Genomic DNA, 59,805 nt, shown 5'->3' on the forward strand with positions numbered 1-59,805 from the left:
AGGCCAGCACCCTCCTCTCTACAACCTCCTTCAGGTAGATGTAGAGAGAAGTGTGCTTCCTTGTGTGCATCCTTTTGTGTGCAAGGATGAATGACCCTGCTGCGGTTCTAGCTACTATGAAGCAATTCTGTGCACTTATAGAATGGTTTGGGTTGGAAGGGACATTTAGAGGTCATTCACTCCACCCCTGCCCCTGTAGAAGCAGAGGCACCTTCTGCAGGATCAGGTTGCTCAGAGGCCCATCTAACCTGACCTCGCACATACCCAGGGATGGGGCCTCCAGTACCTCCCTGGGCAACCTGCTCCAGTGTTTCACCACCCCCATTGTAAACAATTTCTACCTTACATCCTGCCTGAACCTGCCCTCCCTCAGTTCAGTACCACGACCCTTTGTCCTATGGCTAAAAAATCTCCCTCCAGTTTTCCTCTAGACCCTCTTTCAGTACCAGAAGGCTGCTATAAGGTCTCCCCACAGCCTCCTCTTCTCCAGACTGAACGACCCCTTCCACCCTGTTCCTGGTGTCCCTAAAGCTGCCCCACGCCTCTCCCTACCCCAATGCGGCATCGCTGCAGTCGTAACCAGGAACCGGTTCCTCGGGCACCTCCCTTGGGCGAGGAGGAGGAGGAGGAGAACCCGAGGGCAGCGATGAAGGCTCTGAGCCGCCTGCTGCAGGACGGGGAGCGGGGAGCCGCGGGGAGCAGCCGCGATGGCCGTGAGTGGTGGCGGTGGTCGCGGCCCAGGTCTCCTGCTGCCTCCACCGAAGGACGCCAGGAGTGGGGGGAAAGGAGTAGATGGAACAGGGGTTGCTTTATACATACTGAAAGGCATACTTGAGGACGTGTGGGTGTGGGAGTAGGAGCTGGGGTCTGGCACATCTGTCTTCCAAGGGATGGGTCCTGCATCCTACTTTAACTTCGCTGCGGAAGACGTCCGAGTGGGTTTGTGGGAATTAGGGTTATTGAGCACTGGAACAGGCTGCCCAGGGAGGTGGTTGAGTCACCATCCTGGAGGTGTTTAAAAGGCGGGTAGATGAGGTGCTTGGGGATGTGATTTAGTAGCGGACGGGTATGATTGGAGTCAATGATCTCAAAGCTCTTTTCCAACCTAATGATTGGAAGAGTTGGGGTTGTTCAGCCTGGAGAAGAGAAGAGTCCAAGGTCACCTTAGAGGGATCTTCCAGTACCTGAAGGGGCTACAAGAAAGCTGGGGAGGGACTTCTTCAAAGGCTTGTAGTGATAGGACTGGGGTGATGTGTATAAACTGGAGAGAGGCAAATTTAGACTGGACACAAGGAGGAATTTCTTCACCATGAGAGTGGTAAGGCTCTGGCACAAGTTGCCCAGGGAAGCTGTGGATGCCCCATCCCTGGAGGTGTTCAAGGCTGGGCTGGATGGGGCCTTGGGCAGTCTGATCTGGTGGGAGGTTTCCCTGCCCATCACAGGGGAATTAGAACTAGATGATCTTTAAGGTTCCTTCCAACCCAAACTGTTCTATGATTCTATGATCCCTGGTGCTGAGCACCTGCTAACAGCTTCATATTCGATCCGGGCAACTGTTTTGGGGTCCTGTGGAAATCAGTCACCTCCTGGCCTCCTTCCCCCCAGGGCCACAACTCCCTGTGATGAGATCTCCAGCTCTTATCCTGCAAACCAGTTTGTGAGAGAGCAGCCTGCTCTGGCACAGGCCATGATTAGTGAAAATGTGTTATCGTGAAAACCGAGTGGTAATTGTTAAACTCTGCCACAGCCCTGACCTGTGGTTGCAGCATGACAGCCAGGAGCTGTGGATTCTGCTTCCAGGCTGGCAAAGAGGGCAGGTAAAGAAAAGAAATGAACAAAATATCACTCAATATGTTGGACTCAGTGTCGGCCTCAATAGGTGTTTTTTCCCCTGTCTTATTTGAATTGGCAAACGGTTATTTTAGAAAGATTCTTGTGACAAATCAAAATACCTACTTTGCTCTGCTTACTTTATTTCTGCTAACAAGCAAGAAAAAAATAGATAAAATACTGAAAATGTCACCAAATAATTAAATATACTATTTAATTTTTAGAAACAATACAGTGCAAATAACTTTGTTGTCGTTTAAGTCATAGAATCCCTAGGTTGGAAAAACCTTTGAGATCATTGAGTCCAACTGTACCTGTCCACTACTAAACTATATCCCTAAGCACTTCCTCTACCTGTTATTAAACACCTCCTAGAACGGTGACTCAATTACCTCCCTGGGCAGCCTGGTCCAGTGCCTGGGAACCCTTTCAGTGAAGAAATTTTTCCTAATGTCCAATCTGAACCTCCCCTGGTGCAGCATGAGGCCATTCCCTCTCATCCCGTCACTTGGGAGAAAAGACCAACTCCCACCTTGCTGCAATCTCCTTTCAGGTAGTTGCAGAAGGAGATTAGGTCTCCCCTCAGCCTCCTCTTCTCCAGGCTAAACAACCCCAGCTCCCTCAGCTGCCCCTCGTAAGACTTGTTCTCCAGCCCCCTCACCAGCTTCGTTGCTCTTCTCTGGACACGCTCCAGGACCTCAGTGTCTTTCTTGTAGTGGGGGGCCCAGAACTGAACACAAGATTGGAGGTGAGGCCTCACCAATGCCGAGTACAGGGGCACAATCACTTCCCTGGTCCTGCTGGCCACACGATTTCTGATACAAACCAAGATGCCTTGGCCTTCTTGTCCACCTGGGCACAGTGCTGGCTCACATCCAGACAGGTGCTGACCAACACCCCCAGGTCCTTCTCTGCCAGGCAGCTTTCCAGACACTCCTCCCTAAGCCTGTAGCACTATACGGGGTAGGACTCCGCACTTGGCCTTGTTGAAGTCCTTGATTGAGCCTGTCCAGATCTCTCTGCAGAGCCTCCCTACCCTCAAGTCATTTGACCCTTTCTTCCAGCTTAGTGTCATGTACGAACTTGCTAAATATTGTTATTGTTTTTGTATCTTACCTCCTTGGAACTCTTCAACCAATTAGAATTCCTGTTTTTTTTCCAAGGGCTTTTTGAGACAATTACTGTTTTCATCTTGTGGATACTACAGTGGGAAATTAAAAATGGGGAGGGAGTAATGGGAAGATTTCTGTTCCCTGTGAGTACTGAAACCTCTGGTGCACTTTTTTGCTTAATTGGAATTCATTCTTATTTGTGGTATTACCGAAAGATGAATAGAGGCCAGTGAAATAAGGTGTAAATTTGAGGCAAGAAAAATTGAAGGTACTTCAAAGCCTGCGTTTGTGTTGGGGAAGACTTTTCTGTTTCTATGTCAACACAGCCATCTACTTTTCTGCATCTTTTTACTTCTTTGCCCTTCCAAGAGAGGAGAAATGTTGGGATGTTCAGCATACCACAGAAAGGGCTCTCTGCAAAGGAAATCAACTGATAAAAGTATTACTTCTAGTTATCTCAATGGAAAAATAGAGGATAACTCTTCTGTAGTTATAAATATATTTACATAGTTATTATATAAACTCTGGGGCAATAAGCCAGGCATTTTGTATGAAGCCAAAGAAAACAACCCCCCCAAAAAACCATCAGACCACAAGTAGATAACAGATTCTTGCTGTTACCTGAAAATAGAGTGGCGGCTAATAATGCAAGGAGTGCCAAATCCAGCTTGGACAAAAAGCTTCCATAAATCTGTAGTCTGACAGCTCTATACTCCTGTAATTTCATGCATGAAAAATTCATTTTGCAAAGGCAGCAAAAGGTTGTGCAGCTGGTCAGTGCCGTGGTGTGTCTGAATTGCCACCGTTCTTAACTCCTGAATTGAAAAGTAAGAAGAGAAAGAGGTGATTAAGAATCATCTTGCTGAGAGCAAAAGTTCTTCTTTTTAACAGCATACAGCAAATTCATTACTCCAGGACAGAAGAGAAAAGATCAGTTATTATTTTTTTTGTCAGAATTACAACAAAATGTCCTTGCTGATGCAGATACAGTGAAGAAATATAATTTTCACTTGTCAAGGTAGTGGAAGTCAAGGTAGTGGAAAGCTCTGCTGGGTGCTTCTGTAGAGAGAAGACTAGAAAAACGATGAATGAGGCATTTCTTCTGCAGAAATCCCTGCACAGTGCTGGTTTTGCTGTCAGCTACCCTCGTAGTCAAAGACACCAGAGATGATTTTTTATTTGCAACCGCATTTTATTTGTTTTACTCTGGCCTCATGTTGCAAAACAAGCAAGTAATACACTGTGATTTTCAGAGAATTTAGGGAGGATGCATGTGTTGTTTGATGTACTCAGATAATATAATAGGAAAACTGGAAACAGCTTTGCAGATGTCCAGTTTGATATCTAGCTCATTTTGTACGGTACAACTGCAACTATTACCACTGGGATTATAATCATGGGTAACATGTAAACTGCAATTAAGTGAATACTATACTGATTTTCCTTAGTCTGCTCTCCAGTCATACTGCCTCAAGCTATATTCTCTTTAGGCGTTAATGGGCTTAGGCATAATGCAGTAAAATGAACTTGCATGAGAGGCCTCTAAGGAACAGATAATTGCTGCAGTTTCTTCAGTTCACCAGAGAGTGCTGTCCTCTTTGGTGATATCATTGGACAAATGGCTATCAGGCCAAAGTACTCTAGACAGAAGGTGTCTAAGTGATTAACTTTTACAGTGTGATATGTTAGGAAATTAAAAATATCTACTAACATTTTTGCAACTGATTTAACTGCTACACTAATTTCTTCTATGTGATTAATTAAATGTTAAGGTAGAAACATGAGAAATACTCTGACCTCTAAGTTAGCTAAACCTGCTGTCAGACACTGGAATTTTGTTTTCCAGTATTATAGAATACTAAGTGTTTAAAATGTATTCTGCAGCTACTTTAGTTGACCAAAAAGATGTTCAGTTTTGTTTGAGACACTAAAGGTCCCAATTTAATAGCAAATTCCAGATTGTGGTCAAAGTTTGAGTTCAAGTACACCCTCTCCGCCCTCTTAAAAACCTCCCGGTTTGTTTGTTGGTTTGTTTGATTTTCAGTTGAGTCATACCATATACATTTGGTATCATATACTGATATACATTTTTATTTCTTTTGGTAGTGTTTTCTTTTTCAAAGCAGAACAACTTTTCCAAGAACAGGAAATAAGTGCTGTGGTTTGTACTGTTCACTGCTATGCCTATAGAATAATTTTGGACCCATTTAGATGGCAAGAGCTTCATAAGTGAACTCTTGTTCCTGTGAGCCATGCAAATAATGATAATCCATGCTGTGAAAAATCTACCTCTATTTGCACTTAAAAGCAGAGACTAGGAACATCAGCCAGGTGTCTGTAGACGAGAAAAAAGTAATCCTGGAACACTCCTATGACAAGAAGCAAATGATTCTCATACCATATGAACTCAGGACAAGTATCAGAAAGAAAGAACAGTATCATCATCCCTTAAGTTGATTATGGCTCGTATTTTTAGTAATACAATTTTTTGTATCATGTTTTTCCACAGTATTGCCAGATGAGAGAGAATTTCAATATGCTGCTAAAATGAACAACTTGGACACCATGGAAAAGCTGTTTAAAAAGAATGTTGATATAAATGCTGTAGATAATGTGAGTATGAAGCATCTGACAAATCACTGACCTGAAATGTGACTCCTCAGGGTTTCATAGTTGAATTCCAGCATGTCAGCTGAATGTTGGTGAAGCTGCGGGAGTCCCTTCTAGAACGTGGTCAAGAAATGTTTCACTTGTCCAATACAGACAGTAGGATTTGGGCAGCACAGCTCACAGGTCTTTGCATTTAGCCATTCTACCACAATCTCTGAGGCTGAAATCAGAGTCCATATTTACTCTAGATAAGTGAAGATGGATTTCTTATGCTGACATCAATTCTAGACCTAAAATCTGAGGATATATACTTTGCAGTAACAAAGTATATTGTTATGTTCCTCATGAAAGGTAGTTCAACAGCAGTGAGGTGGTCATGGTGTTAATCCGGGAGCTGTGGAGAACAGTTTGCCTCAGAGGCTGCATGTAGATCATCTGCCGATGAACACCTGATGTTTACTTAATAAAGGTTTCTAAAAAAACTTGCTTCCCATGCCCACTTGTATTTTTCCCTGCCACGGAATTGAGGAGATAGTGCAGGGGCATTCCTTGGTTTGTTTGTGAAAAGACAGGGAGACTAAAATTTCTTTGGACTAAACATCTTTTGAACAAATGACAGCATTGCCATCAATAATATTCTAAAATGTCACTTTAAAACATTCTTCCTTCCTTACTGATTAACCAGAATTCACAAAATTAGATTATATATTTTTCCAGTCCAGTAGTTTGAATCTTTATTCTGTCCTGCTTAAATCAGATCTATAGTGTAAGAGATTTACTAGCGTATCCATGTGGGTGTTGTGCATTGATTAGTTCTACTAGTGGGAATGTAGCTTCTACTGGCAAAAACATTCTTTTGTTCATGTTGATCATTCCTGCCCCTGTACTCCCAAGCTAAATAAGTGAGGCTGCCAAAAGGTAAGTTTTACTGATAGACCTATTTCTGTGTAAGAGGCTTTTTCTGGCATAAATGCACATCACAAATCCTGCCTTTATATGATTATAACACCTGTAGTTGTAAATCTAAACTTATATATGGATAAGTCAGCTGATCTGCATAGAAACATAAGAGAACAAATCCAAACTGACTTTAAATGTTAATCGGTTAAATCACTTATATATCCTTGTGCAGAAACTCTTAGTGAATTATGTTAAAGTTACGTTCACTTTAACTGAAGCAAAGCTCTCTCCACCAAAATTTAATTCAATCTAACCAATCCCTTGTAATTTCACAACATTAATTACTTTTATGAAAAATTAATCCAATCTTCCTGATAAGCATCGAGCCTATTCACTTGTGTAAAATTACTCACTGCAAGGTGGAAGCTTCCATTTACATAGGTAATTACTCTGTCTGGGAAGGTGACTAATAGTGAAGGAGGGAAAAGCGTTGTAGAGATGTAGTCAAAAGCAAGGAGAACACCAAAAGCAAAGAAGATGTATTCTCATCATGCGTTGTAGAGATGTAGTCAAAAGCAAGGAGAACACCAAAAGCAAATCTAATTGTGCAAATCTAGTCCTCAGCTTTTCAAATCAAACCACATAATAAAATAGTAAACATGGACACTTCTTGTTCAGCATACATCTCCTCTAGGCAGTATATGATTACCTAATCCCAGTTTGATGTTTCAGTGAATTTCTGTGAAAGGATGATGTTACGTAGAACTCACGCTGGTTCTACAAGAAATCTTTGATATCAATACCAAAATTCTATCCAAGGGGGCAAAAATGCAGATGAAGACCAAGTGTGGCTTTTGAAGGAAAAATACACAAATGTATGTATATTAAGAAATTCTAATAATCAGAGAATTCGGAAAACCTGATCACCTGCAGAAAGCAAGGAACTATGTTGCAGATTTGACAACCAAAGTTTTGCTTATTTCAGCTGAAGCGCACTGCGTTACATTTTGCTGTTGCAAGAAGTCATATGTCAGTGGTGGATTTTCTTCTGCATCACAAAGCCAGACTTGATATGGCAGATCAGGTAAACTGGTTTATATGTTTTGATTCACACAATGTAGGACCACCTAAAGGGAGAATTAAAAGTCAGTGTTTGCGTTATGCTCCTTATTTGGCAGAGTTAAGGATTTGCTGTAAATGGTTCAGTTTGTCTTAAGAATGCACACATTTATATGAAAAAACTTGTTAGAGGACAAACATATTGCCCAGAGACTTGACTGTGTTGAATATTTACTTTGAGTGAGTGCAGAGGAGGTTGAAGCCACTTAAGCAACTACATTGTGGTATAGTCTGCGGTATTAGTGTGTTAATCATTGGGGTCTTTCTATGAAAACAATGATTGAAAGTAAAAATTAGCTGTGGGGATCAGTAGGAGCTTAGAAAGTAACTCCTTGTGTTCTTCCCCTCCGTTGTTATATGAGTAGTTTAGTGCAAAACTGTCAGCTACTCTGCAGCCTCCAAGACATGAATAGTTTAGCAGTGTATGGCTGATTTCGTTGGCCCAGATGGTGATCTACAGTGCAGATTTGATTCAGACATTAAAATCAAAGATATGGTATGTTGTTAATAAATGGGCCATTTAAGCTAGCAGCTTTCCAGTTAAATGAGTAATGAAAATACATGAATCATTTAACTTTCTTCCTCTTTGTTTCTTTCTCCTTATCCACCACATGTGACAGCATTTAAGTTATATGTAAGACAAATTCCAGATTGTGGAGAGTGGAGGGGAAAAGCTGCTTTGTTTTCAAAGGGCTTTTCAGGGCAGACTTTTGAACCACAGTCACAAATTTTGCCCCAGCCCACCTTTATTCTTTATTAGCCTGCACACCGGGTGCATGTTCCATATTGCCCTTCACTTCTTTCCATTGCAGTTTCTGCTTGCTGTGCCCAGTTTGCGGCACTCCAATACAGGAAAGACATGGGTAAACTGGAGCAAGTCCAGTGCAGAGCCCCTAGGATAATTAGGACTGGAGCACATGGTGTATAAGTAGGTGCTGAGAGAGCTGGGTCGGTGCAGCCTTGGGAGAAGAACTGTAAGGGGTAGGGAAGAGACATTATGGCTGTCTACAGCTACGTAAGGGGAGAATACAGGGAATACAGAGGCAGACTCCTCTCAGAGGTGCACTGTGATGGGAAGTCACTGAAGATATCCTGAAGTCCCTGTCACAGCAAGCATCCTGCTGTCGGAAGTGTTATACCAACATGCATAAAACCAGTTCTTGTTCTCCATTAGAAGTGAGAATCAAGCTTTTTATTCCTCATTTACAGAAGAGGAACTGGGGAGAGGTTATAACGACTAAGGCAGTGCGTTGATCCCTCTTGCTTCCTTTAGGTTCCTCTGACTCCATCTCTTAGACCAGGAACACTTATCGTGGAGTAAAAATGTCTTTTGTTTACACAGCCCTCAGCACCATGAGCATTTATGATGCTGCAGCTGGACACAGTGCACACAAATCGTGATATGTGGCCAAGATAGGAGAGAGATGCTAGCTGGAAGTTCCTGACCTGTATTCCTTTGGGCTCTAAAAGTAAACAATAGAGTTGTGGATTTATTTTTTGCCTGGAAGAGAAGAGCTTTTTAGATAATTTGAGAGGAGAAAAGAGAACCTTAGAAAGAAGGCTAGCTGGAAAATTATGGTGGCTCATGAAAAGCTAGTCATTACACATCATCACCTGAAATGTCATCCACCACACCCAGTGCTAACTATCTGCACTGTTTCTGCAGAGAGGGAATAATTTCCAGGTAGTATTTAATCCCCTCATCTTAAAATGGCATCAGTCCTCTAGAGATGCCAGACCTTCTGTCAAGAAAAGGCACAGCATGAACATTTATTTAGGTCTTGGTGCATGACATTTAGCTTAATTTGAGTGAGATTAGTTCCACTCCACTGCCAGGTCTTAATACTCATTTTCTAAGAGCCTGCAGAGCTCATACACTGAATACATACACTGAAATCACTCATACACTGAATTCATAAAAAAAGATTTGAAGAAAATTGACATGACATATTTTGGTGGTAATTTCTACCTTTTTCATTTTATTTGAAGCATGGCCTGACAGTGATTCATCTGGCAGCTTGGTCTGGAAATCTGGATATAATGCGAAAATTAGTTAAAGCAGGTGCTGACCAAAAGGCTAAGAATGAGGTTTGTTGATGACAAATTTTTACTAACTCTAAATATATTTATGTTGCAAAAAATTTGAACTTGTTCTTACAGAGTTGTTTCTGGTTGGTTTTTTTTCAGGAAGGAATGAATGTCCTGCACTTTGCAGCTCAGAACAACAGTGTTAAAATAGTTGATTATTTCATCCAAGACCTTCATCTGAATGACTTGAACAAGCCTGATGAGGTACTGTATGTTTCTTTCTGTTTATTTCTTTGGTGTCATGTGGCATCTGTTGTGGGAAAAGCAATCTGACTTGGGGAAGTTCAATGAATTTTAATTTATTTTCAGTTATATAAAGCCTTACTTACTGATTTGGGTATTGAGAAATAAGTAGGACAAACAGCCAGGCAAGCACTTAGGGAAAACACCTTTCCTCCTTCTTTGCCTGTCTCAGCTGTACTCCAGAAATCTCTCCTCCTCTGTTCCCCTTGTGTTCTGTTTTAAGCTAAAATAGATTCATTCTTTTAACTTTTCAGCTAAGCCTTATCTAAGTAACTTCATTTTCTGAAAGTTAACTGCATATTTTTCAGGCAGTATTTCTCTCTAGAAGTGTTAACATTAACACTGGTATGCAGAGAGGCCACTGCTTATACTTAGCCCTGTAGAAACCGAAGCTGTCCTTGAGCCGGTGGAATGCCTTAAGTGAAAGGGAAGAAAAAGGGTCACACCTGCAGGGAGGAGTGGGCAGGAAAGATGACCCTAAGCTAACCAACAGAGTATTCCATCCCACACACGTTATACTCAATATAAAACTGATGTATCATGAGGGTCACTGGCTCTTCTTCAACAGCGTACGTACAGTGAGGACCTCGTATATCTTTTTGCCCCTGATCCAGGATCCATGTGTTCCTGAATCCAGTTCCTGAGCCTGGCTCCATCCTGAGCCCAGCCCAGGACCTTTTTCCTGGGTCTGCTCTGCAGCCTCTGTGGTTATGTATTCATTGGGGTAGGACAGCAATTTTGTATATTTGAGTATATTTTATTATTTTCTTATTAATAATATTTTCTTCATTATTATTATTATTTCATCAAAACTGTTTTAGTTTCATGCCTGCAACTGGGTTTTTTCCTCATTTTGCTTTCCCTGGGGAGAGCAGGAGGGAATTGAGAACAACTGCTCAGGTTTTAGCTGTCATTCAGTCTGGGCTGAACTGTGACACTTTGCTTTTTCCGCATGTGGTGCTCAGTCCCATCAGCGAGGTGATGGGAAGCAGAGGAGTTTGGAGTCAGTCCACAGCGGTTTCCTTCTCCACCAGTGCTCCTTCTTTCTTACTCTTTTCCTCTGCCTCTTTTTTTTCTTTCTTGAGTCTTGAATTCTATTGACCCAGTGGTGCAGAACTCTGAGTGCTTTCCACATGTAACAAGGCTGACTGAACAGTGGTAATGTAACAAACCAAACCTTTGTGGTTTAGTTCTAGGGAAAGGAAAGGTAAAGAATAATCTTCTTTATGTTGAGGTTATTTCCTAATTACCTGCTCGTTCCTTGCATTTTTTTTTCTTAGACATTTAATTTACTCCACTACCAGTTATTGAGGCCATGTAACTAATCAGATAGACGGTCTCACTGTCTGACCAGTGATATTGGTTTACGTCACGATAACTTTCTGTGGTTGAGTCACAAATAGTTTAAAAGTTTCTGTCAGTTTAATCTTCAACAACCTCCCTGCCCCAGCACTGAATTGGGGCCTTCTGCATGAAAATGCTGAGATACAGTTGTGGCCTTTGCTTGAAGGTTTCAGATCAAACAAATTATGCCATGAGAACCAATTTTGCAACTTCTTTACTGCCTGAGCATCCTCAGACTTTTAATGAAATAGTTTTTTTGATAAATAGTTCCACGTTGAGAAGAACTAAGAATGAAATATTTTGAGCACATTTTCTATGGCATTACCATTTATAAATGGTTTTCAAGGTTTTTTTTTCAGGTTATGCAAGATGTACGATTTGCTTTTTAACACTATGCAAATATTGCATCCTTTTAAAATTCTTATTCTTGTATATATCAGCTTTTTTGTTGATTTACATAGTCATACTGTAGATACATTTTTATGCGGAATATATATACACATATACATGCCATGTATCTGGCAATTGGAAACAAAATATATTTACTTTCAATAACACTGTGTTTCTTTGCATATTGTTTTCTAGAAAGGCAAAAAGCCATTTCTTCTGGCGTCTGAAAAAGGCCATGTTGACATGATAAACAATTTGATAAATCTGAAGCTGTTTACATCGGAAAAAGATAAGGTAAAGGTTTCTTTTCCACAGAAGTGTAACTTAAAATGTGCTTGTGAAAGCTTACTTTGTTTCAGTACGGTTGCTGATAACCAAACCCTGAATATGCAGTGCAGATGTCACAGTGCTGGCAGTAATACTTAGGATCAACAAATAAAGAAGGATGATGATTTTTCAGTAATTAAGGGAGGACATTGGAAATTCTGGTCTTATTGCCAAGAGACTTTTCCGTATGGATTAATAATTCATGTAAAGCAAGGCTAGCATATGCTGTCTGTTGGGAGAAGTGGGAAGGTCTGGTGATTAAGGTGCCAGACTCTATGTCAGGAGAATATTTCCCAGTTTTTCGCTCTGCTTGGCAGTGTCTGCACCACTGCTAAATCTTGCATGACTAATTTTTTAAGTGGTTTAAATACTTCCAAATACAAATAAACACCCAAGGGATTTTTTAAGAAGTGCCTAGACACTTCAGTCTGTTTGAATATGCTTTTGACTGTGCATTTTAAGGTGTCTAAATAATGTTCAAAGTCTGCTCTTAAATATCCTTACTCCTTACTTTAGTGATTGTGGAGTGGCCATGTCAGTGTTTCTCTGTGTTTGAGGCACTGCAAGAGTAAATACATTAAAAATTGTAAAATGATGAGATGAAGCATTTAAAGAACAATGTGGGGGAGCCCGCAGAAAGTTATACTTTTTATTATTTTTTGTATTCTGGTGGTACCTTAAAATTTTCAGTGCAACAGGGAGCTCTGATGTGCTGAGTTGTTTATCAGCAGCAGTTAAATAACAGTGTTTTCCAAGGCATCTAGTGGGCTGAAAGTATAAAGTGAGTGCTGTGATCCTGAAGAGTAAGTAGGTAGGAGGCCAGGACAGCAACTCATCTCACGGGTCACTGAAAGCAATCATACTGTAACCATCTGTAATCATACTGTAACCAAACATACCTTTTCCTAAAATGTATTTCTATACAGAGAACCAGAGCACCTCCACAGTGCTCTGTTTGAAAAGCTGTTCTGGACCCTAATTTCTCTGAGGGTTAGGATCCTTCTCCTAATGCCAGCTTCACATTGTTTCCAGCGGGTTTTACACTTGTTCTTCTGCCAGCGTTGTCTCTTAGTTCAAAAGCTGCTGTTCTTCCTCATAATCACCCAGCTTGATCTTTGTTTTCGTTTTCTTGCTGGCGTGCTGGTTTTTTTCTTAATTAGCTAGTGAGGAATTGTACTGATGGTGAAGAGGACTGGAGACTGTAACGCTGGCATCAAAAGCCACTACAAGGTTTTACATACTTACCTAGATTTAGGCCGTTATCTTTAAATCAGTGCTTTTGGGGACTTGATGTCCCCATTCTTGTAAGAACAAGTTTTCCTCTGATTCAGTCATTAGGAGTTAGAATTTTTATGTCTTTTTTTTCCATTGCTAATACCCATCAGTTTTCAGAATATGAGACAACCAGCTAGACCAAGGAAAAAGTTCCTTTTGGATTAGTCCGAATCTTAGAAAATACTGTGTTGATCTGTCTCTTTCTTCTTGTATGTGAAAGAGAAATGGAAAGACCAAAGGCTTTGTGTCTAACTGTATGGGTTTTCTACTTAATGTTTTGGCATTATTCTGGGTTTTAAAATACCTTATTTGACATTTTAATTTCAAGGAGGGAAACACAGCATTACATCTAGCAGCCAAAAATGGTCACAGCAAAGTTGTAGAAATTCTGCTTGATCAGTGGGAGGAAGTAAATGACCTCAATCAGGTAAGGACACAAAAATTACTGAAAGAGGTAAAGTTAGAAATTTGAAAAATCAACTAAAAAATAATATTTTAAAGCAATAGAGATTGCACTGAGTAGACTTCATTAGTCCTGCTGCTTTTCTAGTACCTTCACATGCTGTTTCATTGTCCCTTCTCCAATTAATTCAGATCCGTTAACTCCTTCAATGTTTCTCCCTGTGTTCCTCACAGAATGACCTCCCCTCCATCTCGGCATGCCCTTGCATAACTATTGGTAGAAAGAAACAGAAGAGGGTTTAACCTCTACCTTGCTTACTGTCCTCCAACATTTCTGGCCATGTGATTTCGTTCATTCCACCAGTTCTGGTGCTTTTCAGGCTGTTCACTGAGCCAGTTCAACATGCATACTACCGTTGCAGGCACCTCAGCAAAGAGGTGTCAGATTTGTATGTTGTTATCTCAATTAACTGCACTAAATTAGCTGCACACACTGCCCACCCACTTTTTATTTCTTAAGTTAGTGAGCTCATCCAGCACATTCATAAATTCCATATTGGCTGTGAAGATTGTATTGCTTGAGTTGATGCGCTCATGAGCTTTATTTTAAAGCTTGAAGTAGGGATGGAGAAACAAAATGCATACTAACTACTCAACTCAGTGTTCCTGCTTTGGAAAGTCCTTATGTCTTCTGCTTCTGCAAGGCTGCTGGAATGAACAGGACAAGCTAATCTGCTTTGTTGTGAGCTGACATGCACATTGCAGGAAACTGCTGTGTGTTTGACGGTCTTTTCTGCTGGCCCAGTGCGCAAAATGAGTAAGGGACACCTGCTCCTATGCAAGACCCTACTCTTCCTTAATCAGCAACAGATTTATGCATCAAGGAGTCTCTTTTATCCAACTTGTCTGTTATTTCCAACTATGGAAGCGTGAGGCACATGAGCCCCTTTGAAATATGAAGCCCTCATCTTTCCGAGCTTTGTCTATTGATGTTGCTACTGCACACAAGTTTGTACTGCTGTGCCCCTGCCTTTCCACGGCTAACGGTGTGACCTTCCTGTCCAGCTGGAGGTGTTCTGGTCTGTAGATAAACAGAACTTTCTTTCCCTATCATGAGGAAAGCACTAAAATACCTTTATATTTTCAGGAATAATGGTGGCAGGAGTTTACGTAGAGAAGAAACAGGATTTGTTGATGAATCTTTGAATGCTGAAACTCTAGAATAACTTTCAGTAAACCTTTGTGTATGTTAGGACTTGAGAAGCAGGTATTAGATCATTGTGCAGTTGATGTAACTTATTTTAGAGACTTGCTGTGGAGACATGGAGACCTTTTTCGGTTGAGAAGACTTGAAAAAAACGTGTAACAGGATTACTTCTGCTCAAAGTGCTCCTTATAACTGGCATTGACAGAAAAGGACTGACAGAAATTTGTATGTATGGTATTTGCTAGGATGCAAACACCAGGCATGGTGTTGCCTCGTGTTAAATGGCAGAAGTTGCTACCCACCATCTTTGTTTCTGTGCCTGTTGCTAGCAATCCTCTTTGAAAAGAGCACTATTAATGTTTATTAAGTAGTTATCTGTATTGTAAACATTACTATGCATCTGTCCACATAAATGTCATCTGTCACTTAAGCACTGGTGAACTGCCATTTCATTTAAGTGTTAGTTTGGGAGCATTCAGGTTGTGTTCTCATGTGATGATCTCCCCTTTTCTACTGAGCTGGATGAGTCTGAATGAGCTGACCTGTTTTGTGTTGCACCCTTATAGTCATGTGGCTTAAATTGGGACAGACATTTTCTTCCTTTTCGTCTAGAATGGAGAAACTCCATTTTACTTGTCTGTTGAAAGTGGTCATGAAAAATGTGCTGAACTCTTACTGGAAGCAGGGAGTGACATCAATGTTTTAACTCAAGTATGTACACAGTATCCTTCTAACACATAGGAACTGGGACACCCTGGGCTGTGGGAAGGACCTTATCCTCTCTTTTCTATGTGTGCCAACAATGTATGTGCTCTGCTTATTTTTATGAAATGGTAAAAGTATAACTTAATAAAAAAGTAGAATTAGGATTGTAGGGATTGGTAACAAAATAAAACTGATTTGGGGAAATATAGCATAGATTTATTTGACAGAGTACTGTGGTGGAGCCTTTTTATTTACTGTATATCTGACAGTAAAACATATGACTAGGAAATGTAACCAAAGAGGATAACTGAAAGTCCTCCTTTTTGGCAGCCTATGTGACTGAAACGATGACAAACTTGTTCTCCACATCTGCTTCCTGGACTCCAGTCCTGCTCATATCTGTTGAATAGTTTTGTCTTGCCTGCTGCAAGGAGCTTATGATTCCAGCAGGCTGAGAGCTTGTTTGTCTTAGCAGAATTATTAAGTGAAAAATTTCTATTGATTTATTTTTAAAAGTTTGTTAATGTGGTTGTACTTGCTTGTTAAAGGTCGAACTCAACTAACAGACTGGGAGACGTGTTGGCTTTGTCATTACAAAATGCAGGGTAGCTGACAATGCTGATTTATCTCTTTCTGAGGAAAGCCTGAAAAGGACTGTCAAGTACTGGTGGTTTTAGCATATTTGTTCTTATATAGTAAAAATGGGAAGTTCCTTCAGCATTTACAAAAACACTGGCTGCTGATCCACTTTATTTTATATCATTTTATCAAATGGAAGGGTTTTTTTGTGTAGGGGATAATAGCACCAATTTAAATGAAAGATTATCTGGTATTGATAGCTCTCTTTAGTGCATTTTTTCCAGCAACAAAAAACTTAAACTTTTGCTGTCTGTACCATTTCTTTCAGAACAACAGCAGTGCTTTGCAGGCTGCAATTCAGAATAGACATCTATCCTTGGTCACTTTTCTTATTGGTAAGAATATTGACCTGGTCCCTAAACCCGAGGTAAATATATATCAGTGTAATTCTTACGGTTGTTCAGCATGTCCTATCTTTTATGGCCTTACTTGGGAATAGAGACAGCTGAATGAGACTGACTTTTTGTTTTTGCTGTACATGTTATTATGTGGTTTATGAATGTTGGTTAACAGTATGTTGTACAAACCCGCTCAGTGCCTGGACAGGCTGGTGCAGTGCAGTGCAGGGTAGAAGATGGCAGGCTAAACCAAGGACTGGGAATTATGAGAAGATTAGAAAAGCACTCTGCTTGAACTAAGCAGCAATAATGCAGGTATCCCAGTGTGTCACGTCATCTTATCACAGGCAAAGAGTTAAAAAATGTATATGATTTTGAATAAAGATAACTGAAAGGTTTATCTTTCACCTCCTGTACTCAAAGCATATGCCTCCAAAACCTGCACACCAACATTCTTTGGAGTTTACAAAGAAAGAGATAGTCGTAGTATTTAAATCCTGTCTCCATGTAGATATTACAGCTTTTGTTACATCTGAGATTTTCTGTGGGTAGGAAGTTATTTTCCACTTCTGCAGTACAGGGTGGAAATATAATCTGGGCTGCGTGATTTATCAGCCATGATCACTAGCCTGTTGCATAATGTTGTCAGAGAAGAACGGTTTATGATATCCTTTAAATGACTTATTTTAAAGATCGGGCCAATATTGTGCTCCTTGTTCTCATTGACGTTCTGCAGCAACAGCAGCTCATAAAATTGTAACTTGATATTTGAAAACATTTCCAGTGCAGCGTTGCGTGGAGGCATGCTTTTTTTTTCTGTAGTCCTGAAGAAATGGCTGCAGTTTATAAAGACACGAATGAACTGATGTCTGGCACTGGTGTCTGGCACTGATGGAATTATTTTTTAGCTGCTTTTTAGCTGCAAGAATCTGATGAGTCACACGTTCAACATGAGAAGTGATCATGCCAGTCTAATGGCTGGATTGTGACTGGTGTTGGACCTGTGCCCCAGTTGTCTTCATGAGTAATCACTCAAATACAAAAACCTTAAGTTTCTTTCTGGCTGTAGTTTGCTTTTATAAATATCACAGCAAGTCTGTTCAGTATGAAGAATATTTTCAGCAGCAATATGCGACAACAGTTTATTCCTGGAAAGTAGATTTTGACACCTATTTGCCCAATACGCAATTAATCTCTCTCCAGCATATTCAACTAAGGGGAAAGCCAATTTTCTGAGGGAACAGAAACATTACCTTTCACTCTATTGTTGGCAAAGGGTAGCACCACATTCCACGTATGAATATATGAGGGCTGCTTTGTTACGTTCCTATGTGGTAACACACTGATACACAGCCCATGCACTTAACGTTTCCTGGTTTCTCAGCTGTATATGTTTACCTGCTGTTGTAGGTGTTCCAGGGAGCACTAACGGGTTGCTGTTTGTGGCAAAATGTTAACTTCAGGGTGTGTTTTCTGCAGTCTTGAATCTCTGCTAGACCATATCACCTTTGCAAGGGGTGAATTTTAATAAGAACCTCTTTCTTGTTTGAATGAACTTCTAATAACATACCGAAGTATAATAGTTTATTATCTTCCCTCCACAGCAGAAGAATTCTCCTCTTCATTTAGCAGTCATCAGTAATCATCTACCAGTAGTGAAAAGCCTCTTGGATGCCAATCATGATATAAACTCCTTAAATCATGTAAGAAAAACTGGGAATTTGCATAACTTCACTGGTAAAGAGGAGATTATATGGATTTTGCTTGGAATAATATTTTTTTCCTTATGAGCGCAGGTTGCAAGGGAATAGGAAGGAAAAGCAGTTCTCTCCTTATCTTTCTGTGCATGTGCATACTTATTATTCACTGGTACATGCAGTTCTAGTATTGTTTGTGCAAGATAAAGAGAGCAAACTGCTATATACTCAGAAAATATTTGGATTCATTTATTGTTCGAGTGTAACAATTCAGACATAATAAATGATAAAAATGTCACAGTGGTATTGATCTCAGAAGGAAACCCAGGGCAGTGTCACTTAGCTGGAATGGAGTTAATTTTTTTCATAGCTGTCCCTGTGGTGCAGTGTTTTAGATTTGTGACCAAAATAGTGCTGGTAAGGCACCAGTGTTTTGGCTGTTAAGAACAATGTCTGAGCAGAACCAAGGCTTTTTCTGTTTTTCACTCTACCCATCCAGCGAATAGACCAGGAGTGCACAGGGAACACAACCAAGCAGATGAACAGAGCTGACCAAAGTGATGCTCCTCACTATAAAGCGTCACTTTGAGTGATGAAGTCATAAGTCTCTGTGGTACAATCAGTGAGAGTGTTGAGCTGTAAACTGAAATTTTGGTAATTCAGGCCAACCCAGGGATGTCAGCATCTGTTTTCCCCACCTACACCAGGATTGTTTGGCTTCTGTTTGCTGTAGAACCCCCTACCACTGCTAATTGTTTGACATACTGGATACTCACGTCTGTGGAAGGCCATGAGATGCACACTGACGTACTTAATTTGATCTTTGATCAAATGCTTGCTTGATACCTTTTATACTGTACAAAACCTCCTATAATTGTTAATGACTATTTTCAGCTTTTGCTATGCTGTGTATCATTTTGTTTTTCTTTGCCTGGAAGAGCCATGAGGAAACCACTGGCCTTGAGCTTAATCTGTCTTTTTTGGGCCCTACTTTGTTGCTATATGGGTACTCTGTGAACCATCTCATGGAGAAAATCAGCAATTATACATTTTCCCTTTTTTTTGCTGTGGAGAGATGCCTTACCTGCTCCAATGAAACATTGTGACTCCTAATGCTGTGTTGGTGCCCAGCCTGTGCCTACTAAGCTGCCATCCAGTGCCTTCAAAAGAGAAAGAGAGTATGCTGATCAAGGAGCACACAAAGAGATGTTGAGAAGGTTTTCTGCTAGGATCACTCAGTCTGAGGGCACAAACAGTGGCTTAACCAGAGACCCAGACCTCAAGTGTAATAGTCACTGCTGTACTCAAGAAGAAATGTTAGAAGCAGGTTTTGACTTGGTTAGTAAGAGGAGCAGCAGCTTCTGCTGAGAAGCAGAAGGAGGAAGAGTCAGAAGAGGGACTTGGCCTGCAGCAGGACAGGATAGGGGAGAGACAGGATTGACAAAAGAGGTGCAATTACCTGGTGACTATCCCTGAACGACTTATGAGATAAGCAGCAAATATTCATTCATCAGCAAGGTGAGCAAATTGCTACCTGGTTGCTCAGGTGCTGGGAAGGTAAGGAAGCACAGCAGCTGGCATCAGAATAGACTGGGCAGATGTTGAGGCATAAACTGTGTATAGAGCAGCCTGCCAGCTGTGGCCCTTCAAGGAGAACCTTTCTTCCCTCTCCTCATTTACCCTACATCTCAGCTGAAGAAACATTGTCACAGCAGGTCTGTTGAGTCCCACATTGGCCGCTCTGGCTTCCTGTTGGGGAAGTGCACTCTGGTCTCCCACATGACAGGTGAGGATGTGCCCCATGATAGTAACAAGGGCTAGACTTCAAGAAATCTGTAGTTTGCCCCTTCACATCGATTATTTTGTTGCTGAAGATAAATTTATACACATTTTTGTCGAAGGCAGAGGCTGTCATTTGTGGCTGGAGTCAAGTACGACGATAAGCTCTTCTGTCATGTAAAATAAAGAGTTTTGTAAACTTCTTGTACACATCTTTTAGAAATGTTTTGCACTTTAACATGTCTGTAGTTAAATACAATAGCTATGTACATATCTCTAAACTATTGCTGAAAAGAAAGCAGGATGCATTGTTGGGGGAAATTTGTGAGGTCATGTGATCCTAGTGTGTTTTTCCCGAAAAACCTGACGAGAGATTCTAATGTGGAACCTGAGATTGGTGTTTCTTGGTATGTAAGGTCTTGGTGTTTGGCTCTGTATAAGTTAAGACCTAAAGGCCAAAAAGTTCTCTGACAGACCTACGTGTAACATCAGACAAGTATAGGCACAAAACCTTCACCTGAAGCTGTCATGTGAATCAGGCTAAGGGACGTGTCCAGATATGCAGGGCCTCCATGTACTGCATATCTTATTTGCCGCTGATCTACACCTATAGCTGTCTGGAATTTCTTATACTAATTTTCTGTAGAAGAATAAATAAATAGGTTTCATTTGCAGTACACGCAGCTCTGTGAGGAGTACATAACCCACTTTTCAGGCCCAAAGATTGGACTTGAAGCTGAATGCCTCTCTAGCTGTATTTTGTTTTAATGTCTTGGTTTTGTTAAACGCTGATTTTTTCCCTCCAAGTTTTTTTATTTTTGTGCGTGTGTGCCTGTGGTTTAAAGTTTACTGAACTCCTTATCAAGCAGGTAGACTTCTGCTTCATATCATTGTTTAGTGGCAGGGCTGTCTAACAAATCCTGTTGTGCGCTGTGGCACAGTGCACTGTTGAAAATTATGGATGTCCAGTTGTCTTTGCATAAATTTTGGCAGGTAAAAGGTTACTCAAGAGGACAGTATAGGTGGAGGTAGGCAGTCATATGAAACACTCTGTCCAAAACACCTTGTTTTAAGAGGGAAGAGAGAGAGCTAGTTAGGTTATAGTACTTTAGAGGGGCACAACAGCAACTTTCTTCCCGAGCCAGCTGGAACTTCTGCTTGGTTCTCCTGCAGAAATCCCAGATGCTGTTTTTTGCCTAAAACAAAACTGGCAGTTAGATCACTCAAAAGTTAATGATTTCATTCTGTTCAGTGTTTTCTAGCCAAGGCCATCTCCTTATGAATCTTCTTTAGATTCAGGTTGTGAACACTCTGTGAGTTTGGCTTATTGTATTTGTTTGGTGTCATTAATTCCAGAGGCAGGAAACCCCTCTACATCTGGCTGCTGATCTTGGCAATGTGGAGCTGGTGGAAGTGCTGCTGAAGGCAGGCTGCGATCTCAAGACTTTGGATAAGGTAAATGATATTCCTGACTGATATATATAACCTTCTTCCCAGAGATGCAGGAAGCACTTATTGCCAGTTGTCCTTCCGAGGTAAGGCTAACTGTTGGTTGTTACAAAGGAAGTCTCCTGTTAATATTGCTGTACCTGCTGCTTGCAGAGATCTGAAATGATTTAGTGAAGAGCTGTACAACTTCCAAATTCTGAAGTTTGAAGGGTAAACTCTGCTGTCAGATACCTCTGATGAAAAAAAACCGACTAGGATTACAGAGTAGGAAGCAGCCTGTGGCTGTTTTAACGGCGTGCTCACAGGCAGGTTGATTGCCAGGAGAGGCACAGGTACTGTCAGCTTCACTAATTGCAGCGATGGTGAATTTGCCCTTTAGCATCCTTATGGTGCCGTATCCCTGAGAAGCCATCCCAGATCCGTTCAGTGTTTAGACCCTGTTGCTGATGTTCAGCCTGGAAAGACTGAGGCAAGAATGGCAATGACTGGCAAAAGTACCAAAGCAAAGAGTCTCTGGGGAAGTGCTTTTGAAAGGAGAGGGCACCAAATCCAATTTTAATAAATTTTGCTACATTAGTGCAAGACTAATCTTCACGTTTTATACTGTTATCACTACATTAATTTTCTGCATTGATAGATTTGATGTTTATCATGAGCAAAATCTAGCTCTTTAGTAATTTAAAAAAGTAATTTTAATACAGAAAACTGTCTTGATGAGGAGTAAAGCTTTATGGACTAAAATAATCTCTTTTTCTGCTGGCCTGATATGAGGCTGGGAGATCAGACTGTGAGTGATGTAGTTGATGTACTACAGAAAGCTGAAGTTAGATGCTGCAGTTGAGCCTTTGCATTCAGGGATGTACCTACAGTAGCCAGAGTGCTGCAGTTCTTATCCAGCCTAACCCAGAATGAAATACTGTCCATGTTAGACAGCACCTTAGCCATTCAAAAGCTGTCTCTACCTATTCATATTCCAAGGGCACACACAGAAAATTATTTCTTATTTCCTGCTTTTGACCTTAAGCATCTGGAAGCCTTTGGGCTGGGTAAGGCCCTGGTATTACAGCAGTGTTGACAGAGTTCAGGGCACGTTATGAGACTATGGCAAGGATATGGCTCCGAGCCAACAAAAGTTCTGTCACCTTTCTGCATTGATTTTTTTTCTTGGAGTAGCTTTTCCCTTGCCTGTTTGCTGGATAACCTCAAAGGCCACGCTACAGCTGGGAACATTTGCAAATTCAGCCCTCTTGAATTGAACTGGTGCTGAGATGCCAAAAATGTTCCTCTCCTTACTGCAGGAAAAGGGGAGCCCGCTTTGATTGCACAGTGTTTTCCTGGCATGTGTCCCCTGGCAGCAAGGTTCCTCTGTCTCCAGAGCATGTCATGCATCTACAAGCTGTTATAGCTCAGGCAAGCTGTCCTGGGAGTTCTGCCTTCTATCTGCGAATATATTTGCCATTGGTGTGATTGATAATGCAGAGAGTGCTTCCCTTGTACAAAACTGCTGTGCTACTTGTACATGCAGATTGCCAGTGGTGTCTCGCTAGCACAGAAGGCCAGAAACACCCCATTTCCCCCAACCCCTCCATCTCTCTGTGAAATGTAGAGCACCTTTCCAGAGGTGGGGACTCAAGAAGTTCTTGTGGTCTCTGGACTCTTCACATACAAAGTATGTGTATGCTACAAAGACTTTACGCAGTGTAAATGCATTAGCTTCCAATGTGATGCTTTTCTAAAACCAGACCTATTAGAATGACCTAGAGCAAAGGGAGGAGCTAGAACTTGAAAAGTGTTAGGGAACTTTATAATAGCTGGAGAGTTGAAATGCCTTATAATTTAACTACTGAACCTTCTCATTAAGTGGTTGCCTTCTTTTAGACCTAATTTTCTAGAATGCCTAGCACTTGATGTGTGGAGAATACCCTGAATATTTAAATTTGAGGCAGGCACACTCAGTGCAAATTAGCTAAAAATAGATAATTTGAGAGAAAACCCTGTAGACCTACTTCAGATGCCTTTAGATGAAAGTGCTGATAGGGAAGATGAGTTCACATAGATGGAGCAATCCTCTGCAGCCGGAATTAAAGCAATGGCTTTTAATTCCTTTGACTGCCTCAACAACCCATGAAATATAACTTCAGTGGCCACTAACACTCTCACTTCATTTGTCATGAGAAAGTCACTCTCCCAAACCCTCTTTTCATTCTGTGAGCCAGCTTCTCTTACCATCCAAAACAAGACACAGGTTTGCCCTTAAGGTTGTGGGTTTCCAACTTTGCCAGCCTATCCATTTGAAATGCCAGTTTAACCATAAAATGGGAATGAACCGTGTTTGTGGTAGTTTTCAGTCTGTGGAAGCCTGGGCTTGCATGAGCTCAGAAGCAGTGACTGGAGAGCACAAGCTGGTATGAATTACAGAGAAGTCTGAGTGCAGGAGGCTTCTGAAAGGATCTGCACCTCACTCAGAAACTCTTTAGGGGGAGTTCAGTGGGGGGAAAAAAAAATTACCACCTGTGGGCTGAGGGGATACAGCTCATGCAAAGCATAGAACTTTGATTGTAGCTACCCTGAAGCCATAAAATTGCAGTAATACATTTTCTTTAAAAAAGGGATGGGCTCTGTAAACGAAGCTCCTACGTTTCTTCTATGAAATACGCCTTGTATATGTGAGATAAGGCTCTGATTCACTGTTTCTGCTTTCAGCATGGAAAAACTGCGCTAGCTGTGGCATCAAGGAGCAATCACACCCTTATTGTAGATATGATTATTAAAGCAGAAAGATATTATGCCACAAACCAGGTAAGACACATCTTCTGTTACACTGAGGAAAACCATAAGGAAAAAGCTGATTCTGATCTTGAAGTGCCTTTTGCCTGAGGTGGTTCCTTTTGGCAGGTTGCAAGAGTGGCCTTGATAAATTGAGGGAATGGGAAGATCTTTGCCCCATTCAGGTTTTATCTCTGACTAGCTGTAAAATCATAGGCAGATCTTATTTTTTTCCTGCATCACACAGAGATAAATGGGTGGAGAGAGATTCTGACCCAAATTCAAACTGTGCCTTCAGCATCAGGGCTGAGATGACCTGAATCCACATCGATCCATTTTTTGGTACAGGAAAATCTGTGCTTGAAACAGGCAGGAGTGCAGGTGTCTGCGAATCCTTTGCTTGTAAGGGCTTAGCTTCCTGTGCAGGAGCTCCCTCTTCTGTTGTACACGCCTTAATTATAAAATGCAGTCAATGAAATCAGAAAGAACGAGGCTTAGATTGACCTCAGACTGCTTGAATTTCTAACCTTCCTTCCCTGGTTTTTATTTAAATGTAGGCTGCTTAGTGGTGACCCCCCCTAAAAGGCTAAGAGTCAGATGTATTAAAGTGCAGATGGCAATTATTTTAGCCTGCATTGACATATCCCAAGTCACTTACAAATCTGTACACAGTGTGGAGTAGGCGGTTAAGTGTCTGAACAAGAAAAGCTAAGCTTAGTATATTTCAAAATCACAGGAGTATTTGGAGCTGGGATGATGTTGAGGCACATTCTAGAGACATGCCTTGAAAGTGTAGGGCTCTGCTCCTTGGGAGGAACAGCCACCTGCACCAATACAGATTAGGGATTGATGAGTTAGGAAGCAGCTCTTTGGAAAAGGACCTGGGAGTCCTGATGGGCAGCAAATGAGCTGTGAGCCAGCCAGCAATGTGCCCTCGTAGCCAAGAAGGCCAATGGTATTCTCGGGTGCATTAAGAAGAGTGTGGCCAGCAGATTGAGGGAGGTTATCTCCCCCCTTTACTCTGCCCTAGTGAGGTTCTGTTGGAAGTACTGTATACAGCTCTGGGCTCCCCTGTTCGAGAAAGAAAAGGAGCTATTGGAGAGAGTCCAGCAGAGGGCCACAAAGATTATCAAGGGACTGCAGCATCTCTCTTATGAGGATAGATTGAATGAACTCAGTCTGTTTAGCCTGGAAAAGAGAAGACTGAGAGGAGACCTTATCAATGCTTACAAATATCTAAAGGGTGAGGGCCAAGAGGACGGGGCCATACTTTTCTCAGTGGTGCCCAGCAGCAGGACAAGGGGCCATGGGCACAAACTGGAATGCAGAAGTTCCACTTGAATATGAGGGACGATTTTCTTACTGTGAGGGTGATGGAGCACTGGAACAGGTTGCCCGAGGAGGTTACGGAGTCTCCTTCTCTGGAGATATTAAAAAACCTGCCTGGATGTGTTCCTGTGCAACCTGCTGTAGGTGAACCTGCTTTAGCATAGAAGGGTTGGACTAAATGATCGTCAGAGGTCCCTTCCAACCCTGACCATTCTGTGATTCTGTTAAGGTTATATCCAGTCCAAACAGGTCAATTCAGGACATCATATCACAGGATCTTATTTGGGCCCATTTAAAACTCTGAGATCAAAGTTATTTTAATCAATGACAGCTGTAGCAATGAACCACAAAGAACCCCCTATACCTACACACTTGACGAAAGGGAGATATTTTGTAGAATGGTGAAGGTTCATTTTAGGGCATGTTAATGCTCCATAAATCAGTCTGGTACTGGTTTGTGGTGTTTCTTGTTTGGAGCTGTGGGTTTCCTAAGAATTGATTACATTTGCTGGGCTTTGAGACAATGCAGTTTAAAATTCCGAAGCTCTCTCAAATACATTTTTTATTCACAGACTCGTTCTACTGAGGCAGTAAAAAACATCTCTTGTAGCATCCACTATAAAACATACATCATGTTACCGTAATTTATTTATGTAGAGCAACTAATTCAGTGAGCACCAGAGCTAGCAAAGTGGGGTAAAAGGACTGGTGAAAGGGCTTCTCTTGACTGTCAGCTCTTGCTCTCTCCTTGCTGAGCTGCCACACAAATGTGCAACTTCAATCTCATTCCTGTTTCCCTCTAGGGTATGGTTGTTTTACCAGGTTAGCCAAATGCCTCCTGGGGTGGTATAAGCATCCTGCTCCTGGGAGTGCAGCACGTGAATTAGCTGCTCTTTTACTACGTAATTCCAGCACTGCATGTACAAATCTAACTTAATGTTGCAAGACATTGTGCTGGTATATTGCAGATATAGATTAATTATCATGAAAAATACCTCCATGAACTCCCTGTGTTGTGTGTACTTGATCTCCATGAGTTCAGCTGGAGTTGCCAGGTACATTACTGTTCCTTTGGCTTAAAAGAGAATTAGAAATGAAGTCATCTGTTGCCAGAGAAGACATGACAAGTCTGACAGCAGTGAGCCTGTAGTGCTCCTAACATCTTGGCATTGTTTACTGACTTTCCTGAGGAGAAGAAAAGATGTTCAAGCAGATGGTTTTCTGCAAGAGCTCTACAGATGCTGGGAAACAGAATTGTTTGTATCCCATAATCTGAAGGTAAGAGAATAGCTTCTGGGAGCAGCTTGGATCTCACAGTTATGGAATATGACAACATTGTTCACGTGGTGTTACCATAGAGGAAACTACAGCGTTCTGAACTGTTATTTTAAGAACTGTCTTTTTGTTACACTGAGCTGACTTACCATCTGTGACAATCCATTAGTGACAAAAGGAAATGCGATGTTGCTGTGAGAAAGTGCTCGATACTAATGTGTGTGTCTTGTTCTCTCTGTTTGTCCCCTTTTTAAAATTTTTTTTATTTACTGCTTCTAGCTAACCCTTCCCTATCATTGACCAGGCTGGTTTTGAGTGGATTTGAGGGCTGCTGTTATTGTCCCACTCTGCCGTTGCCTGGATGCACAGTTTGCAGCAAAGAGAGAAACACTGAACCAGGGAGAGCCTGAAGCTGTCCTGTAGAATGTCCTAAACCTCACCTTGCATGTTTCAGGAAGCATGAAATAAAGTCTGCACGAGAAAAATTGGATCAAACATACATGACAACACTTACTTATTGAACAAAGATTTTTTTTTTTTCTTACGAGACTCTCATAAGGTTGGGAAATAACCTTGTTGTATTTTTCTGAACTTATTCTGGTGTATTGTATGCTTAGCACTTTTCATGTGGCATGACGCTACTGCGTTTTTTGCTCCATATCTGCTTTTTAGTCCTGTATAAACTTCCTGAAGACATTTTTCACTTTGGAGACTGATTTGAAACAGGACTAGCACATAAACAAAATGAAATATCAGAGTAGTTTGAGCATACCTGTGCTATCAAAGAGGCTTTTTCATGGTCACTGCACTCAGCTAGGGCTGAAATCACTGCTAGACGTGAATTTTGCAAAAGTGCCCAAAGAAGCAGCTGCATCACCCCTGTTTCAGGCGAGCCATTCATATGGTACCAACATCACTTAATTTTGGAGGGCAATATGGTTGTGGTTTTGGTACCCAATTTTGCTTATGCAGGCAATAAAACTAGATCGAGGTTCAACATGCATGTGCTTATTGGTGCTTCAGCACTTTACTGAACAAGGGCTTTGTGTGCTAAAACCAACGGTTCATGCTGCCTTCAAATGACCTGGTAGTCTCTGCGTCATCCAAATGGAGCTGATGGGGCAGAGGCAGGAACAGCTTGAGCAAGCGCCGTACCAGTGGTGCCTAATGTCTTCACAGGAAGAGGTCAGCACTTTGAGAAGAGGAATGAGTAAGAACTGTGATTGAAACCCAACTGTGTTCAAAACGTGACATATAAAGTAGACATAGCCAAGAAGCGCCACAGCGCTGGCTGGTACTTGCTGTTATTTGGTGTCGCTTATCAAATAGCAGAGAAAAGAATTCTGCATTTAACTTAATAAGACATAGCAACAGGTACAGGAGAGCTCCACTTCTTTTCTGTAACTAAGACTATAATAACATCATCCATGCTAAGGTATCTTCTGAAGAGCTTTACTAGCCAAACATGGTTCCTTCACCTGCACTGAGCAAATCACCTGTCAGTAGCTACATATGGCTGTACAGGACACAGTGTTCACTGCACACTAAGCAAAGGTTTCCAGCTTCATTATAAAATTTATCATTTGCTTTATTTTTCAGGAACATCTAGCTCCTAGTGATGGTGGGAGAGACTTTGGCTTGTCCTTCAAACAAGATCATAGTACACACACCAAGCAAATCCGTTCCTCCTTGTGGAATCTAGCATACAACCAGTTAAAACCCCAGGAATGGAAAAAACTGGCCCTGTTCTGGAAGTTCACGGATGAACAAATTAAAGCTATTGAAGAACAATGGACAGGTAACAATAGCTGTGTGGCTAGACATAGCATAAGCTATAAAAACGCAAGGCAGAGTTGCATTTTAAACTATGTGTCACAGATACACACTGGCCATACTGCTCTTATTTAAATTACAGAAAAGAGTAGTGAGTGGATACAAGCTTTGTCTGTCCCTGGTTCATGGGAAGCAGTACTGCAGAAATACAGGTCACTTCTGTTATCCCTCTTGGCCTGAAGGGACTTTCATCTTTGGAAATCAAACCCAGAAGCGCTGAGCAGCATGGAAAAGTATTGCAGGTCATGGTGCAAATGAGGACCTGGAGAACCTAATGACACAGGAAGACCTTGTTCACACTCTGTCTTCCCAGTTGCAGAGAAACAGTACTTTCCAGTTCCAGGCATCTCAAGTACTGAGAAAACAATATTTCTATAGCACACATTGTACTTGTTTACTACTAGTCCTCCAGGGTATATTTACACATTGAGCAAAAATGAAAAAATTAATTTTAAGATTAGCCTTAGGATAAATCTAGAATCTTTATTTGGCTTTTTAAAATCTTTGTAAGTCTTGGTCTTCATTTTGCTTCTAGGTGAGAAAGGAAATAAGAGTAAATGAGTAGCTTTTAAAACCTATTGGCACTCTAAAAGTACAAAAGCACAAAATACACCATGTCCAGCATATGGAACAGACAAATGCTTTGTGTATTGCATAGGGAAACAAAGTTATAAGGAACATGGAAACAGAATGTTGCTCATATGGTTACATGGCATATTGCTGGCTCATCAGAATCCTGTCAAGCACATGTATGAAGATCTGGTGGGAGCAGGATTTCAGCCTTTAGCTGGTAAGTTGTGTTCTGGTGTTACAGAGAAAATTGCTCTTTCCTCTGCAAGACTGTGGTGCAGTGCTGAGGTCCTGCTGGTACTGGGAAGGTGTGACCATGGCTGAGCTGGAGGACACTCTCCCCCCTTCTGGGAATATGCCACTGCTGGGGGGTGAGGTTGCTTATGGAAGAGAGCTCAAGTGAGACTTGAGATTTCTGAAGGAAGATTAAAATGTGCGTACTTTGCTTCCCTCCTTTGTCCTGCAAACACGGCTAAACTAGCCATCCTTCAGTGAGATATTTCTGACCTTGTAAAAAGTAGAGCATGTCAAGCACATATTTTGTTTTCTTGCTTTACAGAAAAGATCAGAGCTGCAAGTAACACTGATACAGACTCCAGAAAATGTGCAATATCATGAATTCATCAATAAAATGTGGCATATTTACATGCCAGATGGAAAGTTACTTTCAAATACAAATAATATTTTTTTCTGGAAAGAAAAACCTATTTTGAAGTTGTATAACTTTTTCAAAGCCAGAACTTGCTTGCTATACAATGATCTAAAGAATTTAAAAGTTAAACGTCTGGCTGGTAATTTATGACTATACTGCTAGGCAAGAACCACCCCCCTACAATTTCCGCACCTGGCTTAACAATGATACACTAATTCTGTATTGAAACTGAAAATTAAGCTTTTTTTGTATTTCACTTGAAATGTAAATGAAATGTTTTCTACCCGAAAGAAATTAAATTTATTAAATGAAAAGTATGTGTATAAATCAACATTTCAGAAACAGGCCTCCTTTGGGATTCAGGTTTTTATAAAGTCTTGCTAAGATTATCCTCTTCCTGTCTGAAGGGGGCTTTCCTCTTCTTTAATCACTGCTAGGATTAAGACAAGTCTTTGCTTTTCAGCATTTGATTTATGCAGTGAAAATACACAAAAATGTCATGTCTAAAACCCTGTGTAGCAGCTGGCTGCAGAATTTTCTGTTGTGGCTTAGCCTTGTATACAAACTCAAACTCAAACATTTGATATTTAATACTTAACACATTTAGCAGTTATTTACCTATTTCTTGTTCATTTCCTGAATTAATATTTAGTAGTGTCTTGCTGAACACATTTAAGGTTTTTCTCATAACTGAACACATTTCACATCTGAAAAATTATGTAAAATGCCCATCTTCACAGTTTCCTCTGTAGGAAAACAACAATAGTTTTATGATCAAATTGAAGAATTGAATTGCCTTGTCTATGTCTATGTCTATATAGCTAGCATTATTTTGTACTAAACCTTATCACTCATACTAAAAAGATGATGACCTGTATCTTAGTCTGAAGTCTTAGGCCTAACTACCCTCTTGCGTCCAAACCTGTTTTGACATGGCTCCAAAGCATAACAGGAATATGAAGAACAGAATGGTAAATCCTCAGGTTTAGAATTAGGAATCTAAGATCACAAATACTTAGATTCTGATAGGTATGCACCAAGTTCTGCAACATTAGCTTGGAAAATGAAAATATTTAACAATTTGATGCCCTGGATGTGAAGGCTACCAACCTGTTATTCTTCATTTAAGCATGCTGCTGTAGTATGTAATTGAAATGCACGTCAACTACATTTAGTTGCGTTAGCAGGTAAGAGCATATGTAACAAAATAAATTTAATTTTCACTTGAAAGTTAGCTGTTAATAACATTGGAATTAAACAGAGATTCAAACAAAAATCAAATTCGATGCTTTATTTAAAAGTGTGCAAAAGATTCCTTAAATAACAAGTGTTTATCTTAATAAAATAAATTCTCAACTAGTTGGAGGTAGAACATAATTTCAAATTTTTTTATCCCCTCCAGATGTTTACTATAAAAAAACCCTTTCAATTAAAAATTTTTTTAGAAATGGTAAAAACATGATACATACTTCAGGCCTTGCTACATCAAATCTGAAGACTGGAAAATTGTATCTTAGTAAAAAATCCCCACTGGTGAGTAAGATATTTGGTCAGTCAACAACTTTTATTGACCGAACACTGTTATGGGTTTGGCCCTGAAGCATTCGCCCAACTTGTCCTGCAGGTCTCACAGTGGTAGAACCAGAAGAATGGTGCACAGTTCGAGGATATTTAGCAGCAGTAGCTTGGGATATGGTTTGCTGAAAAGTAATCAGATACATCAAAACACTTAATAGTACAACACCCCCCCCATTAAAATAGCTCTAAGTGAGATGTAGTTTAAACAGAAAAAATTGCAATCCAGCAAACTAAAATACACTTCTCAAAAAAAAAAAAAGGGGGGGAGTTAATTTAACAGAATGAATACTTTTTTTCCTTCCTTATCTGTAATATACTTTTTAGACCATAAAGAGCTAAACTTCCTGTTAAGTAGGTATCCTGAGCTTTTACCACCTCGATCTTATTTCAGGGTTGGTTTATTTGTCATTTTTTTTACCAAACTGCTCAGTATTTTCCTCTGTAGTGCTAATTTAATCATGCTGACCTTCTTTTTGAAGTTCAGTATTTGCTATGAGGAAGTTTCTGAAAGGTCTCTGGTCTCTGCAAGGAAAATGTTTGCATTTATTATCAATAATTAATTTTCTCCCTAAAAAACTAGCCACCTTACTGCAATAAATAGTAGTCATTCTGCTTTTCATCAAGGTAAGCTCTCTCCTTTGTCAGATTAATTCAAGAGAAATGCTTCAATCTGATTTGACTTCCACTTAGGCATTTGTTTGCAGAAAGAGTATATGGACTATATCTCTGGAAGTGTCACACGTATTTTTAGAAGTCAGTTTTTGGTACAGTAGCTGAGGTACTTTACTTGTCATACTAGTCACACAATCTGAATCCAGAAATTGTTCTAAATGAAAGAACTCTCACCCTAAACCTCTCACTCCCTAAGGACATTCAATTCAAATATGAATTACTCCTTAGGAGCCCAGATTCTCAAAAGCCATGTGCAGCTGGCCACAGGGCTCTGGCTCACTGCAGGAAATGAGTAAAAGTAGAACATCCATCACACAGACAGTTAACAGTATCTCCAGCTCAAATTAGACGACCTGATGTAGCTCTGTTTGTTCTGGCAGTATCACTGAACACAAACTGGACTTTCAGGTAGCAGAGAGGAAACTCAGATCCTATTTCACAAGTTAAAACATAAAAAACCACCTTCAACAGCTCCAGTCAAAAGCATTTTTTGCCCAGGCTGGTGTAAAAATGTAGCAATTGCCTAGGCCATTTAGGCTACCGTTTACAGTTTTATATGTTGGTTTTATACCCTATTAATCCACTTAATTCACTGTTTTCTTCAGGATAAATGGGGGAGGGGGACATAGGTAAGACTCAAAATACAACAAGCAGTGGCCTTGACAAATCTGATTGCCTCTTGGTAAGGGTTTTATTTTTTCCCCATTGATTTGTTACGCTCAGCCTTTCACGCTAATCTGTGTCTCTGCCACCCCTAGTTCAGGCTCTCTTCCTGCTATACACTGTGAAGCTTGTCTGTAAACTGTGGTTGCATGTGGTGATGGAGCTGCCAAACACTGCTGTACCAACATGACTACTTCTATGAAGTGCAAGACGTACAGAAGAACTGGCCAAGGGACAGCCAGGACTACTATACATGTGAAATAATTACTACAGAAACAAGACAAATAGATTAGAGTGGCAGTATTTACTTGCTCTCCTCATCAGTGCCTTCTACCCTGCCCAAAGATGGTACTGTTTGTTATTTTGAACAGGACTCAACTCTGACCTTTGTCCAATATCTTTTCATGGTGGTCATTTTTCTTTAAAATACTACAAGAAACGATGTACTAATACCATTGCAAGCATAATTCTGTCTTACCTGAGTGACCGGATGATGTTTTTCAACAATGACTGAACTCATGGGTGGAGCAACCCCCATTACTGCTAAACTACCACAAACTCGGGTTTTTTGTCCCATCTCAGCTCGGCCTGTGATTCGAGCAGTGATTGTTCTTCCTGCTTTCTGCTGAGCAGATGTTATTACTTTTGCCGTGGGCTATAAATAAATTAAATATTAGTTGGTAAAAATGCAAAACATAATATTTACAATGCTTTAGTATGTCTGCTTAGTTTTATCAGCCATGTGCCTAAAATGGAACATGGGATGTTGCAGGTAATTCAGTCACGTTATTAGGGACTGAGTTTGCTCCACCTAGTTGCAACCTGGTTTATTCCATCTTTTTCCACTCTTAAGTATGAGATAGTGTTTCAAGCAAATAACTTCTGTCCTGAGGGGAGTAAGACTAATTTGACAGAAATCAGGCAGCATGGATAGTTTAGCTTTGCTCACTGGCTGCATACATGAGTGACAGCTGCTGGCACTTCCATCACACTATAGAGTCTTTCTAGTAGTGACATAGCAGATACAAAAAAGTTTCCATGCAGTAAAATGCTGCATTCTCTGTTGGATGGGAAAAAGAAAGGAGAACAATGCATAAGACAGTGAGAAAAGTAAAAAAGGGCAGTTTAGCAATAAATACAGAAGAGAACATGAGAGAGACATTTCAAACAGCAGGATGCTAAAGCAGAGCACGTTCTTTCCAGAACAAAACGGTATTATGTGAAACATCAATTGTTCCTGCTCCACTGTACTTAAGTGTATGTGCACTATTCTATTCTTCATTTTGTTATGCTTCCCTCCCCAGCCCTCCCCCCCCAGTAAATTAAACCTGCTCCAAATATAAATGGGTTTCTGTAACATTAATAAGCATTTGTCAACAAGTGTCTTCACACAGCTACGTAGACTCTACGGCAGCTTGCTCAACTACACACTTGTGTTGCTCTGAAAAGTGTAGGAATAACGATACCCAAACTAATAATTGTTACAATTACGCCTTAAAAAATAAAAAAAAATAGCACATTACCAGTTTTTGAGTTGATGCCACACCAGATCCTGCAGCTGTGCTAGTGAAGACTGCTGGAGAATCAGAGTCTAGCCTGGTCTGAGAAGTGCTTGCATGACTCAGGTGGGTAGAAAACTGAATGAAATCAGAGTTTAGAAAGAATGAGCATAAATTTATAGAAAATACTGTTCTACTCTTTAGATGGTCAGCTTCTTGACTATTCCTACTACTTTTTTAAATTTAACTTCTGTGCAGATATTTTAGCTTTAGTTTTACTGTTTTCTGGCTCATTTAAAAATACTTGTCCAAAAATTGTAGAATCCGTGTAATATTTGATACTATTAAAATGAAAAATAAAGGAGAGGCAAGCGCATCACCTCTGTCCTAACCTGCACTCTAGTGTGAAATTGCTTTACAGAGGCAACATCTGCGGCATGACTTCAGGGCAGGTCCAGAACATCTAAGCTATTGGATAATGACATGGCTAAGCTGACATGACAGGACGTTAAGCTGAGTTCTCTCAGTGTCTATATATGTTACAGCTTTAAAAAAGAAACTTCAAGTCAAGCCAGTTTTTCTTCTTTTCAGATTATGTTAAGCTCAGTGTGGGTTTTTTTTTTTCAAAGATCTCTTAACAGATTTTTTCCAGAAAGAACCTTAGAGAGCAAATTCTGCTTATTATAGTGACCTTACCTTTATTAGCTTAATGCATTTTTTCACTAAAATAAAACCAGATCTTAATGGAAGCATAGCAAGTCACAGCAGCTGTGCCTCATTTACTTTATTTACAGCATGCAGCCTGAACACACCTATAGGTTTCTTTTTACACTTAGACTGTCTTAAAATTCTTTCAATTCATGGGCTGTGGCATTTATCTTTAAAAAGCTCCAACTGAGAAAGTTTACTTTTGTCACTAGCAAATAGTTCTGTTCCAGCTACATGCTTACCATGTCTTCCAGCTGAATAGTAGTTGCTGGTGGAGATGGTGGTGAGGGCGGGTGATATTGTGAAGGAGGTGGCCTTCCTGCAACAAAGGTAACATTATTTCTCCTACTTCATACATCTGCTATTAGAAACACAAAGTAATGGGATCAGCACATAATCTAGCAAACTCTAAGGGGAAAGAAAGAGATAAGTCACAGTAAAAATGTTACTGTTCCTTTGGGAACAGAGTAATCTAGTTTAAAAGACCAGTCTGTTTTTCTTATGTGTGTATAAAAGTTCCTGTATTTGGTCCTTCTTTTCAGATTCTTGGAAATAATATTTTCCAAGGGACTTGTTTCTGTGTTGTTTTCCTCAACATCCCTGTGACACTTGCTATAACTGAGGTTCTCCCTACTCTTTGCCAATACTAAATCCAGTGTGCCAAGAGCTGCTTTTATGCTAAGGGCCAATATCCAGTTCAGGCAGAGGAAAACATAACACAGAAAAGCCATAATGACTTCTGTGAGGGTGTAAGAACCTTGAGAGGCCTCACTGTCACTAAAATAAAATGTTATTTTAACTTTTCCGGGAATGTACTGGAATTTCAAGAAGCCATAGATCATTCTCAGCAGCACCTCATCTCTACATACAATGTCCAGACACTAGCCACATCCTGGTTGTAGAGCTGTGATGATGTACACCTGCCCTATAGCCCTCATCTTCGTTCACTAGCTGGGTAAACCTGAGCTTGTGCAAAATCCAGCCAGGAATCTCTTGTCTTGCTACGCAGACATTCTGGAGAGGTCAGATCTGCAGACCTAAGCCAAATATCTTTTCCAAGCAGTTTCAGCCTTTTCCTTTGGAATATACACTTAAAGGAAGCAGAGAGAAGTATTCTTATTTAAGCTCCTGTTTCTGAAGCCAATGATTCTAGCAGCAGTTCCAGGACAAAGGAACTTTGCTCATTCCAGGGATGAGAGTGACACCGTGTGGTAGTTCAAAGACTTCAAGAATGAAAGTATGCCAGAATATGCATTTTGTACATACATATGTAGAAACACACTAAGCTTTTAAGCATAGAAAGGATCAATTCATAGTTACAGACCAAACAAATCTAATCTATGTTAGTTAAAAAAAGCAGTGTTAGTTTTTCTTAAATAAAAAGTCATGAATTCCTTTGGCTTCAATGTTCCTCTAAATACATAAAGTTTAAAAATATAACAACAACCATCACCATCATCATCATCATCTGTCAGTAAATCATCCAAACAGATTTTAGACCATCAACGTTGACCTCAAATATTACGGACCCATTAAGGTTGTGATACTTACACGCTATTAATAACCTACATTATAACATATATCGTAAGTATATTTGTACATTTTATGTATATGAAATATACAGTATAATAACCTAATAATACTACATCTGTAAGGGGTTCAAATTCCACTGTTATGTCCAATGACACTAGGTGGCACTGAAGTGTTCACCTAAATACGGCACATGAAGTTTTACTGCCCACAGATTACAAGGCTAGAACAAACCACATCTGATCTGATGTTTGGAGTCCCCTGATGTCCTGATCACTGTTATGTTATACTGGAGGAAGAATGCAAATAAATGTTTGTTCAACCTTATTATATAATTATATAACTAACTTCATTAAAAGCACTGTCTGGCTGCAGCAAGAAAGACAGTATGCCTGGGATAGAAGAGAAGGTGGTATGACAGTGAAAGGTGGCAGGCATGAGGCCAAGAACCATAGAGACCGAGGTATTATGAAGCCTGGTGAGGACTACAGCAAGCATAGTACATTAAAAAGCATAATGCTGGACACCCAAAACGCTGAGTACAGGCACATAACAGCAAAATGCCTAGGTACTGTGCCCATGTTGACTATCACCTCCTGCATCATAGTAGAAATCAAGTAAAATGTTTGGTCCCTGTGTACCAGGGGTTGGTCATGGCAGCTCTAGAGCTCAGTTTCCTTAATCTTCCTCCTAATTACCTTTTTCTTTACAGATTTACAGAAATCATGCTTTCCTATATCACACCACTATCCATCATTACTTGGGAGATCCACTGTCTTGTTGCATGTTTTTGCAAACTAATAAATAAATATAAGATAAAGTTTCAAGAGAAAGTACTTCTTAATTTATAACACGTTCAAAAATAAAGTTCTCGGGCAATACCCTGAAACTTTATTCCCAAACTCAGTATCAAGAAATTATTCATTCTTGACCTTCCCCAAAATACTGATCCTATGTTTTTCCTAGCACACAGCCACTGGACTTAGCCAATGGCATATTCTAGTTTCCTAAGCAACTGCACAAATACCGCATATGTTTAACAAATTCAGACAGCTGCTCACAAAACACCTTCTTCAGGTTTTTACTTCCTCTTAGTATCTACATTTTTGGGGAGGAATTTCTCTGAAGTAGCTCAGAAACCTCTGGTCTAAGACTATTAAGCTTTGCAACTGGACTTACTTGTCTAAGGCCATTAACAACTGCTGCCAGTACAGTCGGTTGTCAAGCCACACGTACAGCTGTGACTCTCCTGCTAGCACAGCTATTTTCTCTTTAATGTAGACTGCTGCACCAGCATGATTATGCTCCTACTGCTATAGATTGTCTCACCCTGAGGGGATGATTTCATTGCCCAGTAAGAGTGTGCAGCTCCCTCCTGTGTAGCTGCACAAGTCTTGCAAATATACTGCTGATATAATTACTCTGTTTTTTCCTGTTCTGGCATAGAATTCTCAACTAAATACAGAACCTGGGCGATCTACTTGCTGATTTTGCACAAAAAGACAAGATTAAGAAAGAAGGGAAAGCTGTCTGGGAAAAGAACATTAATTGCACGCTAGAATTCCAGGGAATAGAGGAGTTTTTTTTCCAGAATTTCCCCCGCCCTCCTATAACCTGGATGCTGACAGAATTCTGGGTAATCTTCCACAGTATTTTAATAAGTTTGCCATCCCAGGCTTCTTGTTCTGCCTTCAATTGCAGGCTCCCACTCTCACAGCAAGGCGAGATGAGGAGAATATGTTTCACCTTTCAACTGCAGCAGTACGAAGTTCAGCATCTGAATATTTCTCAACATTTACCACGGACACGTGGGATGTCCCTGCCCATGGCAGGGGGGGTTGGAACTAGGTGATCTTTGGGGTCCCTTCCAACCCAAACTATTCTATGATTCTGTGATTCAATAAGAACTTTTAAAACAACAAGAATTTGATGAACTCTGTAATGCCACAAGTCCTCATATCAAAAAAACCCAAAGAAACAACAAAAAAAAGAAAAAAAGGGATAATCCTTGGAAACAAACAAAAAAACCCCAAATCCCAAATAAACAAATCCAACAAAAATCCCACAGATGCTCTTAGATTACAGCTGCTTTTTATACTGACCAGGATCTGTCCTACTATCCTTGCCTTGAAACATGGTCATTGCTTCCAGATTCAAAGCACACACACCACGCATAAAGGCTTTCCTCATGGTGTCTTCATACTGTTCTTTTTCACTGTGCAGTCGCAGAATCTCAGCTTTTGTCTCTTCCAGAGTAGTAGTTAGCTAAGAAGAATAAGAAAACAGCTGACTTGTACTTGTGAATGCAAACTATGAAAATATTCCTCAATTAGCTTTGAGAGTTGCTTACTATGTTTACAAAGACATGAATTTTCACTTCAAAATCTCTGGTTCACTAAAGATGAACAGCTACTTGTCATTTCTCTGCACACTATTTGTACTAAAGCACACCAAGGACAAGAGTGCATTCAAAAAGACTGCCAAACCGTACTTAACCAGCTAAGCAGAAATATACGTCTTGCCTTTCAGAAGTTAGGCATCTGGCACAAGCTAGATTTCTGGAGGAACATGGATTCACTCAACAGAAGAATGTCTTCTCAAAAAACTATTTAAGCATAGGGTGCCTTGTCATCAGCAATCTCTCTTTTCTAGCTACTATAAAAAACTAAAAATGCAGAGAAAAGACAGGTAACTCACTGATTTTGTGCTGTAAGACACTGTTGTGGTTTGAGCTAAATTAAAGTCAGTTTTGTGATTCTAACTCACTTAAGTTTTGCTTAAGTAACTTCATTTTTCAAATAGTTTCTCTTGAAGTGGAAACACAGGGCACTGGTATGCATAAAGGCCAGTGCTTACACCTATCCCTACAGTAACAAAGGCCATTCTCAAGCTGCTGAAAAAGGGCCACACCTGCAAGGAGGGGCAGACAGGGCAAGTGATCCTTAACTGACCAACAGAGTATTCCACCCCATATATGCCCTACCTGCTATAAAATTGAGAGACCACGAGGGTCTCTTCTTCTGTGATAGCTGATGTCCAATGAGGACCTCGTCTGCCTGTTGTTTCTGATCCTGGATCCATGTGTTCCTGAATCCAGTTCCTGAGTCAGAGCTCCCTCCTAGCTGCAGATACATTCTGTTGTGTCTGCTCTACAGTATTTGCGGTGACGTACAGTCATCGAGGGGTGGAGGTATAATCTCATGTATTTGTATATATTTTATTACTTCCTAATTATTTTCATCATTATTTTAACTATTATTATTATTATTTCATTAAAGCTGTAGTTCTAGTTTCCAATCCACCAGTCTTTTTCCTCTCATTATCCTTTCCCTTTTTCCTGTCGGGGAGAGGGAACTGGGAGTCCAACTGCACAGTTTTAGCTGCTGAAATTATCAAGGTTGTGGATAAACTGTGACAGCCATGTTTAGTAAGCCTGTTCTTAGAAATGCATACGTTGATAACTTCACTTAGGCTCTAAAAATTCTTTAACAAGCTTAATTGGCAAGTCAGAAGCACAACCAAACAAATTCAGTCTTTAACAGAGTAGCTATTATAGGAAAAAAATATTTTACTTATCATAATAATTCATAAACATAGTGGTCTTCTATTTCCATTGTCATCTTCAGTGACACCTCAAAATGCATGGTCAATATTAACATTGTGCTCTTAGAAAACCAGTATCATCCCCACTTGTGGGCAAATAGGGGTTTGTCTCATTTTGGGAAAGTCCAATTACTTCACCTGTGCCTGCAGGTCAGCAACATTTCACAACAGATTCAGAGACAATCCCCCGCCCCCCGCCATCTAGAAAACATAGTAGAGATCTTAGATCTCCTCAAATCTTCTTGTGTACTGGGGAGGTCTGTTCTGCTGGAAAGTCCCCATGTTCTTCAAGTTTGCTGAGAAAGGGATACTTTGGAGGGACAGGATGTCAGGGTGGGGAAGGAAGAGAAAGAATGAAAAAAAGAAAAGTCTTTATTTTACCTCTGTAATTTTGTTTTCATAATCATTGGTAAGCTCAACACAGATGTCTTCTGCCCTTAACTGACAGGCTCTTGCTGCTTTTTCTTTCCATTTTTCTTCACTAAGAGAGCGCCACGCTGCCCACACCTTCTTCATTAGAGCTGTCCTGAATTGCCTGTCTGCTATTCTATTTGCATACTCCTTAGGAAACAAATACAACTGCATCATATGCAAGTTCAGGTTTCCTAAAAATTTAAGTATTCAAGACTGTGTGTATGATTGCTTTACAAACTTACTACATAGACCACAGTAGGAATGCCTAAATTGAGTTCCACACGCCACAGTGAAGTGGTACACAAATACAGCCTTTGCAACTCAAAATTTCTTCCTCTACATGTGTTATGGACTGCTACAGTCCTCAGTGTGGGAAAACATATTTGCAGACTCCTAGGTTACACAAAACAGTATTTTTACTCTTACTTTAGTGATACTTAAACTCAACAACCTCACATATAGAGTGTAACCATGTATCTGTGAAACCATTTAATGGGTATGTGGCACATTTTGTTTCACTGCAAGAATCATATAAAACCTGCTGTCACAAAGACAGGAGATGTTTAGCCTAAACCACCTATCTTCTAATTAAATTTAGACCTTGGGATGCTTTAAAAAGTACCTTAAAACAATTATATTATTCTACTGCATTATAAAGTAATCACCAGACAATGTATTTCAGTATTATTTTTTTAGAAATTATTTAGAAAAATTAAAAAGAAATGAGTACGAACTGGACTCCAAATATTAATAAATTGTAAGCTGGGAGAGAAGGAAAGGCTATCCTTCTCTCCAGATCAGCAGTTTTGGAAAGCATCTATGAATGTGAGTCTAATCAGGAATCCATATCATTGAACAAAGGTGCTGAATACAGGTTCTCTTTTTTAACAGCCTGGAGTGGGAAAGATTTGCAGTCTTGATATTGGATCCTTCATAATTCCCCCGGTAGACTGTTTACTGTTAGATGCCTAATGCAATGCCCAACATTTTGTGCCTGAATATCGCTTAGTGATTTAAGTTCCAGCAACGTGAGAAAAGAGAACAGCTGAAGTTTTCATTGTGAAAGTGGCTTCCCCAAAAATGTATTATATTACCGTTAAAACATAATGCATCTGAAATGTAGACAGATTTCCTTGGCCCCACCTTAAAAATGCAGATGGTGTAAAATGGCGATTGCTGTGAGCTGATCACAGTAATCGAAGCAATACAAGACAAGTATAGGTTTGATTTTTTTTCCTCTATACCAGACAGTATTCTGACAGCAGCGTTCTTTTCAGAATTCATGTTTTCAAACTGTTACTTGACATTGCCAAACACAACAAAACTGAAACTGTCATATCTTCAAACTGTAAAAGGGACTGCAGCAGTTCTGAATTCTGCATCTGAATTCAGAGGTTGCATTTTCATTGCATTTTTATTTTGCGTACGTACCTCTTGTTTGGCTTTAACATGCTGAATCCGCCACAGTGTAAACTTCCTCATCAACTCTACTCTTTCTTTTTGCCTCTCTAATGCTTGAGTCAAGTTAGTAATCACCTGCAAAGATATTTATTAACATCATTTCAATAGATATGATCTTTGTAAGGTCAAATAGAAGGTACTTTATGCGTCAGTTATTTTTCACTTAAAACATTCGCTTTTAACAGATGTTTTCTACTGAATCTTCTTCCTCTTACTCTAATCAAGCAGGAAACAATAATCAGAATTCAAATCAGAAGTAAAATTCCTGTGGCTTCGACATTCAGACTAGGTCACTTAAGCACTTCCACTGTGTGGTTTTAGAAAAAAATCAACTAAATTTTCATCCAACATCTACTGGCTTTTGTGCTACTTCCTTATAATTAAATGCTACTGTAGCATAAAGTTGGAAGAATCTTTTATTTCAAAGACACTTTTATTTCAGGAACACTTTTATTAAAAATTTGGTTCAGTGCATTATTAATTAACTAAAGTGTAAAGAAACTATGCAGGAAGCCTATTCAATTATCTGAAAAGAATATACAAGCTAAGGAGTTGCTAAGAACTAGAAAAGTCTTATTAAGAATTGTTATTCTCTATAAAAGTGCTCATGAAAGATGTCATATATACAGCTAGGGACTTTTACCACCAACCTCTAATATATTGTGATTAGTATACAGAAAGAGCTAAGGCTTCCCGATTAAAAATTAGGTCAGGTATGAAGCAAACTGGGTAGACCAAATCACTGAGTATTTATCTATATTTTTGCATAATTTCTTAAGCTAAATTCTGTCATCAGTCACATCTGAGTGACTCCAATGGGCAATAATGACCAACCTAGGGACTGCTGTGAGTAACAAACTTATTTTTACTGCTGCATAGATTGTGAACAACAAGATTCTGTGATGTTATATGCTAGCATATCTTAATGTTACATTGCATACGTTACATGCAACAACTATTGAACATGCATGAATTAAGTGAATGAAATTTAAAATAAAATTTACACTCAAATCAATAAAGTTATCTAGCAAATAGTACAAAACTCCTATTTTGTTCCTGTACAGAATTTCATACAAATTTAGTAAATCTTCAGACTGTTTAATCAAATATTACTAGGCAAAAACTTGTTTTTTTAAGGTGATAAACATACAAAGTCAGAGACAAATGAAGATGAATTCAATACATGTGAAGTAATTTAAAGCTGATCTATATATATTTAAGAATGAGTATTTAAGAATGAGTTCTTCACAATAGTCTATGTTAATGAATCTAGTCATATCTTAAATAGAACTAATACTATCTGCAGTTTCAGAATAACTGAATAGTCTCAGCTATATAAGCAACAACGAATTTATCTAAAATTAGAAGTAAAAAATGCATAATTATCAACAACAAATCAATAAAACAGAAAGCAAAGGAAATGAATATAATTACTTTTGCTGAAAAAGTGCCCTATACTAATATAAAACATCAACTTTTGATGTGGCATACCTCTTGATGCACACTAGAGGTCTTAGCCTAGATCCATGTTTCTTAATTAGTATATTTTTGCCACTAAAAGCATTGTTAGATTTACAATGTGAAAACAAGAATCTACAGTGTTTATAATATTTGTGAGGCTGATAGACTTCGGGTTATGGTCATGTCAGAATACAACAGTTTTGATAAATATGGAGTGATACATGGAAGTGCTGCCACCTATGGTAGCGGCAATAATAAATCTAATTGAAAAAGTAAAGGCTTTTGAAATGTAAGAGCTAATAGACTCATCTAAGCCAGTGTGATCTTAATAAAATAAATAAGGAACAACAATATGCTCTAGATTTAAGAAGCAAACAATGCAAAAGATGTACATCTTGTATTGGACAACATGTCAAGCTTCCATTGTTACTACAGACAACATTATTAGCAGCAATGATTCTTTTTCTACTATAATTCTAAACATAGTATTTACTTCTCTATGCTGCTACTTGCTGCAGGAAGAATTTTGTTCAGAGAGATAGACCCAAAAATTCAGTGTGGATATTTTTAGAAAGAGAGGAATTATTGAACTGAACCAATACCTCATCTTTCCTGCCAATAGAGATTTCGTAAGTACGCAGCAACTCCTTCAGGTTTTCCATCTCATTGCTCAATTGTCTCACACGTGCTGCATGTTTCTCTTTTTCTTGTCTCATTTGAAGCTTGTAATGTTCAATCAAACTAAGCTTCCATTTATTCAATTCAGCCAGAACGTTTGTCTGGGAAGTTAAAGGAATGACAGCAATTAAGGAAACATGAATATTTACAGTGATGTCTTCATTACATAGGCTTTTTGAATTGATCTATAAACATTACCAGACATAATGAACAATTGAATACTAGTAACTGCATGTCCCTAACAGAGAAAATCGTTCCAACAAGGTATTCTAAAAAACCCACCATTTCCCAGTACTCTCACCGCTCACTTATTCAAAAACACACAGACATCTGTATTTTATTTTTAAGGATTCCATACAACATAATTACCTTAAGACTTCCACTCCAGAGATCAAGTATATTTTCTATTTGAGTTATTTTTTCATCAGGTAAAGTTAATTCAGTCACTACGGTTTCGTGGATTTCTGTTGGACCATGGGTAGATCCACGTGAAGAAGTCTCTTCAGGGCAAAGTTGTTCCATATTGGCCTCAGAAGGCACCTTCACTGAAACAAGAGAATACAGATTGATACTCTGGAACGGCTAACTGGTCTGCATTCTGTCTGAAAGTCAGAATCCAGGCATTACAAAAAAACAACCCGAACCCCAAAATATCTATGCCATCAGAAACTTCCTTTCCTCATGTAAAACAAACCAATTCACATATACTTGTACCTTGGAAGCATTTATTTAAACCAACAGTTCTATTGTAACATTAGTCAAATCAAGACTACTACCTCCCTTAAAGAACAATCTATTAATGTCATTTAATTTTAAAGAGGGTGATCGCAGCAAGTAGCACAAAAATAGCATTGTCAGAAACAAAAAGCATCTCAGTAAAGACTTCACGTTAATTAACATCTCAAGTCAAAAATCTAAAAACTTCTGCCATTTTCTTTAATGAGACAGTAACCTTCTGAGGTCAGGGGCCTTTTCTTGTGCATTTGCAGTGCAACCTGTGGGTATATTACAATGTTGGTATGTTTTCCTTACAGCCCTTAGTTTGCTCATCTAATTAGACTCTAAACTCTTTGAGAAAGGAAATACCTACCATGGATTTATGTAATGCCCTACACAACAAGGCCTCATTTTCAGTTGCTGTGGCTAACTACTCCTGCAATAAATGCCCAGAAGCAAATGGGCATGTGTGTGAGTTCCAACTGATTGGAAGAAAAAAATGAGCCAAGAATAAAGAGGTTAATATTCAAGTAAATGGAGGAAACTAAATATTGTTTCATATTTAATTATTCCTTACAGAAAATCTGTTATTTGAGGTGACAGCTGAATAAAACAAAATTTGGAAAGAAGGAGTAGCAGGTTCCTGATAATAATAACGATCAAGACAACTTCAAAAGAATACTCTCCTTCTTTCATAAATGGAGAAAGGAAACCAGTAACACACTAGTCTTCAGTTTTGGAAACAAAAATTGTCTGTACAATTGCCTTCATAAGAGATGGGTACTATTCTTTTGCACAAGCAGGCAGAGAGAAGCTTAACTGTCACAAATGCAGTATTTTCAGTGGACGCTGGAAATGTATGTTTCTAATTTATTCAAGACCCAGCCTCATGGTTGACACGTTTTTGAAGTTACTGTCACTGTTCCCTGTCCAAATGAAGCGAGAAGAGTCGTCTGGCTAATACTGCTTCTACATCAAGTAGGTTGAATTGCAACCACTACACTCATCTCTCAAAACAAGAAGGAAATAAGAAAGAACAGTGATACATAGGCAGTTATGACTCTTTTTCGTGTTTCTCCCAAGGTCATATACAGCTACACATCATAAAATTAAAATCAGCCATTTCTCTAGACTAAGTACCCTATCCCAATACATAAGCAGAAGAACAAAAACAGATTATTCCCAATCACATCAGCATATTAAGATCAGGCTCTAGCTTTTTATCATTGTTTCTCTTGCAAATGAAAGTATATTGCTTAACTAAGGGGCTAAAGATTCATTGTTTTTAAAGATCTCTGAAAAATAAGACCTGCTAGACAGATGATCCAGACTACTTGAAATACATCTAATTTCAGTAATGAAGAACTTGGCTATCTTTCACAATGTAACATATTTGGCACTGTTACTATTGTCAAGTATCCCAGTTCTGTCCTTCACAACTTGTTCCCATTCCAGCACATCACTGTGTTCTTCCTTCAGTTGTGATGCTGCTGTAAAATGCATGAAGGTTTGATAGTATTTTTAAACTTTTACTACTTGCTTAGAATACACAGATATCCAAGTTACACAGCACAGTTTGCAATATATTTACAAAGCAAAAAACAGAACAAAATATAACCACCTCCCTAGGCAGCCTGTTCCAGTGCCTGAAAACCCCTGCGGTGAAGAAATTTTTCCTGATGTCTAATCTGAACCTCCCTGGTGCAATGTGAGGCCATTTCCCCTCATCCTATCACCTGTCACGTGGGAGAAGAGACCAACATCTCCTTCACTACACCTCCTCTCAGGTAGTTGTAGAGCAATAAGGTCTCCCCTCAGCCTCTTTTTCTCCAGGATAAACAACCCTAGTTGCCTCAGTCGCTCCTCACATGGTTGTTCTCCAGCCCCTTCGCCAGCTTTGTTGCCCTTTTCTGGATGCACTTCAGGGCCTCAATATCTTTCTTCTAGCAAGGGACACAAAACAGAACACAGTACTCCAGGTGTGGCCTCACCAGCTCTGAGTACAGGGGGACAATCACTTCCCTGCTCTTGCTGGCCACACTATTTCTGATACAAGCCAGGAAGCTATTGGCCTTCTTGGCCACCTGGGCACAGTGCTGGCTCATATCCAGCCGGCTGCTGACCACTACCCCCAGGTTCTTTTCTGCCAGGCAGCTTTCCAGACACTATTCTCCAAGGCTATAGCATTGCATGGGCTTGTTGTGTCCCAGGTTCAGGACCTGGTACTCAAGCTTGTTGAACTTCATACCACTGGTCTTGGCCCATTGAACCAGCCTGTCCAGATGTCCCTGTAGAGCCTTCCCGCCCTCCAGCAGATCAACCGCCTGCCCAACTAGGTATTGGCTGCAAGACTACTGAGGTTGCACCTCCTCAGTGAAGATATTGGACAGAACTGGCCTGAAGACTGAGCCCTGAGGAATACCACTTATGATCAGCCACCAGCTGAATTAAGCTCCATTCACCACAGCTCGTCCGGTTCGGCTATCCAGCCAGTTTTTTACACAATGAAGAGTATGTCTGTGCAAGCCAACAGCAGACAGTTACAGAACGCTGTAGTGTCAAAGGCTTTAGTAAAGTCTAGGTAGACAACACACACAGCCTTTCCCTCTTCCACTAGGCGTGTCATCTGGTCATAGAAATGCTGTCTGAAAAGTTGGATTCATTACCCAGCATACAAATGGCCAATCTCACAGGCCAAGTTGAGACATGGACTTCAACTCAGAGTTGTGCAAAGTCGGGAGCTCAATTACTTTTAATAAACTGAAGCATATCTAACAAGAGCTTCTGTGCTTAGTTTATCACAAAAAGTCACTGAGTGAATACACGCCAAGTACAGCCCCCTACAAATTATTTGTTAGCAGTTATATATATGTTACATGTGATTTTATCATACACATTCTCTACCATGGATGCTCAGTAAGGGATCTGCTTCTGGAGGAGGTTTTCTTACGTTCCCTTGCAAGTTGCCAGATCTGATAACAAGGCCTGATTAATATTGTCCCCTCCTAATGCAGATATCCAGGATGTTCATTCAGACGCAGAGCTTCTGCGTCTTTATTCTCTAATTAGCACAAGGCCCAGATATGCAGTACGTACTTTACCAAGATGTACTTTATCAGATTCTCTGGATGCTTTGTTATTTTAACTAGCACAAAGTTTGCTATTTATTTGATTTAATATTAACAAATGTTAGTCTGTTCCACTAATTCCTTATCAAGAGGTTTAGAACACTACAATTCTTGCAACAGGAGGAGATCAGGTTAGTCAAGAAGGACCTGCCCTTCACAAACCCAGGCTGAGTCTCATCCTGTATGTGCTATGTGATGGCATTCAAAGTGATCTGTTTCATAAGCTTTCTGGGCACCAAAGTCAGAACGACAGGTTAGCTGGGACCTCTCTGGTTAGCCAGGACTGCTGATAAATGAGGGACAGTGGCTTTGCAAGTGCTTCTGCCAGCTTCCTCTGTACCCTTGGCTGGATCCCATCTGGCCAAATGCACTTGTGTGTGTCTAACTGGTGTATAGCAGGTTGCTAACCATTTCCTCTTGGAAATGGGGGCTTCATTCTGCTGCCTGTTTCTGTTTTCCAGCTCAAAGGGCAGGGTACCTTGAGAACAATGGGTCTTACTAATAAAAGCTAAGGAGAAGAAAGCATTAAGTACCTCATCCTTTTCCTCATCCTTTGTCACTATGTTACTCTCTGTATCCAATAAAGGACCTAGCCAAATAAAAAACATTGTGTCATTCAGAAAAAAATGCTAATCTATCCTATTTGATCAGTATCAGAAGTACAGTACTGAACTTTTAACTACTTTCTCACTGTTCATCCAAAGTCTTGTTATTAATATCGGAAAAAAAATGGTATTCTGAGGCCATTAACACTGTGGCAAACACCACTCAATTATGCAATCACATCTTATCATAGTTTGCACATAGTTTGGTCAGATCCTTTTTTAAAAGTTGAAATAGCTGTCTTTTTACAACTAGATGGTTTCAAGCTCTGTCTCAAGGCTGTAAGACATCTCTTTCCCAGACTGACAGGACATAGTGTCATTTTGAACAGGAAAGCTACATTTTGTTAACGCCACAAACCACTGGAAGTTTATTTATAGCGTATAGTTGATAGAAGCATTAAGATAGCTTAAATATTAATCATACCTTCTACATTTCCAATGGCAGTCTGATATTCAGAAGAGTAATAACCACACTAATTCTGCATAGGGAGAAGTTATAGATATGATGTCCTTAAGGATTAAGATTCCCCATCAGTTTATAAAAATGATAAAATGTTTCTTCTTATGACATACTGGAAAGAGAAGTATTGGCCTAGGTGTCTAAACATACCTAAACTCCACTGCACAGCCATTATGGAAGGATACAGAGCATAATCAATACTATGTCCCTTACTTTAATCACATTCCTTATTTTAAGAACTTGATTCTAGATATGTTACTACAATATAATTAAAAAAACGAGTTAACTAAGTGGTAGTTGAGAGCTTACTAAGACTGCTTTATATTCCAGTACAAACAACAAGATAGATTTATTTTCACTTATGTTTTTTTTTCTAATACAAAATACAAAACTTTCAGTGCCTGCATTGCCCTTTGCAATTGCACTGGTAAATTCCAGCTAGCAGAGAACTATATGGCTCTGCTCAGCATGGCCGAGAGTTCTTGCATACATGAGCCACGAATAACATTTACTCCAAGATAACAATTATTGCCAGATTTACACAGCATGTTAAGGCTGCTTAATCTGTAGTAGTAAAATTATCTACATATTTTACACCCCACATTCCTGTAAATAGTAGAGACAAACCTATCTTTAAGGGTAACAAAAAGACAAATGAAGAGAGAACTACAGGTAAGTATTTTTATTGTAAAACAGCATGATAAAGAATAGAGGTTAGTTTAAAGTTCATAATGATTAGGCTAAACTTCCTAGTAAGGAAATAAAGCAGATATGATCACTATTTCTTCTGAAGCAAAATTAACAAAACTTCCTCAATTTAAATGCTAGTGACAAAAGCAAAGAACACGTAACCATAAATATCAGTGTTAGTAATGCATCACAGACTAAGTTTATTGCTTGGTATTGGGGACTGTATAAAGTAAAACTACAATGGAATGATTGAACTAAAAGATCAAGAATGACATTCCTGTAGTGACATGACTAGTCATAACAGAATGCCCTTTTAAGGTACTCTTACTTCTAAATAATCACATTTTAACTACTAATTTATCTATCATGGCAGCATAGGCGCAAGTGAAACCAGTTGTGACCTGTCAAATTTCGATCAAATATACTGTAAGTAAGGGCACACCTTTCTGCATTATTACACCAATCACTTTAAGCATCTCCATCACAAAACGCAGAGAAATACCAGCACATTAATAATATAATCTGAAAGCGATGTCAGAGATAGAACCCTTCAGGGAACATGCTTTTCTAAATTTCTTGTTGTACAAAATGCAAAGGTACTACACATGAGCTGCACTCTTTTCTCAAACAGAAGCTATCAGAAAACTTAAGTCAAAATATGATATATAGTTACATCTTTGTTCTTGTAAGCTCAATGCACATACTACCTGGAGTGTTACGGTGAATGGCATCATCTGTCACACTTGAAAACCTGTCACCCGCTCTCAGTTCTGAAGCAGGTTCTGACCTCTTCAAGACACACTGTTCAAACTTCGGAGTCACTAGAGCATAACGAAGCAGCTCTTCATACTCATCCTGTCACAAAGAGATGATGAATAATTATAAAATACAATTACATTTCTAAAAAAACAGGTATTTGTAGGAAGGAGTGGAAATGGTATTTGATAATTTTTCAGAGTTTTTTTTATGATGATGATGAAAATAAGGAGGATTTCCCTTAAAGATGCTAAAGGGAGCTGTTTGCCTACCATGGTGATAATAATTTATCTTTCCTGTTTCATGTTCACTGTAACAGTTACACAGGAATACTTTGCTATATAATAGTCATCTTAAAAATATGAACTTACAAAAAAAAGTTCCAGATCATGTAACCTATTAATCCCTCAATACTACTTCTAAGCATTACTATTATCTATAAAGAAATGATGTATTTTTATAGCCACAACAAAGGTGCTACTGAACACAGTGACATTTAACATTCCATAACACTACAATTTCTTTGGTGGGAGTTCTAAAGCCAATCATCAGAAGACATTTGATTATCCAGTATTTTCTTTAGATTACATGTAATTTTTCTCACCTTATATTATGAATTTTTAAAATTACATAGGTATAAAGAATGAGTATATATAGCTAGTATAAAAGTTTTTGTATAAAAAGTTACAAACCAGTATAACGTCACACACCAGTTTGATTATGTACCAAATCAATCCAATTAATTAAATTTTTTTTGAAATCTAATTAAACAGATTTTGAGAATTAAAGTATTTAGAATTCAATGTGGAATTCTGAATAATCTGTAATATAACTTAAACATACAATCCAGTAATTAATTAAAAGAGCTCCAGCTGAAGTTAAATGCTGAAGCTGCTGGAAGCCACTAATTAAGCACTTGAAAAAAATGCCAGGTGGAAAGCACTAAACCAAGCCATTATCAGTCACTTTTTCTTCACTTAATACTATAATACTAATTCTGTTTACTATCCTAGTGAGGTCAAATCTCAGAAACTGACTGTGAATTGAAAAACTATATTCCTCTACAAGCTGAGGAAAGAGAGTGGAAACAACCAGTTAAAGGTAGCAACTACATTTTTTTAATTTGTCAGCTGCAAATGATAATATTATAAAACCTGCAGTAAAACCTTATATTTATTTGTGTTTCAATTAGGAAGCTAGGTTTTGTACATTTTAGCAATTCTAGTTTCCTTTCAAATTTCCACTGCCCACCTTCTATCCTATCATGTTAAAATTAAAAGGTTAGATAAATGTATATGAAACTACATAATTACAAACAAATACATAGTCTATCTTTTTGATAAGCAAAAAGAAGTATCACATCCCACATAAAACACTGTGAATCAACAAGTTATCAATTTCTCCATATCCATATCTTTTTTTTTTAAAAAAAAAAGTTCAGATTTTATCAGATGTCAAAAGAAGAATACAGGTGTCTTCAGATGAGCTATTCAACCAGGAACTATACAGAACGGTACAAAATTCTCTGCAGCAAAACTTCTCCAGAATAAAAAAATCAATATATTAGTCCTTATCTTATCTAAATTAAATACTTGTGCAGAAGACATTAGATCACTTTTCCATTGTCTTCAAAGAGATCATATGACCAATTAGTAACTTAAAACTAATTCTTCCCCCCAAACAAATTCAGTTTTCAATCAGAGCTGATCCAGCTGCTTCTATGTTTGCCTTATCCAATTCAATGGATGGGGCAGGCAAGATGTCAGGTACAAGCAGGTGGCTTATTTTGAGTCACCCAATTTAATCCCTTGCACAAAATCTGTATTACTTTAGACAACCTGAGCACTGAAAATGTACATAATTAAGTTATGGCAGGAAATTATTTATCTAGCATTTCAAATTTTAACACTTAAAAAAAACAACCCAAAGATTTCTATGGATTCTATGAGGATTCCAAGGAATTTACAATTGGAATGCAATATTGACCAATAAATTTTTTTAAAAAAACATAATAATATAAAATTAGTATTTCTTTGGTCTACCTATTACCTTTCTTCTGCTTTAAACAAAACTTTTAAGCTGCTATGTCAACTACAAAAAAATCTGTAGTTCTAAGGCCTAAGGGTCAGAGTTTTGATCATTTAATGCATACTACCTCAGGTTTGTATGAGTAGATAAAGAAGAGTTGCAATGAGTGAAGGGCACATGAGCATTCAGAATTTGTTTATTTATCCTCCTTAAAGCATTAAAAAAAATCTACAGAAACTGTAAAGAATTTGTCCTTAGGATTGCAGTCAAAGTTACTAAACAACAGAAAAAAAATGCATTGAATGGGCAGTCTCGCACAACTTAATCATAAGTAAAAGGAAATTCTCTAAGAGCCTTTTATAAGGAAATGGTAATAATGTGACCTCTACTTAAAAGCATCAAATTATCAAAAAAGGTCCTTCAAAATTCTCTAAAAGGGCTGGAGTATTTCCCTGTCAATACTGTCATTGCTTGCCTGTTCCCCAGTGTTGTTCTTTTTCAACAGTAACAGGCTCCTATGAGACGCAGCTACACACTCCAGGTTTACTGAGTCTGGACAAAAGAAGTATGAAGGGTGATCTCATTGCTCTTTACAGCTTCCTGAGGAGAGAAATGGACAAGGAAGTGCTAGTCTCTTCTCTCTGTGATCCAGTAATAGGATGAGTGGGAATGGTTCAAAGCTGCACCAGAGATTGGACATAAGCAGTTCCTTACCAACAGGGCAGTCAAACCCTGGAACAAGGTTTCCTATCAAGGTAGTTGACACCCCAAGCCTGTCAGTGTTTAAGCAGCATTTGGACAATGCCCTTAATAAATGCTTTCATTTCTGGTCAGTCCTGAAATGGTCAGGCAGTTGGGCTGGATAATTGTTGTGGGTCCCTTCCAATTGGAACTAGTCTAGTCTAGTTGTGTTTTCAGCTGCAAAGCAGTAATTCATGAATATTTATTTACTTTATCATCCTCTACAAGGTGGCCTTAGAACCTCCTGGCTAATCAGATCAAAGAAAACTGGTCTTCCAAAATTTGTCACACAACACCTTCATCCAGTTTTTTAACTGCAAAAGGCACTGGAAACACCGGTTAATTACTGTTGCTGAAAAAATGTTAAACAATACCTACCAATGAATTATGACTGCAAATACAGAAATCAATATCCCATAAACAGGTAGTTTAAAAAGGATAGTCAATCCACATGAGGAAAAACAACCCTGAATTTAACAATGCTTCTGCTGTTCACACCCATTCTACCACGTGACAGAAATGGAAACTTATTTCTACAGGGGAATTAACAAAACTTATTTTTGTCAAAACTAGCCTGTTTTGGATGGAATCCTTTCAAAGGAAAACAGAGCCCTCACTACTTAAATAGGAATAACCAATTATTAAAGCATGAAAATCTGCTGCTTTCAAAAGACTAGGACAAAGATTTTATCCGGTATCTTTGCATCCTGCCAGAGAATGCTGAGCACAGAAAATGAAAAACTCCTTCTGTTATAGTTCCAGCATATCTTGGCGTATTTGCTGCAGAAAAAACGCCAACCCTACATTTCCTTTCTGAGATTAACTTGGCCACAATCCTATGCCAAGGAAAAGAAAACCATTAAACCCTCTCCTCCCTATTATGAAATTGAAATTTCTTATGAAATGACAAAAGGCAATCCAAGTGAAGATATTTTAATATCAAATTTTTTTGTCTAATTTTCTTTCAACATTTTTATTATTTTCCTGTACATATAAAACATAAAAAAGATGCAGGTTTTGTTAAGTTTCCTCATAATTATTCTTTGCCAAATAAACTGCTATGACAGTGAACCAAATGAGGTTGCCTCTTTCCTACCTGAAAATCTGAAGAAATAGAACTGCCACGAACAGAGTCTTTTGGCAAAACTGGACTTGAACTTTTCTCCTCATCTGATGACATTCTGCACAAAGTTAGTCTATAAAACAGTAGAAGCTGAACTTCATTTTCCAGTTCCAAAACGTTTACTCTATGTTCACTAACATTTTACCCAGAAACAGAGATTCTGCTGTAGAAACTACATCAATGTCTGTTCTGTGGGCTAAACTGTATGGTCTTATTATATAATGCTAGTCAGTGAACTGCTTGATCCAAACCATGTTCAAAACCATGAAAATACTTCCATCAACTTTAAAAGAAAACAATGGAAGACCCCAAACAACAATACAGAAGTTGTGTCTTATTTTACATTGAACGAATAAGATCAATACCTCAAGCTTCAGGGTATATAATATAAAATTTTACACCAATGCTAAGTAAAATACACTGCTAGAGGAAAATGAAGGAATTAAGCAAGGTGAATTTGTTTATTAATGAATGGCAGAGCGATATAGTTGCCTGATGCACATGAAAAACAATCATTAGACATGTTAAGCAGAGAGATGTCAGCAGAGAATAAAGCACAGGAAGAGCACCACCATAAATAATCTCAGGAAGTAGCTGTTTGTACAATGTATTAGACAACCATGTTGTATTAGATAACCATGCAAAGAAAGTTTATTTTGAGAGAGACCTTTAAAATTGTCAAATTATAACATTCTCAATTGTTTAAAAAATAGACACATTTCTGACAGAAATGTTATTGTTAAATTGCTAGTTGTACTGTCATTAAATTGGCAGGGATATCCTCCTTAAGCAGCATCATACTTTTTTCAAAATGTCAAAAAAATGCAATAATCTCATGGATCTCTATATAGAATACAGATGAAAATAAAATGTCTTTTGTTCTTCAACTTATTCTACATGCTGACTCCTCCTGCAACACAAAAGCTCTCTCTTTGCCATGGGTATCTACACCTTTCATAATGGGAAGTTCATTTCTTTGCTGAAAATGGGCATTTAAAAAATGCTATAAAGACAATTTTAAACACTGAGACTTCCTATAGCCCAAGGTTCAAAAGGCATAATTAGCACCCCCCTTCTTCCTGCTGAGCCCTAATATACTGACTGGTTTTTAAGTACAAAATATGATGTCATGGGGAGGTTCACTAGATACTTTTATTGCTGCATACCCAAGTGTAGCCAAGAGAAGAAATACTTCCTCATCTCTTCCATTTTCATTGTCTCCTGCTCTAATAATTTTTTCTTTCATTTCTCCCATAAATTATTCACTATGTGTTCCTCTTGTTTTGCCCTCTCTACCTCATCAAATAACTTTAAACTTGTGCTCCTCCTTTCCTTTAGTTGATAAATTATTTTAATATCTAAAAAGTACATTTTCAATTACCTTAAAATGTCAGCTCCAACTCCAAATGCATTCTCACTCATACAGTTTCTCAAACTGGGAGTCCTGAATACCCTGAAAGTCCTGGAGGTATTAAAATATGTGTGTGTGTAGGCATTAGGGAGGATCACAAAGGAACAACTACTTTGCACTTACAGGAATTTAAGGTATATTTGCAGGGAGAAATTACAAATACTGTTTTCTTTCCTTCTCAGTCCATCTACAAAGAACCAAAGTACAATCAACTCTTCTGAGAAAAAGGAGGGAAGATGGGATTTTCACATGAACACAGGTTAGTAAACAGAAGTGGAGGAGAAAGGTTTCTTCAAAAAAGTTTGTTCAATACCTTAAGACCATTGCCCTAACTTCTGCTTTCAGTTTTCTAAGACCATGTCCTTGATACTCCCCTTACCATCCATATCTAGCTCTCTGCTCATCACTGAGACTACTCTCAAGTTTGTGGTCTTCCACAACTCAAAAGGTTCCTCTTCACAAGCAAGACTACCTCTCCATTACAGGCTGCTCTTTCCGTCAAATCTGTAACTGCACCTTACCTGTCTGACATTGCCTTATAAGACAGCCTTATATGCTGTCACCTCAAGCTCAGTGTGTTTGCCTCCCCCCCTGCCCCTTTTCTTTATACCCATGGACTAACTCTCCACTGGTGTTGTCCATCTGGTCTCCACCTGACTGCCTTTACTAACTTGAATGCCGCTTTTGATTCTCATTACAGGTTACTGATTAAAGTCTGAGCTTTCCCTGTATTACTGTTTTGCCTGTCTGTACCTCTCATGTTTATGAGAAATCATTATATGCAAATCATTATATGGTGAGAGACAAACGAGAGGAGCATTTTTACGCTTACCATGTTCTTCTAGACCTGAGCATCTGCCAAAACACGTCTGACTTCACTAAAGAAAGTTTCCTGTTAACAGCAGTAGCTTCTTACAAAGCGTAAGTGTACGAACAGTGTCAAGACAGCTACTTCCACAAACAGGAACAACTGTAAAGATCTTTGTTCTCACTCACCACGGCTGCTTTCACCCTGAATTTTGAATTGCTTGAGTTGTATTCAGGATTTTGTGCTTTTGGGTTTGTTTTTTGACTAAAAGGGACGCTTTCCAAATAATGTGCTGTTGTGTTCAGATCGAAGGACTTAACACTTTGCAAAGAGAGCCGCTCCCCCTCCCCTCCCTCCCCCCCAGGACACAGCCCTACCCCCTCGCAAAGCAGCACCGCTCAAACCCACGTTTCTAAAGCTTCTCCTCAGCCTCCCCTGCGCCTACAGAGCCCGCACCGCAGCAACCCCGCTGTCCTGCCAACGAGGGACACGGACAGAGCGACACACAGGCAGCCGGGCCGGCAGGGCGGAGCACCACTCCCTGCGCGAACAGGAGAATTTTCTCTATTTTTATGGTTTTCCTACGGCCACCAGCCCAACACCTCGGGGAGGCAGGCAGGGCCTCAGCCCCGCGGGGCGCCACCGCCCCCTCGCCCCGCTCTCACCTGCGGGCCCGGCCAGGGCCCCACACAGTTTCAAATGAACGGAGCGGCAGAAGAAGCGGCTCCCGGATAGGGGAGCTCAGCTTTACAAAGCTTCCCCCGATTGGGCGGCTCGGCAGGCGAAACAGCCAATGGGAACGCTGAAACCCGGCCCGCGCCGCCGGCCCCGCGCGCCCATTGGCTGCCGCGGCGCCCGCGGGGCTGGAGCGCGCGCCCGCCCGGCCATGGCCGTTGGCGCTGCGGGGGGTGAGAGACGGGGGTGGGGGTGGGGAGGGGATTGTGCCCCTCTGTTCATAGGGAGAGCTGCCACCCGCAAGGCTGCCCATGGCCCCATCCAACCTGGCCTTGAGCACTTCCACTGCTTCCCACGGCAGCCTCACCACCCCCATGGTGAAGAAATTCCTCCCTGTGTCCAGTCTAAATCTGTCCCTCTCCAGCTTATGCCCGTTAGCCCTAGTCCTATCACTACAAGCCTTTGTGAACAGTCCCTCCCAGCTTTCTGGTAGCCCCTTCAGGTGCTGGAAGGTCGCTATAGGGTCTCCTCTGAGCCTCCCCTTCTCCAGGCTGAACAACCCCAACTCTCTCAGCCTGTCTTCATATGGGAGGTGCTCAAGTCCTCTGGTCATCCTTGTAGCCCTCTTCTGGACACATTCCAACAGCTCCATGTCCTCCTTATGCTGACGATTCCAGAAGTGGACCCAACACTCTAGATGAGGTCTCACAAGAGAGGAAACCGTACCCTGGGCTGCATCAAAAGAAGCGTGGCCAGCAGATAGAGGGATATGATTCTGCTCCTCTATTCCTCTCTTGTGAGACCTATGACGGGGTGGGAGTTGGAATCTTTAAGGTCCCTTCCAACCCAAACTGTTCTATGATTCTATGATTCTATGATTCTATGATTCTATGAATAGAGGGGCATAATCATTTTCCTTGCCCTGCTGGCCATGCTTCTTTTGATGCAGCCCAGGACACGGTTGGCCTTCTGGGCTGCGAGTGCACATTCCTGGCTCATGTTGAAGTTCTCATCAATCAGCATCCCCAAGTCATTCTCTGCAGGGCGGCTCTCAATCACATCATCCCCCATCCTGTACTGAAATCAAGGATTGTCCCTGCCCAGGTGTAGAATGTTGGCACTTGGCCTTGTTGAACCTCATGAGTTCCCACAGGCCCACTTCTCCAGATTGTCCAGGTTCCTCTCAATCTCTCTGTCTATATAATTGATGAAGATATTAAACAAACTGGTCCCAGTACAGACTCCTGAGGGACAGCGCTTTCACGGATCTCCATCTGGACTTCGAGCCACTGACTACTACTCTCTGAATACGACAATCCAACAAATTCCTTATCCACCAACCAATCCACCCATCAAATCTATATCTCTCCAATTTAGAGAGAAGGATGTTGTATGAGACCGTGTCAAAGGTTTTACAGAAGTCCAGATAGATCACATCTGTTGGTTTTCCCGTGTCTACTGCTGTGGTTACCCCATCATAGAAAGCCACTAGGTTGGTCATACAGGACTTGCCCCTGGTGAAGCCATGCTGGCTGCCACTAATCACCTAATCATGCCCATGGTAATCATGAAGGTAAAACCCCTCTCTGAGTAGACACATTAATAATTTTTGCAGTTATATTACAGAAGGAGCTCTGGGCCAGCTGTTGTCTCCAATACAGCCTTTCTATAAAGCCTTAATGGGTGAACGGCTAAATTAATTCAGGTGTTAAATTCAGTCTACCCTGTGCTAGACCTCTGTGTAGCACAGCCTATATGAGGCAAAGCTGCTGGGCCAGCAGTTGGAGCAGTAACCGCTTGGAGTGATCCCAGAGAGAATTGCTTTTGCTGCAGTTTTCTCAGGACTATAATAAATGGCAATTCAACACCAAGTTTTAAACATTTTCTCTCTGGCCTCTTCAGAGAGTTCTTCTGTTTGCCAGCATTCACTTATCCTGATACCATCTTCATTACTTATTTTGCAGTGCAAGCATTGGCATAGAAAATCTTTTCAGATTTATATACAGCACTGAACTCTGGTTACAGTTGTACTATGTGGTATATCAGAGACAAAAATGTCATGTTCAAGTTCCATAATATGTGAATATACTTTACATTCCACCATATCTGACTTACATTGTCAGATAACATGACAAACATGGCATAAACGTAAAATCCAAACATCCACAAAATTATTATAATTTGTCCCTTATCAACATTTACAGCAATGCGGGGGTGTTGTTCACCAGCCAGCTGGATATGAGCCATCAGTGTGTCCAGGTGGCCAAGAAGGCAAATAGCATCCTGGCTTGTATCAGAAATAGCATGGCCAGCAGTTTTGAGCCCTTCACTAGAAGAAAGACATTGGGGTGTTGGAACATATCCAGAAAAGGGCCATGAAGCTGCTCAAGTCTTATGAGGAGCTGTCTAGGGAACTGGGGTTGTTTACCTTGAAGAAAGGGAGGCTGAGGGGGGACCTTATTGCTCTCTACAAAAACTTGAAAGGAGGTTATAATGAGGTGTGTGTGGGTCTCTTCT

At 39.8% G+C, this 59,805-nt stretch overlaps 2 protein-coding genes across 6 annotated transcripts; one reads left to right on the forward strand and one right to left on the reverse strand.

Annotated features, from left to right (window-relative positions):
- Nucleotides 1-646: 646 nt before the first annotated feature.
- ANKDD1B (ankyrin repeat and death domain containing 1B) lies at nt 647-31,018 on the forward strand. The gene is made up of 15 exons (XM_054054753.1): nt 647-713; nt 5,452-5,555; nt 7,438-7,536; nt 9,561-9,659; nt 9,759-9,863; nt 11,832-11,930; nt 13,567-13,665; nt 15,460-15,558; nt 16,460-16,558; nt 18,134-18,232; nt 21,362-21,460; nt 24,158-24,253; nt 28,424-28,622; nt 29,316-29,447; nt 29,787-31,018. Exons 1-15 carry the CDS (start codon nt 647-649, stop codon nt 29,843-29,845), a joined length of 1,554 nt encoding a protein of 517 aa, XP_053910728.1. The 3' UTR covers nt 29,846-31,018.
- A 163-nt stretch (nt 31,019-31,181) lies between these two features.
- POC5 (POC5 centriolar protein) lies at nt 31,182-57,368 on the reverse strand. 5 transcript variants are annotated; one of them, XM_054054749.1, is made up of 12 exons: nt 57,279-57,335; nt 54,368-54,467; nt 50,454-50,601; nt 44,516-44,691; nt 44,071-44,247; nt 41,978-42,082; nt 40,514-40,693; nt 38,632-38,794; nt 35,242-35,318; nt 34,316-34,429; nt 33,271-33,447; nt 31,182-31,579 (listed from the first exon to the last, which is right to left on the reverse strand). In XM_054054749.1, exons 2-12 carry the CDS (start codon nt 54,449-54,451, stop codon nt 31,430-31,432), a joined length of 1,551 nt encoding a protein of 516 aa, XP_053910724.1. In that variant the 5' UTR covers nt 54,452-54,467; nt 57,279-57,335; the 3' UTR covers nt 31,182-31,429. The 5 variants fall into 5 exon arrangements, with proteins under 5 accessions (XP_053910724.1, XP_053910723.1, XP_053910726.1 ...); XM_054054748.1 differs by lacking the exon at nt 57,279-57,335 and adding an exon at nt 55,776-55,793; XM_054054750.1 differs by lacking the exons at nt 31,182-31,579; nt 57,279-57,335 and adding exons at nt 31,612-31,979; nt 55,776-55,793.
- Nucleotides 57,369-59,805: the final 2,437 nt, after the last annotated feature.

This window comes from Cuculus canorus, chromosome Z (assembly GCF_017976375.1).
Source record: "Cuculus canorus isolate bCucCan1 chromosome Z, bCucCan1.pri, whole genome shotgun sequence".
Classification (NCBI taxonomy): domain Eukaryota; kingdom Metazoa; phylum Chordata; class Aves; order Cuculiformes; family Cuculidae; genus Cuculus; species Cuculus canorus.

Excerpts from the sequence above, each read along its gene's own strand:
- ANKDD1B (XM_054054753.1), top strand. The coding sequence starts at position 647 with ATGAAGGCTCTGAGCCGCCTGCTGCAGGACGGGGAGCGGGGAGCCGCG. Across the intron at positions 15,559-16,459 it reads ACATCAATGTTTTAACTCAA|AACAACAGCAGTGCTTTGCA; the intron begins GTATGTACACAG and ends CATTTCTTTCAG. Across the intron at positions 18,233-21,361 it reads ATATAAACTCCTTAAATCAT|AGGCAGGAAACCCCTCTACA; the intron begins GTAAGAAAAACT and ends CATTAATTCCAG.
- POC5 (XM_054054749.1), bottom strand. The coding sequence starts at position 54,451 with ATGTCATCAGATGAGGAGAAAAGTTCAAGTCCAGTTTTGCCAAAAGAC. Across the intron at positions 38,795-40,513 it reads ATGAAAACAAAATTACAGAG|CTAACTACTACTCTGGAAGA; the intron begins GTAAAATAAAGA and ends TATTCTTCTTAG. Across the intron at positions 34,430-35,241 it reads CTATTCAGCTGGAAGACATG|TTTTCTACCCACCTGAGTCA; the intron begins GTAAGCATGTAG and ends GATTTCATTCAG.